We start from the raw sequence: 68,138 nt of genomic DNA on the forward strand, positions 1-68,138 counted from the left end.
CACCCGCTGGCATGCATGGCAGTACAACAATGAGGTCTACATCACCCTGCTCATCCTTTTCAACATCTCCTCCCTTGTCATCATGTATTCCACCACGCTGCTCAGTCTGGACTACTATATAGAGCGCGCGCTGCCTCGTACGTACATGTCCAGTGTGTATAACACCAAACATGTGTGTGGGTTCATCTGGGGTGGGGCGGTTCTCACTAGCTTCTCTTCGCTGCTCTTCTACGTGTGCAACCACATCTCCACAAAGATGGTCGAGTGCTCCAAAATGCAGAACAAGGAGGCAGCAGACGCCATCATGATGTTCATCGGCTACGTGGTTCCAGCTGTGGCTGTTCTTTATGCCTTTGTGCTCATTTTGCGCATTAGGAAGGAGTCTACACCTCTGGATCAGGACTCTGCTCGCTTGGACCCTTCTATCCACAGACTGCTGCTAGCCTCAGTCTGTGTGCAGTTCGTACTGTGGACCCCCTACTACATGACCCTGCTGGTACACACTGTAGCCGGTGCACCAGGGTACATTAGCAACATACATTACTTACCTACCTATTATTTCTTAAGATGTGTGTCTAAACTGCTGGCTTTCTCTAGCAGCTTTGCGATGCCTCTCATGTACAGGCAGATGAACAAAAACTTCTCCAACAAGCTTCAGCGGCTGCTCAGGAGGCTGCACTGTGGAGACCAGTCCTGCCCTCATGAACGCTCAACAGTGCAGCAAGTGGTGACGTGAGATCTTCCCCTGGGAGATTACTGACGCTCCTCCTACTCCCCCCCTTTTCCACCTCTTGGCCTAGCCGGCACTTATCTCCCCCCTACAGAGCCAGTATGTGACTGGGCTCCCTCGCTGCTCTGGACTGTGTTAACAGCGACATGGCTAACTGTGGAATTTCCTGTCACCTTCCAGAACTTGATCTGATCTATCCAGTTCTGCAGTGGGAGGACAAACCAAGCAAAAACCACTAAGTGCTGTTATTTTTTTGTCACCATGTGAAGTTCTCCACTGAGACACCTGGGCTTCTATTTTGAAGGCAGTAAACTGTCACAATCAGCTGATAACTATCAAGCACAAATATCCTGTAAGCAAGGGATTCCCCAGTACCAAACCACTGCAGCAGGTGCAGCTTCCCTGATATAGGAGTGTTGTGAATATTGTGCTGACAGTGTGCAAGCTTGACTGCATAATATTAATAATATTTTTATTTATAGAGCACTTTTCCAAACCCATGTTACAAAATGCTTTACAGAAAGCAGCAACTTCATAAAAGGCAGATCATAAAAACAATTTCCAAGCAAACAAGGACAGTCACTAAAATCCCATAAAACAGATAAAGTCAGCAAAAATGGTCTGTCGTTAACATCAAATCAATTTCATCAAATAAAACCAGCAAAGGACCGTCAGAAAAATCTAAGCAAATAAAACAGATGAAACCAGTAAAAGGCGGTCATAAAAAATTAAGCAAAATCAGGAAAGGCTCTCTGATAAATTCATCTTTTAAGAAGAGATTTAAAAGAAGTCACTGATTCTGCTGACCTGATTTCCTCAGGCAGTGTGTTCCATAAGTTTGAGGCGCTGACTCAGAACATCCTATCACTTTTAGTTTTTAGCCGTGCCTATGGAACAGATAAGAGACCTCTCTGCCTGAGGATCTCAGCCTATGTACTGGTTCTTATTTGACTAAGAGTTCAGATATATAACATGAAGAAAGACCATGAAGAGCTTTTAAAGTCAACAGCAATGTCAAATCAATTCTAAAACATGGGAGCCAGTGCAAGGAGGCTAAAACAAGCTTAATGTGGTCACTTCTCTTAGACAGTCTGGCAGCTGAGTTCTGTACAGTCTGCAGCCAATTAATGGATTTTTGGTTGAGGCATATGAAGAGGCCGTTGCAGTAGTCAATGCAGAAGAAGATAAAAGTGTGTAAAATGGTCTCTGGGTCTTTGAAAGATAAAAATCAACTCTATTTTGAAAATATATCTAAGATGGTAAAAGCAAGACCGCACAGGTTTTGTTGTGTGCTGCTCAAAGCCAGCACACAACAAAGCAGCTGGCAATATTTGTGTAGCCATGTTCTGGGAGCCAATTACAACAACCTTTGTTTTGTTAGAATTAAGTTGCAGAAAAAATCGTGACATCCGGTTTTTGGCATCATGTAGAGAACTCAGCCTGGCAGGATCAGCGGCTTTAACAGGCAGGTAGATTTGTGTGTCACCCGCATAACAGTGGAGGGTCACAATAAATAAAGTCCCAATAAGAATAACGACACGTAACATGCAGTCAGATCCAGTAAGCTATAAACCTTATTAATCAAGTGATGGATGGTGGCTGGTTTATCGACAACCCACCACAGCTAATGAACTTGCATTGGGTGTCAGAACCAAACCAGCAGTTTGTGCTGTTTACTGCCCTCAATCTAGAGGATTGATCACTTGAATGAGAAAACAGTTCTACCTTTTCAGAGCTGCATTTTCTTTTTACTTCATTGTGTTGAGAGTGATTTCTCATCATGAGAGCAAATAATCTTCACATTTTAAAGGTGGAATATAATATTAATGGTCTCTTACAGAAACTATAGCTTATTTCAAAGCTATATTCTTTCTCAATACCAGTACTACCCTGTAAGCTAGATGTAGGTACTGGTATGAAGAAATGGTCTCGTTTAACTTTTATAATTAAAGTTCTGAGGTTTTGATCCACTCATAAGCATAAAGAGATTATTATTGCATATGTTATAAGCTCTACAACAAATATCATATAGTACATTACATAGAATATACATCCACATCACATAAAAGTCACACAGAACTACATGAAATGCTTATAAAAAGCTTGTATTCAGGGCTCAGACATAACCGGTATACCTCTTGCGATCTCTGCTGAAATCACATCACCTGTTAACCATAAGCAGTTCAAGTCAACTCCTTAAAAAAATCCACTCATTATTTTGAGCAAAGAGCCTCAGCCCAGTATGTGATTTGTTAGGATCCATTCTGTCTCTGCAGGAATTATGCATGGAGAGCCTCACGTAGGGTCAGTGAAGTCCCCACAGGGTCACAGAGAGGGCCCTGAGGAAGTGGCATGTACATTCCCTAACTGTATGAGCACTCATGAGTGACTGGGATGTTTTGTCCAGAGGAAATATGAAGCTTGACTGGGTCACTCCAGAGGCACAGTCAGAAACCTTCACACAGTTTTAAAAAACTTGCCTGCCAAGCACCTGCAAACAGCGTGTTTGACGCAGACTTTGAACTGTAATGCTGCTCAGATACATTAGTGTAATCTGCACACTTGGCAAAGCTGCTTTGCTTTCTTGCCTGCCACTTAGTGAAAAGAGAACAGACTAATAGTGATGAACCCCAGTTATAAAATGAAAAAATATAAACGTATTGTTCTTGCATGAGGTCTGTTGCATCACTGCATTAGTCTAGTTTTTTTTTTTAATTTGCTTTCTGAATGAGAGGGCCAGTTTATATATCATCCTGTGAACAGATACACTAGCAGGGTGGGGCATTCACTTGAAGAGAAATGGAATGTGGGCACACTGTTATATTCCACTCTCAGACAACAATAAACTTATCTTTGTATACAGTTTTAATTGACATATTCAATTTCACGTTAATACTGACCTGCTATTTCCACAAGTCTGCTTGCCAGATGTATTAACACAGATTAAAGTCTTTTATATATGAAGTTATCACGATTATAAGATTATTTCAAACATAATGTACTTTTTAAAATATCTCTTAACTTGGTTAAGTTGAGATATGAAGCAGTGTCCAACATTTTAATTGCCACTTCATCGCTCCACCCTCGTTATGTGTATCTACATTCATTTTATTTACAAATGAGACTGTGTGTTTACATTATGATCTACAGTATGTGCTGCCCCATATAAAAAAAGCTTGTACATATTGTGACACAGTTAATCATTATTTGAACTCAGCTCAAAGTCCCAATGCTTACTGTTCATTTAGGATTGGAAGACAAACCGTAGTAGATGGTCAAATGATCAGTGGTTTGAATGAAAGCTTGTGACAGTCTGATGATCTGAAATTTAAGAAACACTTTTCAAAGTGGTGTCCATTTTCAGCCCCAAATTGGTGCACTATATACTGTCGGAGATTACAGTAATGTCCGTGTCAATTTTTTTAATAGGTCCTACAGCAACACTTGTGTTCTGATTATGACAGTTGAATGTTTTGCCAGTTAATCTGGATGGAATTTAAAGAAATTTTATTTGTTTATTTAATTTGTTCTCTAAAGAGACATCCAACTTGAAGGCACCCAACAAAATTTGTTATTTTGATGATAATTGTCAGAGGAATTAGTCTGAATCTGAATCTTCATCCGGCTACACAATTTTGGAGATCAACTGAGATCAGGTTTTGTAAGATGGCTTGGAGATAATATGGAAATGTGCCGTCTAAATTTGGCTGCAGTCAAATAAGTCCTCGGTTTTAACTTTAAAATCTAATCAGTTTTCATTTGGCATCCACTGACTTTTCACCAAATTTCATTGAAATCTGTTATTCATCTTTTAAATATCTTGCTAAGTAAGAGACGAGAGCTAAAACCAACTCTCGGGTAGGGGTAATAATTAGCAATCACCATAAATGGACTGACTGCACGATGCACACAACTGGCAAATAAAGCTTCATCAAAATCACACCCAACTCAGATTACTGCTCAAGTCTGAGTTTGGTTTATTATTTCAGAGGGGCCATAATCTCACACCACTGCGAAGAAATGTGAGTAATAGTCACCGAGTTCAGTCAAATTGCTGAAACAGACCAAGTGTAAAAACACCCTTAAAGTTCTCGTGTGTCGAATGTATGCAAATGCATTATAGCTATTTGAACGGCAAAACCTCAGAAGTCCGGATGAATCCACTTTCAGATGTGATGCTTATGTGACTGTGTATGCAAGTGTATGTGTATAATACAAAATTATGTGTATATATTGTATGTGAGAGATTTACAGGAAGATATCATGCTCTTTCAAAAATACAGTATTATTTTCTGAGAGATATATTTAGATTCTGTAAGTAATCTACTCTATTGTCAACTGAGTCAAAGACTGATTAAACAATAAACTAACATGGATATGACCACTTCTTCTCACCTCTGAAAATACTGACTTACTTACTTTTTGGTGTAATTATTTCCAAACATTTTGCTTGCTTCAAGTTAACCAAACAAGACGAGTCTGAAGGGGAGAGTTTTGGAATTGGTGCTTTGTCCCTGCAAAAGTTGCTTGAAATAGAAAAAAGACTTTCACTTAAAAAAAAACTGACTAAAGTTATAGCACCTGCTAAAGCTCAAGTCTACATGAAGACCAAGTACTGTTAATTCTAGCTCTTTAACCCTGTAATCCTATGATCAGGTCAGGGCGACGGGCAGGTTGTGGAGGTTCTTCCCTCCCTCTGAGCTGCAGTGACGGTGGGAGTGAGGAAGATGCCACACAAGCCACCTCCTGCTCGCCACACTTCGAACAGCAGATCGCTTGTGGCGAGACCCTTCAACCACGCCACTCAGACTGGGGAAAATAGCAACATTCTAGGCATTCTGGGAATTGTTTTGTCTTCTGTGGGTCTGACAGCCCAATACTGCTGCCATTCTCAGTGACAACAATGTTGTGTAGGCTACATATGATAACAATGCTGCACACTGAGAGCACACTGCCTGCAAGTAGGAGCTGGAAAAAAGTGCTGCAGCAGGAAACAAGCATAATGAAGTGAAGGATCATTTTCAAAATCGAATTATTAAAATCGAATTATACAATTATTAAATCTATTTATAATTAGGTCATCATTAAAGCTCAACTGACTGAGGTAAGATGCCACATTGCAGGGAGGAGTAACCATAATGCATCAGCTATTGTCACTGGTACACTGTTCATTTCTTACAGTCACTCCCAGCAACAGTAACAACATTGGATTGCACAATAGTGTATGTATTTACAACATCTGTAGAGCCAAAACAGCAAACATGAGAGGTCCAGCAGGAGAAGGGGGAGGTCAGGAATTATATATACTACATCTGGAAATGATATGATAATGGCGTGGATTGAACGTGGTTGTCATGGTTGCCATTTCCCCCTCTGAGGACTGGAGTTTCATTGGGCTTTCATTTGGTTCTGTTATCTCAAGCAAACCACACAAAAAACACATTTGATCAGTCAGTCAGTGTAGTTACCAGATGTATTCATATGTGCTACTTTTCTGAAAGAACAGGAAGCTAATGATGCAATGGCTTTGATTTTCTAAGATGGCGTAGAGCTGAAAAAGAATTACGTCATTAGTCTGTAATTCACTGGTCACAAAAGGTAAAATTTTTCACAAAATTATACACGTCGAATTATTAATGGTGTAGTCACTATTTTTTATAAGCGACAGCTCCAACGCTCAGTTACATGTTCCAGTTATGGCAACCGGACGTCCACGTTTTCAAGGGAAACTCACCGCATTTGGTGGCAAGTCCCTGGCTGGATCTGTCCCTGTGTTGTTCCCATTGTTTTCTAAGTGTTAAAGACAGACCGCTGGGTGAAATAATATTTTGCACGGCAAAAAAAAAGACTGGGCAGCAAAGATTATTCTCTCTGTTAGTATGTCTGAATTTTGTCTCTCTGCATCTATTAGCTGTCGCAGGGGGAGTGTGAGGCCCTGCTCACATGTATGTGCATGAATCACGGACACACAAACATATCCCATATTCTACTGCATTACTGCAAATGTAATTTCAGTGCAATTCATTTCTGTCCAGATATAATACGAGCAATGACGGAACAGTGCCTCTTGTGATTTCTCCCTCAGCAGATGAGAAAGTTAAGTGTCTGTTTATCCATAACTAACATAATTTTCTTTAGTCAGTCTTGTATCTATATAGTTAGAGGACAGTTAACTTACTTGCAGCTCCCAGCAGCTCCCCGTTTTAAACCTCGCCCACTTGAACCTCTTCTGATATCACTGACACTGATACCAGTTTTACCTGTAGGGAACTTAACTAATATAAAGCTAAGGGCTAGTAGACTGCCAAGGTAGTAACAGAGAAATAGCTAGCCTGACTTTGTCCATGCAACATTAACAAAATTCACCTATCATCACGTGAAAAGCTCACTAAGTAACACTTTATATCTGATATTATTAATCTTTGTGCAAAATGACTAGACTAGACTAGACACTATAATTAATGAGCAGATAAGAGTGGTATCAATCTTCTCATCTAACAATAGTTTCCCTCTTATTTCTTGCTCTTATTAAGGGTACGGGTACAAAAATGAAGCTAGTTTAAATTGACTGCAGGTTTTGCATTGTTTTCTTCAGGTTACACTGACTTAAAGTAGAGGGAAAAGCTCTTAACTGTACAAGCATCTGTCTGGGAATGGGGTAACGCTGACCACGCACAGTTTTTATGTGCTACATTAGTCTTAATGTTGTTTTTCTCCTTTAGAGGTTCAGCCAGACCAAAAGTATTAGGGTCAACTCCAGTCAAACATACAGCATCACACATCAGACCACCTATGTAGCCAGAACATTTGGCTTGTGGCTTTAAAAGCTTTATCTGGCTGTCAACCAGATTTCACACACACCACGGGACCACAGTTGTTTTTCTTAATGCGGCTCAAATTGAGCTGCAGTATGTAAAGACTAAAACAAGTTGAGACAGGTTACAGTTGATGTTTTAGAAAACTACATCCAACTGTGATGCAGAGTGTCAGAAAGAGGGCAGCAGTGAAATATAATCCTGAGTCTGCGAACAACAGAAACAGAGTAAAAGTGCCAGACCCCTAGAGACTGAATAATATTCATGTAACAAACCTGATAATGTAAAATAAGAGAGTACATGTTGGAGAGAGAACAGGGGATGTGATTCAATACAAACAAGATATAAGGAGATCAAATAGAAAAGACCACATGCTGTAAAGCCAAGCTGGTTTTGATCCCAAACTGGATTGAACCATGAGCAGATAAAACAGGTACAAAGCGTTTGAACTGAACGTTTTCCTGTGGTTGGTGAACAGAAATACACAGCTATAGTTCTTTTTGTGTCCAGTGTTGTCTCTGACATATGTGAGAGCTTTGATACGACAGAGGTGAAAAAAGTACACACATTTCTTAACTCAAGTAGAAGTACAGGTGCTTGTTTAAAAAAAAAGACTCTAGTAAAAGTAGAAATACTGATTCAGTTTTTCAAGTGAAACAGTTCAGGTTCTGAAAATGTGTATGTAATTTTTGTCTTTAATTATTTTCATCTTGTTACATCGGTCATGCATGGTATGCACTGATGAATACACCAAGGAATCATTGTTTCTATGTCCAACTGTATTTTCCATTTAGGTTAAAGCGGTTTTGATGTTGGGTAAGTGGCACAAAATGATGCAAAATAAATATAAATAATAATTCCCCTCAAATACATCAAAACATAAGAAATGAATCTGTTTTGAAAATAAAAGCAGGCAGTAGATGTAAAATATATATGATATATGTAAAGATTAAAAGTAAAAAGCTGTCAGAAGAATAAATGCTCAAGTAAAGTACAGATACTTTACTATTTAAGTACAGTAACAAAGTATTTGTGCTTAGTTACTTCCCACTGCTGCCATCTGAAACCTAGCAGAGACTTCAGGAAGGAGCCTTCATCTTTGACTCATCACATCACTTCAGCTCTAGGGAGACAAGTGGACCAGGGCAGATGCTTTAAAAACAATCCACCCTTCCTCCCCTGCCAATCCTGTTCTTTGCGTTTCCTCTTCAGAAATGGGAGCAGAGAATTAAAAGAAGAAAAAAAAACACTAACAATAAAATCCCAGCATCAGCTAAATATCAAACATGGCCCTGGAAGCGGTGCGGAGGAGCTGGACTGTGCAGGATGTTCCATTCAGAGGTTGTGGTTGTGGCTGTGGGAGATGTTGGATGGAGCCAGAAGCACATCAGACTGGTAAGTGGAGGCAGATGAGGGTGTTGTACCCTCCCTCCACTAGACCTCCCACTTTCACTCCCCCAACCACAAGCAGTTAAACCCCACAACTTCCCATTAACAGCACTGGTAATGTTGTCTTGTTCATTAGATGTCAGTGGAAGGGAAGTATTGTTTTTCTTTTCATAGATGTTCGAGAAATAAGTTACTAAAATAACATGTTTTCATAGATATGGTAGGATTTCATGGTTATTATGATAAAGAAGAGACCAAATGTTGGATTCTCCTTGTCATTTATTGTATGACTCAATTATTCAGCTTCACCCTTATTGGAAGCTTTAATACACAAAATTCAACATGAAGCTTTCACCTGTTAATTGGTGCAGAAAATCACTTTCATAAACTACTCTCAACCACATCAGCCACAGCTTGTGCAGTGATGTTGAAATGTTCTTCACCTTGCCAAACATTATTCACTATTTATGCCAGTGGGCCACCAAGTGGACATAAACAGGGAGTGCATCCTCTCTCTCTCACAACCCTCAGCAAACTTATTTAGCAAGGAATGGCTCACACAGGAAGTGGTTGAAGCACAACATGCAAATTCAGAGTCATAAACTGGGCTGCACCAGCAAACATAACTTTAATCTCAGTAATCAGAGTTTATGAAAAATAGGTTTAAATGAGTATATTCAGATTTAAATTTAAGCAGAGCTCTGTTGCACAAATAAACTAATCTCCAAATTTAGTGAGGTAACACAATGCCAAATGGAGTTTAATCAATATGGAGATATTTGCTTACCAAGATACTTATAAATAATAAATTTGAGTGTTGTCAGGACCTAGTAGGTATAACTTTCAGCTGCTTTGTATTCTTTAACAAAACATTACATTTCTAACCAGCTAAAAAGTTGGGGAAAAAAAGTTATATTTTGCTAGCTGGCAAAAAAAAATAATTAAATGTCTTAAAACGTTTGCTAGCTAGCTATGAGTCAATCTAAACTTTATATTGTTTGCTAGATAGAAAAAACACTTGAAAAATGAAATGTTATATTATTCTCTAGCTAGCTAAAAAGTTTAAAAAATAAGGACATAAAATGGGGACAAACTCGATTGCCAAATTATCAACTGGATTGAAATAAATGAGTCTGTCCCTTTACTTTCTTTTGAGAGACTTCATTATTTTTCTCAGTCCATCTAAAAAAGGCAGCTATTTTAAAAGTGCAAGTTTATTGTTAATACTAGATCACAGTTTAGGAGCTAGGAGTTGAAAGTTTTAGTCCAACAGAATCAAATTTAATCTAGGTTTAGAGTAAAAAACTAAATTTAAGTTTAAAGTTAATTTAATCCTTCTTAATTTTAAACTAGTTTAAAAGTTTGGTGCAACATAATTTAAGGTTAAACCATGATAATATCAGAGATGGAGATCAAATTCTTGCAGTTTTCAGGCATGGAACTGACAGAAAAAGACATAAAACAGAAGTACCAGTTAGTATAAATAATTTTGCAGTATTGTGCCTCACTATTTGTTCATGTGGTTTATATCACCCCTTCCTATCACACATAACTTCAGCCATTGTTAGCACATGTAAGATCCTGGAAGCTGGTCTTGGAAGTACATTTTCCAGATGTGGTTCACTGTTTACTTAACATTACATTACCTATTTAATCAGTTCCTTGGAAGTGCTTTAAAGTCTAGAAAAATCCTAGAATCAGTCAATGCCACAACTCCTCTTTTCAGTCTCTTCGTGTCTTTCAGTAGGATCATGACATGCACCAAGTCTGCTCTACAGAGCTCTCACATATACTGTTGTTTTTTTGAGTGTAAAATGTATATCTATTTTCACATATGTTAGAACAAATATAACCATTTTACCTGCTTGGCTTAAGTCCTGTGTTTGAGTAATACTTCATTAACTTGGTCTCATTTCATCACTATTCAGGGAAATATGTATTTTCTTCCTCCCCTCTCCCCTCCTCTCTTTGACAGTCTCCAGCACCTTTCCACTAGACTGACCTCTGCATCCCCACTTTCCCCTTATCTGTGTGAAGTCATGCGAACTGAATAACTGAGATTTCAGGTAGCTGAGAGAAAATCGCACAAATCTGGCTTGCTGTATGACCTCAGACTGTCTGCTCTCTTCTTTCTTTCTCTCGGTGGTGAATCGACTTGCTACTAAAGCTAAAGTCCTCTTCTCCTAACCCACAGAAACTGCTCTGCGCCGTCCCCTTTCTTGTCTGAAACCCAAAATTGTTTGTGCCAGCAGGGCTACCAGCTGCCGTATTGACCCTGTCGGCTCCTTCAGGCCATCACTGCTGCTCAGCTGCACCATTTTCTGACGACCAAAATCAGCTTTTCCAAGACACGAGGCCGTGTGCCATCTGCACTCAAATCAGCAAGAGGTACTTTGCTTCTCCACGATTAAACCAGCATCTGACCCATCTATCTGATGCTGCCTCCTTTTTTCACGCTTGAACATGCCAACTATTAAAGGACCTCAACTATTCTGGTTTCAGGGTATAGCCTGTGATCCTTTATGTCACGGAATTACTCGCCACAGAACAGCTTCTCAACTCCTCCCTCAGTCCTCCTCATCTTTTTTTTTTTGTCATTTCTTCAGCACAATGAGTCCCCAGATGTTCCTTCTCCTTGCTAGTCTGGACAGCTATACACAGGAGTGTATATACAGTATTTTTGCATTTCCCTCCCTACCTGACTACCTGTGAGATCCTGAAAGCTTTAAGAGCAGTACAGCAGCCACAAACAGGCCTGGACCGAGAAAGACATCAACTCATTATATCCGAGGTAACAAAAGCATCCAATAGGCCACTTGGTTGTTAAGGTGAGGCAGTGACACTGGCTTCTCAGCAACAAGCCCTTTGCCTGTTTCCAGTTTGTCAAATAAGAAAAAAAAAACATCATCATAAAAATCATAAAATGGCCATGGTATGTCATCAGAAATTAAGAAAACATGCTGATTTGAAATACAACAACGCTGGTGTCCCCCTTTGAAATTTCTTTTCCAGCCTGTAACTTGTGTTATTGTTTGCCTGTTTTACATTAATTAATTGGCTGGCAGGCATCATTGCATTTATCAGCATTTTTTTTATTTTTTCTAATGATGCTCAGTACAGCTAGCTAGCCCTGTGTGCTTTACATTAGACAAAAACTAAATAATATGTTCTTTATTAGACTATAATTCTATAGGCAAATAATATAATGTGATCAAAGAAGTAGGCATCAGTTTGATTACTCTGTCAATTATATGGAACCAGCTAAAGAAGGCATGTCTCAAGTAGCAAATATCTGATTTCACTTTAGTTTAAAGTACATTATGTTGTAATGTGCTCAACATTACCCTCTAATGAAGTCTAATATGCTTTTAACAGTGGAAACTAATGTACTTAGGTTACAGTACAGCTCTATTGTAATGTGTCCCTAAGTACCCTTATATAATGTCTAATAAGTGTCTAAGAAAGGCTCTCTGATAAAGAACATATTATTTCTAGTTTTTGTCTAATTTGATACGAAGTGTGGCTTGTTATGTCTTATCAGTGTACTGAAAAATAAAGTCTGACCCCATAAACAAAATCCACCATTGAGAGTGCTGTGACCTGCCTCATCTTCAGACACTCAGTTAATTCACTCCCCCGACTATCTCTCTGTTGTTGTTCATATCACATTCAAAGTCCTGGAGCTGGTGCACAGCGCTGCCAAAGGAGCTGCAACACCATCCCTCTAGGCAATAATCCAGCCTTGGCCTTGACTTCTCTCTGCCCCCTGGCTGTCTAAGGATGAAGTGACCTTCCTACCTTGTGAAGACCTCGGAGACACATTGTGTCTTTTTGAGACACAATGATAATCCTTGTTGTCATGGAGCACAGACCCTTTGCTCCTATGCTTTCCTTAATCCTCATTAGATGCCTCTATTCTTAGCGATTTCATACAATTTTATGCAAGGAATCTAAAGTGATTTCCCCTCCCCACTGCTGTTTTTACAGCTGCATACTGAGCATTTGGGAAAACTCAGCCTTAATCATAGTATAATATCAATAGATTATGTAGGGGTCAGTTAAATCAATAGTATTATCTAAGATGATTTAGCTTTACAACTGTACTGATAATACTGAGTCACTTTAATATGATGCAGCCTGCTCAATATCAAATATATATATATATATATATATATAGCTCTGTAGTAGCAGATGGTTATAGTATCATATGTCTGCAATTATTGCAGGCATCTGCAGTTAATGCATCCCACTAGACACGACACAAGCCAACACCACATCAAATAAGTCTCCATAGTCACAGTTTGGACACAGATTAGTTTAAATTGCATTAATGGTACTCCCTGCCCCGAAGCAAAGAGTCTGTTCTGTTTCTACCTTACTGAGAGTGAAGGGTCTCTGTTTGGAAGCCTTATTTGAATGTAATTGTAGCATTGACAGTGAACATTAAAGGTAAGAGTCAATATCTTGGTGTGTTTGTGAATCAAAAATCAATACAGATCAGTTGGCAAACTATTTTAAAAACATATTGATGGAAAACTAAGAAAGGTCATGTGCGGTGTGCTTACACGGCCCTTAAGAGTAAGAGCTCAACAACCCAGGTGAACAAATACTGCCAAAAAATATAAGTGGTTTCCATAACAACATGACCTGGTGGAGGGAAAATCTACAGTCTTCTTATTTGCTGTCCAAACTTTCCTTTGTGTTAAAATCAGCTCTCAGCCAGTTCAGTTGCTGGATGGATCTTTTTAGATGCTCAGTGGACACCTGAAATCACAAACGGGATAAAAAAAAAAGAGAGAAAAAAAAAGAAAAGAGGCAGAGAAAAAGGGAGTCTGATGAAGCATGGTGACAAACCACGGGTGACAGATCATCTCTTGCCTTTCTGTCTCACCCGCCCTCCTCTCCTCTCCTCTCCAGACAGGGTTGGGCCAAACAGCAGGTGGTGCAGAAGAGAAGCCCGGACATGGGATTTACAAATCTCTATCTCTCTGACTTCTGCACCGGACAAGCATGGAGGAACATCAAATCCCAAATTTTAAAAAGTAAGTGCCGCTTTCAATTTCCACGTATTTGCTACTATTTTTGGTTATGGAACAGTTCTTTATGTGTTTTATGTCACTTTCAATTAGTGGTGTAAAAATGATGTCAGTTGACAGTAAGATTATGGATGATGCACTAACTATACTGTATGTGTTAATGTGTAAAATTTCAGTGTAGATGGGGCCATTCCCTCAAGTCTTGTGAATCCAGTTGCATAATGTGTTGTATATTATGTCATCAACTTCTTTATCTTTCTCACTCCATGTCTGGAGTAGCTGATAGTAGTTTCTTAGAGAGCACTTTTACATAATCTCAGTCTCATCAATTTTGGTAGAAAATACACAGATCAAAATGTGCTCAGAACAGAAGAACGGTTTCCTATCCTGGTATTACAAAAGGATTACTCAGGAGACAGATATCAAAGAGAGTTTTTATGAATGTTTGGTGACAAGATAATTTCTCTAAATATGTTTTTTCAGGTTTGTCAGGAATATTTGAGTGATATAATGTAATGTGAGCTAAGAGGAGGCATGAAATTAGTTTAGGTCATTCCTCTTATCTTGAACTGTCCCTGGAAATTAAAAAGGAAAGGCTGTATGGTGCTCATGCTGTGATAGTGATTATTTATTTATTGGAGAATGTTTTAAAAAGTACAGCAGAAAAATTCTCTGTAAGCTTTCTAGTCTGAATGCATGCCGTGTATGTACTGTGAAGACTACTGTTAATATGAATGCATTAATATTGGATGGTGGAAATAAAACCCTAAGGGCTGTGAATGTTTGCTAAAGGTCATGTTTGCAGAACAGAAACAGACTTTCCATGCAGGGAAAGTCTGAGATTTTGGGCCTGCAAATCGTCACCTCCATATGGAGGACTGTTAGTAATGTCAAAGGTGGCAGTGGATATAAAACAGAAATTTTGTGCTATATACATTCAAAATTGAGTGTAAATGGAGCCATCAAAACACAGAGTTTTACTAAATGTTAATGACAAATATGTTTTCATCTCGGTAATTAATAGTCATTATGTCTGAGTGAGCTTGAACTGGCTGAGGATTTCTAAGGAGGATTTCAATGCATCTGTTTAAGTCAGAGGCTTGAATGTTAATGTGCTCACTTAGTTGTCTGCCATCCTTTTTAGAGCCCTTCAAACTTCTCCCACCAAACTGGACTTGTGTTATTTTCATACTTGATCTTCAGTTTTAAAATTTTTTATAATGAGAAAACAAAAAAACAAAAAACAAAATATGTTGAATTTATTTGATATTATTATGTCAAGTGGTTGCACAAAATAAATTGATCTGAATCCAGATATATTTTTGTAATGATGCTGACTTATAATTTTTCAGTAATTTCATCTGAAATATGTTCATCATTTGAGCTCATCTATTTTTGAGTAGAAATTACTTTTTTAATACTAAAATGAATTATGTACATCCCGATGGTGGTTTTAATTTAGCTATTATTAGTATCTTAACTTTAAATAAATTCATTATTCAGGTAACTGAAGCAAACCAAAGAAAACCAAAATATTTTTTCATGATCTAGAACTAGACAACCCCTAATCCTAACCCATGTCTTCACATGTTGCACGTGCTTTCTAATTACCTTTAATTAAGTGAAATTAACTTGTTTTAAGCAAGGGAAGTACATTTTGAAATTAATTTTAAAAAGATATGTAGGATTTAATAACACATTAAATCTATGAAATGAAGCAGATGTCACTTTTACAAGGGTCACTATCATTTTTCAGTGTACCTCTTACTTATTCTCATCTAAGGTCACACAAGATTGCTGCTTTTCCGAGTCTGTGCACCTAATTCTCTTTCATGATCTGATTTTTTTTTTTTTTTTTTTTTTTTTACCTTCTCTCCTCTTCACAGCTCAGGTGTCACAGCATTAGCGTCTCTGGTCGAGGCTTAGTGAATAAAGATGCACATGGACTTGGAGAGACAAAGCAGCACTCAAATCAGATCACTACAAAGAGGAGAAAGAAGCCTGCCCTCTAATCTCAGGACCACGGTCTGGACAGTCTGGGTGATGTGAGTGATCAGATTACAAAGGCCAAAAAAAGACGATTGTAAGACATGGAGGTGCTTCTCGTTTATGTCTGGGATCTATTGGTAGATCAGCCTTGATGTCGGCATGCAGTCAAACAAACGTAACCGTTGTGTTCCCATGCACCTGACTTGTGTCAGCATACCAAAACAGCATAGATGATTCACCCTTTAAAGAGACATAAGTGGGAACTTATAGCGTCTAATGATGTAGTAGCTACAGGTGACGTACATGTGGCCTCTGATTCAAGACAGTCCTACCACAGTCAGTATGGAAGTGCAGACAACCTCTCTGGTCTGGATATATGTTAACAGCACAGAACAACTGAACACTTCATATGAGAACGCAACGTATTTGACTGAAGACTCAGACAAATACCAATCTTACATTATTGGTCTCTTCTTATCCTGCCTGTACACCATATTCCTCTTCCCCATTGGATTTATTGGTAACATCTTAATCCTGGTGGTGAACCTGAACCACAGAGAGAAGATGACCATCCCGGACCTTTACTTTGTTAACCTGGCTGTAGCCGACCTCATCCTGGTGGCAGATTCACTCATCGAGGTCTTCAATCTGAATGAGAAGTATTACGATTACGCTGTCCTCTGCACCTTCATGTCCCTCTTCCTGCAGGTCAACATGTACAGCAGCATCTTCTTCCTCACATGGATGAGCTTTGACAGATACATTGCCTTGGCTAACTCCATGAGCAGCAGCCCGCTGAGGACTATGCAGCACGCCAAGCTCAGCTGTGGCCTCATCTGGATGGCCTCCATCCTGGCCACCCTGCTCCCCTTCACCATTGTGCAGACCCAGCACAGGGGTGAGGTGCATTTCTGCTTTGCCAATGTCTTTGAGATTCAGTGGCTGGAGGTAACCATTGGCTTTTTGGTGCCCTTCTCCATCATTGGTCTATGCTACTCTCTCATTGTGCGAATCCTCATGAGGGCCCAGAAACACCGTGGATTGTGGCCACGGCGGCAGAAGGCCCTGCGCATGATCGTGGTGGTGGTTCTGGTGTTCTTCATTTGCTGGCTGCCAGAGAACGTCTTCATCAGCATCCAGCTGCTGCAGGGCACAGCTGACCCGTCGCAGAGGACTGCTACCACCCTGTGGCATGATTACCCACTCACAGGCCACATTGTTAACCTGGCAGCATTCTCCAACAGCTGCCTCAACCCCATTATCTACAGCTTTCTAGGAGAAACCTTCAGGGACAAGCTGCGTCTCTTCATTAAGCAGAAGGCCAGCTGGTCAGTAGTGAACCGCTTCTGCCACCACGGCCTCGATTTACGCCTTCCTGTCAGGAGCGAGGTGTCCGAGGTGTGACTGTTAAAAAGAGGGATGTGTGTTATGAAACTGTGCGCACAAAATATGCTAAAAATAATCTTCATATCAAAGTGATATATCACCCAGCGTGAAATATTACCTCAGTTTTTTTCATCTGTTATTTAGCTTTGCCCTCATAGTTGCATCAGTGTCTCACTTAACCTGCTCACTTTCTGAACAAAAACACAAAAGCACCAAGACTGTACACTCAGAGATGAAAATGTCTTCATGTGTTCATCTCTTTAAGGAGATAACATCACACACAGTACTTAAAGCTATTTTCATGTTTATTTGCATGTTGGATATTTTTTCTTTAAGTGTATTTGGTGTGTTATTTCTTCAAAACGTTAGCTGGATGGGGAGGCAGACAACAGAAAATTAAATGCTAGTGAAGAGCAAAATGTCAGCATCTACTCTGGAAGTGCAGCCAGTGGGCAAAGATAACTAATGGAGAGAGGAGTGTCAGCAGAGGCCAGCTTTTGTGTAAGACAGACAATGATGAAACTTTTCACATTGTGTGATACATAATACAAATCTTCCAGAGCGTTTTCTGAGTATATGGGATAAATAGCAGCGGTCTGCGTCACAGCTAAAGCAGCATGCATAGAGGGAATACTGAGTCACATCAAATCTAATCAGGTTGCAAGAGAAGGGTCATTTCAGTTGAAACCCATGTGTATTTTCACCTGTGTTGGCTAGTGTAAAAACAAAAACATGCATTTATCAAGACACTACCACATATCCACCAACCACATCAGCACCACAATGACAAAATGACTGCTCAGTAACTTGCTTTTCACTGTGCCTGTCTAAGTTTTACTGTACCCCTTGCTTTGTGCATTTCAGCTTATATTTTTCACATTTTTTTCAGCGCAAACAAATGTTCACAAAATGTGTTTTATTTTTAGAAATAAAAAAAATGTCATACTTTTCCAGAAATATAGAGTGGAATATGTTGATAAACTCTGATGACAAAAAAACATGTTTCTTTGATTATCAAAAAGACCAAACAACATTCAAAATAAACCTAGCTGTGTTTATATGCATTTAGAGGTACTGTAGCTACGTCCGTTACATTTTGGTTGCAGTCATGCTATAAGGTGATTTAAAGACATATAAGAAACCATTTTGTGGGATCAGTCTTCAAAATCAGATGTCTGAACTTATATATTTTGTAGTTAATGTAGGAATCTGCAACTGCTCATTTCAAACATGTGAGTTATTGCCCTATTTGTCAGTCCCTGTTAGCATGGTAGAACAAAGAGGCAGGTGTTGTTTTGCCAGCAGGGAATAAGACTGGGTAAACACATTATTTAATGTTAGCAACCTGAAGCTGCTTCAATCTTTTCTTCTTACGCATCTTAACATATATTATTGTGATAAACGGCAACTGCCATCTGTACACGGAAGTGGGGCCTGTGACAGACAATTCTCCATTTAAAACACACTTCATCTGCACACTTGTGGCACACACAAGCACTAAAATCTACTAAACATATGACATCATACAGATTTTGATGCCAGACTCATTGTGAGGCCATCACCGGACGTGTGGATATTATCGCTTACAGTTTGATAAAATGCTTTTAAATAGAACAAAGATGCTCATTAACACATTGATCTCAGGTTAATGAAATGTAGATTACCAGGATACACAGGTGCAGGCTAGAAATTTGAAATTGTAGCCCATTAGAGGTGCAAGAGCAGAGTTTTTAATGAAACCTGTCGTAAAGTTTTACAGCCTTTAATTGTGTTGATCTGTCAGAGCAAGCATTATAAATTCTTTCTCTGTGCTACAATATTCCAGTGTTTTCTTAAATTCAGTAGTGCTTCTGCATTATATTAAGTATAACAGGGTTTAAGGAATATTGTCTTTCTTTTTTACATTTTGCAAAAACAAACACTTCATGTACAGGTGGTTCTGTGCATTAGGAATGAAGAGGTTTTTGTATTATGTAGCAATGGGAGGCGTGTGTGGGAAATTCTATCACGCCTAGACTGAGGATTTTACATCAACATATAAAAGCTGTGTATTGCCAGCCTGTGGTGGGCCTGAGCTGTGTGTGTGCATAATGCAGGCAGAGATAATGGCGTGACTGGGAAAAACAGGAGCCCAAACCACAAACTGTTATTCCAGCTGTAACAGTCCCAGCACCCTGGGAAAGCAGAGCGGAGGATTGTTTGACTGATTGTTTATTAGAGGCCTGCAAAAATGCAGAACTTGTTGTGCTGCATGATGCTAATGATGTTTTTGCACAATGTTTCATTTCTTTTATGTCCTATATCCTTACAGTGCAAAAGATCATTCAGAATTACCTACTTTATACATACATACATTTTTTTTGTTTGTTTGTTTGATTGTTTTTTTTTTTTAACACAAATGCATTTTGTCCGTGAATTTAGATGTGTGTGAAGGCTAGAATCTTATGTAAGCAGCACATGGCTCTATTACAACCACAGAGGGCACAAAGACAGGAAGACAGGCAAGTAATAATGCAATGAGAGCTGTCAAAACCACTGATATAAACAAGCAACACCTAGACACCGGAGCCAAGACCCTCTAAGTTCAACACTGAAGGAGAGGGGACCTTCTTTAAATCACACATCCACACACATGCACATCAGAGATGCTGTGAGAAGAGGTTGACAGTTGACTGTGTGTACAGCTGAGGCTACTGAGGAAGGTTAAAGGTTTGTGGTGACTGACGTCACAGAAAGGAAAAAGGGTGTGACTTTTCCCCTTGCTTACATTCAATACTTCCTCTGAATGAAGCTGGATTAAATAATGAGTTTGTGAGCAAAAATCAACCAAGTAAACAAACATAATACAATATTTTAGGTTATTCACAAATAATTTTGGGCACATAAAGATGTGTTTATGCAGCCAAATGATGATGATGTAATCTAGAGACAAATCGTGGAGCTTTATTTAGATATGCTATGTGCTCGGCTCCTGTTGAAAAGAAAACCCAATTTTGATGATGGTTAAAAGATGTTGCTGGAGAACCTGTAAAAGCAACATATATATAGTCACATCTTAAGTTAGCTAATGTTACAATACATCGTTAGATAGATAGTTACATTTCATAGTTAATTTTATCAGAATACTAGTTAGTTAGTTTCATGTGATAGCTAATATTAGCAAAACTCTAGCTAACTAGATAGCTAATCTACATCAATTACTTGTTAGCTAGTGTTTTTCTATCATTTGCTGACTTAAAATGTCTCTATATATAATTTTTACAGCCCCACCTGTAACATTTTTAACCATCTTGATGTTGTATTGGACTGCATTGTGTTGAAAAATGTGTAATTATCCTTCGTGCAGGATGGATGAAGGATGGACATTAGAGAAATCTTTCAATACAGCACATTCAAGTCCAAGCTGAATCAACGCCTTTCTGATAGCACAAAAAACTTCACACAAAATTACAATTCATTCCAGAGCTATTAGATTACAGTATATTAGATTGTATAGGTGGTTTATGAAATTTATGATTTTCACTCTACTTGAGCTTCTTGCAAGAAAAATATAATTCCAGGTGAGAACACTTCAAATGTTTCTTATATAAGAAAGGTGCTGGACATTGTCCAACTGTAAACTGAGTCGGGGTGGGGAATATCAAAGTAATTACAACAGGATAGTCCAGGGTTTATGCATAATTACAAGGCAGTGCACTCGGTGGACCTCAGCAGCTGAATAATGGATTAGACGTATAATTGCATTTGTAAATTAAAATCCCTTACAGGAAAAAGGAGCTGAAAAGAACAGATTGGCTTCCCAGATACAGAGGGGAAGAAAAAGGATTGGAGTTTGACATGCTGACGTAATGGTGGGGCAGACGCCATCAAACTGATCGTTGCCAATAAACTTAAGCAATTGAAAAACAAAAATGTAATTGTTGGTAGCAAACAAATTTAAAACACAGTCACATCGAAGGCAGATGATGGAGTGTTTGCTTTCAGTTTTTAATTTTAATTGATGATTAACACATGCATTATAAAAAATAATAAAATTAATATAAAACTGTTGTAAAATCAGTTATATTTGCATATAATAAATAATTTGTGTTTGGCCTAAGGGATGTAGAACACTGAAATAAAGGGAAGAAGAGTAGCCTATAGCAGTATTTGAGTAACAAGTGTGACTGAGGGCACCACGACTGCCTACAACAGGCTTTTCAACCCCTCATCTCACACACACACACACACACACACACACACACACAGACCTTCATCTTCATCAGAGCTGTGATTTTCACAAGTGAGGTGTTCAAATCCAAATGCAAATCAAAGTCAGAGACTCTCATACTGATGATTTAGTACCAAAATTGAAGAAACCGTTGTTCATATTTTTCTAAATTCAGTATTGTTTGTTGTTTTGTTTCAGCCTGTTTCATTTGTGTACTGAAAACATGAAAATTCTAGCTGTGTTTTTATTTCAGGTGGTAAGGCCCTCCATGATTGCAAGCCCTTTAACAGAAAATGATGACTGTTGAGAGTTGTTTTCAGCACTTATCTGGAGCAGAGTAAAATATTTATTTAGAAATTATATATTTTTTAAGAATTTGACAGTGTGTTTCATTCATGCCTGGTCTGTTGTTTTCAAGAGCAGATTTGATCATCTTAAATATGACAAAAAAAAGTTTTTTTTCTCTATACTGTCATTAACAGACAATAGTTTAAGAATAATGATGAATTAGCTTTAATACAAACCATTTAATACTAAAATTTGACTCACCATCTTGTTTTAAAAATGATCATAGTAGTTTGGCTGGTTAGATTGTTGATGTGAGAGTTTACTGAAACATGCCTAGACTAACACATTCATTTCTACGCTGTTCCAGATTGGTACAATATTGCCTGTAAGTAAGGTTCAGAGAAACAGTTATGAAAAGAGCTATTTTTTTTATGTTTTTCAACTTCTAATGGAATACATTTAACATTCAACAATACATTCAACTGGTGAGAGGACTGCATATTTTCCATGAATACTGTAAGAAATATTATTCAAATTTTAAACAGTAACTTCATTTTTTTCCATTCTTTATTATTATGGTGCAGTGTTGATTTAAGGTAATGCACCCTTTAAATTATGTTTACTCAGTCTATTTTATGACATGAAAAATTACTTTTTGCCACCAGGCATCATAATGCATACCAGGGGGTTAATCGTATTTTAAATGTATATTTACTAACAATAAAAACAGTCCCTTGACTCAAAAGGTGAATTAAAGTGAAAAGGGGAATAAAACAACAGATATAACCAGGCAGAAGACTGTCTCTTCTTCACACGTACCCTCCTCCTCCTCCTCCTCAGTGTTTGCAGCGCTGGCGTGCAGGCGGACGTGCATGCACGCGAGCAACAGATCCGAGCGCATGCGCAATTCATTGTTTTGACTGAAAATGCCGTCGGTTTCGAAAACGGCGGCCAATGCGTCCCCTCAAACCGAGAAACCTACCCACTACACGTAAGTAAAGCTGCTGCAAAGAAACAACAAAATCACTCGTTTCCGATAATGTTAATTGCACGTGCACCCATGCGCGTTTGCATTTCTTGCATTCCTCAACTCTTGTATGTGTGTTAAAAACATGGTGCTTTTCCTGGCTTTGTGACTGCCTAACGTTACATAGCAAACAGCGACTGCACGCTAACGACATCAACGCTAATATAGGAAACGCGGACATTCCAAATCAGTTAATTTACGAGCTAATCGTTAACGGAATCGTTAACAGTTGTTTCACTGAGTTCGGGATATGGTTTGAATAATAAGTTGAATGTTAAACCGTCAACTCGTCAGCTAAATGATTAGCCAGGAACTCGCTAACCAGTCTGCTTGTAAATAGCTCGGCCTTATTTTAGTTCCCTCTTGCTACGCACATTTATAGACGTACGCTCAGGGACTTTCAACAAGTGTTACGTCAAAATACTGACGTAGTTTGCTCTCTGAATAGCGAGCTAACGTTAGTGACCCATAATATATAGTAGGCTACACCACTAGCAGCATAACACGACACCTCAGAGTCTCTAAACTTTTTCCTTGTCTTCGACCTTTTTCTTAACTACCAGTCATTTAAAAACCGGGTTCATGATACTATTTTCTTTTGTTTTTCCTTGTTGTTTCAGATACTTGAAGGAGTTCAGGACAGAGCAGTGCCCGCTGTTCCTCCAGCACAAGTGTACGCAGCACAGACCCTTTACGTGCTTTAACTGGCATTTTCTCAACCAGCGTCGAAGACGACCCATAAGAAGAAGAGACGGAACATTTAACTATAGCCCCGACGTATATTGCACGAAATACGACGAGACCACAGGCATCTGCCCAGATGGAGACGAGTAAGTCCCCGTTTTATTCGTTTCCTTTCCTCAGCTTCGTGAAAATGAGCGTCATGGTGCAGCTGCTGCCGTTTTGTTGACATGTTTGGGAAGAGGAGCATTGCAGCTTCTTTACTCAAATCACAAATTGGATCTAACCAATACCACAAAAAATATAAAATGCAGTTCATGAGAGCATTTCATAGATGTTAGAGAAGTGTTTCCGTCTTCTTTTGGCGGATTTTTCAAGCATTATTGCTACAGTTCATTTCTGCTAAGGGAAACATGCGATTTGATGCATGAACATTTTCATCATTCCCTTCATATTTTCAAAAATGTCAGTTCCCTGCTGTGTCCCTACAATAAGGTACTAACGTTTGTTAAATGTGAGCATATAATCTCCATAATACTGTGCATAGTATCGTTAATGACTTGACATTATGTTTGGCTGCTTTGGGCTGGGCTGTGGTGTGTTTTTATTTCGAGGCATTGTGTGGATAAACCTGCCTAGCACTTTATTGCTTCATACAGTGAATATTACAGAGACTCAAACAAATATTACAGAGACTCAAACAAACATATACAAGGAGGAGGAGCTATGTAGTTTTCTGCACTGGTGTGAAAGCATGTTTTTCATGTTAGTGCATTTTGAGGAGTATTATTAGAGCTTAAAACTTTTTAAAATTTCACCAGCTTACTGTGGCTGCAGTAGCACAAGTGTGTAAAATAAGCAAGCCTGTGCAATGGCATATGTGTTAGGGAAGATAACGATAAATCAAAGATCGCTTAATCAGTCATTAAGAATTTGGTCAATCAAATTTAATATCAAGTAAAGATCTGAAATATAACAGATTATTTTCATGAGCATGCTCCACAGGTTATCCAGTATTTAAGTGTGTATGTTTAAAGTGTAGATCTTTGCATCTTAATATTTTTCATAGGCTATGTAATTCTGTCAGAGAATATGCAATGATTTTCTGTGGAAATTGAGCTTTGATTGAGGAGGGATAAATTGCATTTTGTATTGTTTGGTCTAAGCAAACTTTTTATGTTTTTTTAAAATAACAATAATTGATTAATTGATTGCTACTGTTACCAATGATCAGATAAGGATAGTATTTACAATTTGCAACCCTATGTGCACTTCAGCTCAGCTGGACCCAAACTGAACTGAGGTTATAAAAAACATTTTTTTTTATGCAGGAGCCATTTCTTTTCATCAAGAAAGGACTGGCCTTTATAGTCAAAAATGTCCAGCACTGAAAAGAGTGCTCTAAAGATGTGCATATTCTTTGTACAAGTGAGAAGTGCAGTATGGAGAGTATGATTAGATTGGTTTGCAACTTATTTACACAGAAAAAAATGGATTTGATTTGTAGTTGTTTGGTGAGCTCTATTTATCATTTATTTCCCCTATCTGATATGAGTGATCTTACAGATGAAAAATTTCAAGAGCCACTTCTTTTATAGCCTTTTGTTTTGTTTCATGTGTTGTCTACCAAATTCAACATGTCTGATTGAACTCGCCCTTAATGTGGCATGGCTGCACCTCTTTGTTTTTGAGATAAAGAGCTACTTGACTGGTCGAATCTGAGTGCCCTCAAGCATTATATTCACTGGTGCTACTATTAATTTCAGCTAAGGGCATGAAAATTTTCATCATTCCCTTCATATTTTCAAAAATGTCAGTTCCCTGCAGTGTCTCTACAATGAGATATGATTGTTTGTTATATGTGACCATATAATCTCCATAATTCTCTGCATGGCATCATTTTTCCTCTGTCGTCACAGACAAACCTTTTGTGGCTGGTTTGTGACGTTGGAATAACATTTTCATAAATATTGACTGAGGTGTTGCACAGAAACTAGATGTGAATTCTCTAAAGGGGTAGCAGTGTGCTTCCATCTTGATCTGCAGCAGGTAGTATATAAACAGCAGCCTCTTCTTGTGCCTGCAAATTATAAGGGCACAGCATTTAATTGAGCCCCACATAAAATACACATAAAAAGGAGTATGATTATTGAACTAATGGATGAGCAACTGCAATCCTTGCAATTCCTCCTCTGCCAATGGCAGCTATTTTTGTATGACCTTATGTGTTGCTATAGCAACTGTTGCTACTCAAGAAAGGAAAAATTGGTTTATTCAAGAGGCTTATTGGCCATACATTTCTTGAGGCATTGCTGGTGTGTCAGCCCCACGTTCACGGTAGAATTGTATTCCTGATTAAAAATGTGTGCAACTATTAGAATTCCCTCCTTTTATAATCCTTTCTGCATTATAATTAACTGTTAGGACCGTGTTTTAAATGCCGTGCAGTGCTTGTCTGTTTCATGTTTTTATTTCATTTAATATGAAACAGCACAGACGTCTTTATGTTGTTCTCTGCTATTATATTTTAAACTTGAAGGAAGATCATTCTGTTTAAGATTTACTTGTGGTATGTGTCATGTTTATCTTGGACAGATTTGAGGTCTGGGCTGCACTCTTTGTGCATTATTTTAATGTCATGCCAAATCATTTTCATTCAGATGGTGTCAGATCAGCTGATGAAATATTTCAATGTTGTGTCCTTGCTTCCTTAGCTGTCCTTATTTACACCGGACCACTGGTGACACAGAGCGCAAGTACCATCTACGCTATTACAAGACTGGCACTTGTATCCATGAGACAGACGCTCGAGGGCATTGTGTGAAGAATGGCCTCCACTGTGCTTTTGCTCACGGGCCACATGATCTCCGACCTCCAGTCTATGATATCAGGTGACATACAAAGCAAATAGTGGCCTCTCTCTTCCCTGCCAAACTTTTCACTCACAATGGAGCGAACAAATCAGCCAATTTGGACATAATGTAAACAGAATACCTATAATGAAGGACTTTAATGGTTTGGTTTGTAATCCGTTTGTAGAGCTCGGCTCAGTGAATCATGAAAAACACGAACACCCAATACTAAATAAACACGTTTTATTGAGGTCTGTGCTGCTGAAAGAGTGTGAGTGAGATAAGCTGATACCAAGACCTTAAACAAGGGGCTTCCTGTGTTAAATGTTTCCTGCAGTTAAAATTCAGGACTTAAGTTTAAAACCTCTGTACAATTATTACATTATCTGCATGTGAGAGAGGCCAGTGATTTAGTCATTTAGCTTTATATTTAACTGTTTTAGACAACAAGCAAATTTCTTTTAAGAAGTTTAACTAAGATTATTTTTGAAGTCTATAAGTTGTAACAATAACAGAAATTTTATGTATGCAGAGAGATCCAAGCACAAGAGGCTCTTCAAAATGGTCAGTTGGGATCTGGGGAAGGTATTCCTGATCTGCAGCCCGGTGTATTAGCCAGCCAAGCTATGATTGAGAAAACTCTGACAGAAGACCCCCGGTGGCAAGGTGAGTAACCCGCACTCAGGGTTCTCAGGCAGTGCCAAATTACACACTTTTTTAATTTCCCGCAAAATAAAAGGAAAAACAACATTAATGCTTTGTGCCTTTTTGCAGATACCAACTTTGTTTTAGCCAACTATAAAACAGATCAGTGTACTAAGCCCCCAAGACTATGCAGACAGGGCTACGCCTGCCCCCACTACCACAACAGTAGAGATCGAAGACGAAATCCTAGAAAGTTCAAATATAGGTAAGATACGACACTGTTTAAGTGACAGTAACAGATGGTGTTAAGATGTGTAACTGCAGTGCATTAAAGGTTCTGACTCTGTGAATGCAGGTCAACTCCTTGCCCTAATGTGAAACACGGGGATGAATGGGGTGAGCCCTCAAAGTGTGACAGTGGAGACAGTTGCCAGTATTGTCACTCTCGCACTGAACAGCAGTTTCACCCAGAGGTGAGTGAATTTTGTTTTTTAAACTAACAGGTGTCAGGCAAGTGCGTCAGAAATCTACCTGCTCAAAGTCAGTGTTTTTTATCAGCAGTTACTAAATAACAGCAAAGATTAAAATAGTCCAAAAATAGTGAAAATGTGTCTTGTTTGGTCAGTCTAAAACCCAAAGATATTCAGTTTAATATAAACAAAAGTGGCAAGTGTCCAAATTTGAGAGGCTGAAAACAGCATTTTCTGCTATTTTGCATGAAAAATTACCTAAACGATTAATCAGTTATCTAAATATTTTAATTCTTGAGTTCCCAGATTTACTAGTGTGCCATGGCATTATTATGACATATGACATATACAGGAGGTTAGAGAAGAGAGTTATTAAATCCCCAAATTGGTCCTTTCAAAAGCATATACAATACCTATACAAATTTAATGACAGTGTTGGCTATTTAAGCCTTAAAACTGACTAACTACCAAAACAACCACAATTAATATAATATGTAGTGTGAAAAATTATTTGTTAGTGTGTAAGCTACAAGGTCAAGATATTATATCTTAAGGTTTTATTGTTTGTTAATGACATTTTAGCTTCACTGAGGTAACACTGTGTCATATTAGTTTATATAAGAGCAGACAGGTTTTAATCTTGTGTTTTGTTTGTCTTTCTCTCAGATCTACAAATCTACCAAATGCAATGACATGCGACAAACTGGCTACTGTCCCAGAGGGCCGTTTTGTGCATTCGCACATGTAGAAAGTAAGTGAAAGTTTGCCTAAATGCTCGGGAATAGAATTCGAAATCAGTGAAATTTGTTTGAAATTTTTTGAGTTAAGGATTTTTCATAAGCACTTGTATGGTTTGGTTTGGTTTTCCTAAATTTAAAAGATGTACCTTCTGACATGTTATTATGTAGATTTCATATTTATTTTGATCTTTTCAGGAATTCCCTCTACAGAAGAGACCATGAGCTCATTGCTAACGGTGATACAGTCAAGTTCACAGTCCCAGTTGAGCTCTCAGCAGTATTCGGAGTGTCCAGTCAGTGAGTGGAACAGTGGAGGCAACTCCACCACCAACGCAACCAGTAGCAATGGACAAGTAGGAAGTGTATGTTTTCTCTGTTGCTATGTCAGTAGTTCAGTAAGAAGTTAGTCAGAACTGACCTTAAACAGGATGTTGGATTTTAAGAGTAGGAAAATTTCTTAAAACTTCATGGATACCTGCTTTTGTAATGACCTAAATCACAATTCAGCTGATGCAAACCAGCCATTTACTTGTCACAGTGTTGTTTACAGTGCTCTCATTTTTCTGTTGGCATGTTTTTTTATACATTGGTTTGTCATTGTTACTATTTTCTTTCAATGTATTACATTTCATTACTACATTGTTTTAAAAGAACGGAGGCTATTTAGTATTTCAGTAAAAACAGCAAGTGTTCATTTGTTGTTACATTCTTAATCAATTTTCATACTCCATTCAGAATAATAATGGTTTTATTTATTTTATCTATTTTGATCATCAATTTATTAAGATCATGTGCACTTCTCGTTCTCAGGTTTCATGTTCTAATAGCTCAACTGTAACTCCAAGCTCAGGAAGCGACAGTTTGTTGTCCCCAGTGGGATCCATCAGCAGGCCCAAATCCTTAACTAATAGTAGTTTATGTTCAGAGTCCACCACATCCAGTGTCTCATCTCTGACGCCTAACTATCCTAAAGCTCCGGGCTTTGAACGTGAGGATCAGGTACACAGACTGCTCTCTTTAGCTTCAGGAACAATATAACACACAGACAACTGAGGGCTTTACACTAAATGAATCACTGTCATTCATTCATTTTGACTCGCTGTTTTATTTATTTCTCATTCATTATTTGGCATGTCATTTTCATTTCCATTCTTCAAGTAATTTTCCTTCGTACTGGAATGATTTCAAGTCTTAGTTTCCAGATCATTTCATGTGTTGAGTGTTCTTTGGTTCAGTAAACTCAGTAGTATTTTATTATTAGATGAGAGAATGCTTTAACGCACTTTAGTTTATACCCGAGTGATTTGACAACAAATTTCATATCTTTTGAGCCAGTCTGAGAGATATTCATTATCAACTTTGAATTTTGTATAAATCCTGAGAAGCATGATCTTACACTCAGCGTGCCTAAAAAATATTTTCACACTGCAAACACAGCCAGGATTATTTGTAACTGCACACTAAAAAAATCCTCTTAAGTTAATTTCATTGCTTTCTGATGTTGTAATTACAGAGGAATGCCGCCCACTCAATAAATTGTCTTCTCTTTCATCCTGTACTGCAACCAAAGGCAATATGTTTGAATCATTCATAGAGGTTCAAATGACGGGCAGTGAGTTACATGATCAGTTCACACACCTCTGTATGTAATTGACTAGACAGCAACCACATTAATCATAACAATGACAACAACTACTGGAAATCGGTAGTATTGAACAGAGCGTCAACTTGCCACTGAGTTAGCGCCATTTGGGAAAGTAAATAACAGTTTGTGTTTAAATAGGCTCTTTTATCTTTTTCAGCCTGTGGCTAATTGCAATGCAAAATGCTCTTTTAAATGATATTAACTGTTTGCATGTAAAATGAAGAGTTTTGTCGCTGAAATGTGAATGTTTGTCTTTTCTGATCATTTTAGATCAAGAACAAGGGTCAAGTGGATCAGAAATTGATGGACCAAGAAAAACAGGTTTGTATTTTAATTTGTTGTGGTTCAAGCACAAAATAGTTAAATTATATGAATAAAAATATCCTCCTGGTTGTTTTTAAACTGGCTAACGTACTACTCGCTGTAACTTTGCTTGGGAAAATGTAAACAGGCTTATTTCATTTGATTTCACATAGAATCTGACCCAGTGGTAGCCATTAAGAATAGCTACATACAAACAGCCAGTCTTCTCACTGGTGGTCTTGCATGCGTATGTAGGTCATATAGAGGCATCAGCATTAAACTGAGATTATTTTATAACCATTAAGTCCTCATAAGTAGCTTTAAATTGAATATACAACATTGGAAATTAAACAAATTCCTTCGCTTGTGTGTTTTTTTCCCCTGTAGACACAAAGTTCAGTGTTCTCTGCGGTGAACCCTTTGGCATCAAGCTTTACCTCCAGTATAACATCCAGCTTGGCCTCTAGTATTGGCTCAGAAAGTTCTTCACCCACCACCTTATCAACAATGAATGCAAAAGCCACTCCTTTCTATCCAGGGAGCAACACAGTGGAGTCTGTCATAGGTATGTGTATGTAAAGCAACATAAACCAGCTGACTACTACTACTGCCACTGTTGTCACATGTCATCCAGATGTTTTGTTTTCCCTCAGGATCTGCTCTGGACCTCAACTTTAGTGACATTAATGTGGCATCTCTTGATAAAGAGTTAGAGGAGCAAGACAACAGCATAGGACTGGCAAGTAAGGACACCTTATTTGTTGTTTGACCAGTTGGTCACAAATGGCCTTCTCATAATTTGCTTGAAAATTATTTTAAAAGCAACAACAGTATTTACTTTGTCGCCACAGGTCAAAGGGTGCTAGGTGGATCTGCTCCAGTTAACATTCCTGGCTCTCTGGCACGATCGTCCTCTTTTAATTCCTCATCATCACTCTCCACCTCCCCGCTAAGCTCCCTCTCCCAGTCTCTGTCACAGTCCCTGCTGTCTGGAGCAGTATCGCAGCAAAATCAACCTTCAAACATGTTAGCCAAGCAAGAGCATGGCCTCCTGGGAACACCCACCTCCTCCTCCCAGAACTCTTTGGGTAAGCTGATAGCATTATGCATAGAACTCCAAGTGAGCTGGAAAGCATTTGACTTTAGATTTTAATAAAATAAAAATACCTTAAAGTGAAAATTTCTAGTTACAGACAGAACTAACTTTTTACTTTTATGCTTGGTCTTGTGATTTTAACACACCGCTCACCTAGGCTTGAATGGAGGGGCTAGCAACATTTGGGACTTTGTAAGTGGCAGCTTTTCACCGAGTCCATCTCCAGTTTTCAGCAGCCTAACCTCCACAACCAGCAGCGCTGATCTAGCTCGCCTTTTTAGAGAGCTGGATGAGGCCAAGAAGAAGATCAAACAATGGGAGGAGGCCTGGCATCAGGTCAAACAAGTCAGTATTATAAATGAGCTCTCATTATAATACATGTATTATTACACCAGAGCCTTTTTGTAGATTTGACCTTTTGTTTTTAATTACAAGACTTCGCTTTGTTGCAGGCCTGCGAAGCTTGTCAGAAAGACGCTCATGAAGCAAAGGAACAAGCGAAAACGGCCGAGGCAGAGCGGCAGCTGGCAGAACAGAAATGGGAGGAAACAGAGCGCAAGCTGAAAGAGCTCCAAGGGGACTTTGATGTGCTTTGTCGCACCCCTGGAACACCTCTTCTACGTAGCTATGGAGAGCTGGACCAGCTCCCCTTGTCAAAGCTTCACTCCATCCAGAGTCAGCTGCGTAATGACCTAGACCTTATAGATGGGGTAAGAAAGACTAGATCACACACAGCATTTCATTTGTAGCATGTAAATAGTTTTAAAACGCTTTATTAGGCTAGCATTCAGATCCACGTTTTGTCATCAAGCATGCTTATTTGAAAGTCTGCATGAACTGTATTTTTAAGTTGCAGCTGATATTCATTCTTTTCTTCCCCAACAGGTAATATATCAGCTTCAGTCAAAGAAATGTATAGTTTGCCAAAAGCATGATCGTTGCATTGTTCTGCAGCCTTGCCAACATTATGTACTATGTGAGAACTGTGCACCTAGTAAAACAGAATGTCCCTACTGTAGAACAAAAATATTGAAGTGGTGATGTACAATTACTCAAGGTACTATTTAAAGAATTAGCCCTTTGAAAAACTACTAATAGATATTACATTTTCTAAATAGCAATGTCTGTTTCATACAGTGATTGAATTAATTTAGAATAAAATGATGTTTGACTGACAAAACAAATAGTATTATGAATCAGACTGTACAGGGGATTCAATCATTACAGTTTTTGCTCATTTTATGTGCACATTACCTTGGTCAAACCGATAGCACTCAAAGTAGAATATTAAATTACCTTGTGATGTCCTTTGTTAACCCTTCAGTCGTGATTCAGAAACTAATGTACATAAGTCGTTTTCTTTGCACCTAATAATGAATACATTCTGGCAAACACACAATGCAGCTGTGCTTTCTCCAAACAGAATGCTAATATGCACTGCCAACCTGACGTGTTGCTCTTACAGTAAATACAGAATGACAAATGAAAAAAAGAACTTAAAAGTGGTCTGCACACAGACATTGATCAGTGTGACTTTGTATTTCGGCCCCCATTTTTTGTTGTTCGTTGTTTGGAAATACTTCACTGAGCTTTGAAAATTAGTGTAGATAAATCGCTGATTTCCTGAGGTTGCTTCTTCTTTACTTAATGCACTTAAAGTCCGCCCAGAGCACATTTGAGCACATTTCAATTCCAACATTTCAGAAACTGCTGTGGTAATGTATGTAAAGCCAGTGAAAGGTTTTAGTAAATCTGTTACATCATATGTCTTTTGAGAAAGAAAATGTATTCACTGTAATACAATATTATATTTTAACTGAAAATAGAAGTTCTAGTTTTAAAAATACGCATAAAAGAACTAAGTCCTTGTCATACTTGTCTTTGTCGGTCATTGTGTGGGTGCAAAAAGTTTGATAGTATCCTTTTTAATAAGGGAATTGTACCCACTGACCTCCATGAGGGGAATTTGAACATGAAAGGTTCTCCATTGTGGATCAAAACAATCTCTGATACAGAAACATGGACAAAGTCATTGTTGATGTTTTACAACAATAGTCTGTGCCATAGGCATTCCAGGTTGTATCCAAATATGACATATGAAAAAAAAAATCACTGTGTAAATGTTGGAAATAGTCCAGTGATGATGAACATAAAATGGGCAAAACTCAAAGCTGATTTTTCTTTAATTAAAGAGGAACAAATCCAGATTTACAAGAACCTTAATGTGACTGATTTTTAATTCAGAAAGAAAGTGTGTCCTTGTACCATGTACAGAGCATGGAGCTTCCAAAACTGACAAGGAATGGTTTGCTGATCAACTCCATTGTACCAGAATAAGATGTTTGGAAGCTCCATGTTTGGAAGAATGAGGACACACTTGCATTCTTACATTCAGCACCATGGGAAGTGAATGATGGGAAAATAGAAATCTATGGCCAAAGCGTTGTCCGACAATAGACACTGAATATACAGGCTTGTTAAAAAAAAAAAAAAAAAAAAAAAAGCTTCTCAACTACACATATAATCTGTAAAGCAGACTAAACAAAAAAACAACCGGACATATTTTGCAGAACGTTTGCAGTGTTCCTCTTTAAATAAAGTCACATTTCTTTTAAAACACCAAATAGCCATCTTTTTCAGTGCAACCAGTCAAGCATCATTATTTTGACCAACTTTCTGAAGAAGTTTGATTTCTTACTAAAGCACTTTGTTGACTTGGGACTTTATTAAAGGGTATATAGAAATTTGCTTTAAGCTGCTTTGTAGGTATTCTTTTGTGTCTTTTTAGATTTATAATTTTTTTTATATATAAGCTAATGTCTGAAGCTTTTGTGTGTACTGTGAAACATCATTTGAATATTTCATGTTTCCTATTGTTAAATCATGGCATGGTTCTACATATTATTAAGATTTCATAGAAAAGTACTTAATAGTTTCTACTTTCATAGTTAGATTTATAAAATTTCAATCAAATAAGTGCAAATTTAAAATGCATTTTAGGCATAACCAGCAGCTGTAATATCAGTAAGGCACATGCTACATGTTAAGGCTGTTATTCAATCAGTTAGTTTTGTTTTGTAGAGATTTATATAGCCTAGCCATTAGAGAAGCATGTATTGTATTTGCTAAAAGCCTGAAATGGTGATTTTTGTAGGAATCTAGCCTCTTGACCTTGTATAGAACATATCGGCCTCTAACTCTAAAGTGCCTTGCCTTAGTTGAAAAGGTTATGTGTAGAATTTTCAGAGCAAACACAAGTAGTTGAAGCTTGTGCACAGGTTTCTGCATAATGTGTCTTGATTAACTTTGCAGAAGCATCGACATGTGTATGACCATATGTGTATATATAAATATATGCCAGTGTGTTTGGCCCAATCCCATTAAGTATTTCTGAGGAAGAGAAAGAAAACAAACATTGTCAGTTCCTGTGTCCTGACTTTAACCTTAGAATTTAACCGCCACTCTCCCCTCCAACTACCCCACTCATTCCTTGGTCGTGGTGCTCTTTTGGTGCAGCTTCAGTCTTTGAAATTAGGTTTTTCAATTTAATGTTTGGGAGTATGCAAACAGAGGACACATGAATTTGTATAGCAACATATAAAACTGCTTTTTAAACAGTTCAGCAACTTTGTTTTATTGTAATAATTCTGCAGTGATTGAAGAATTCCGTAGTTACCTTGTAAGTTGGATTTTGCATAGGATTTGTGCATAGGTTCCTCTAATTGAAATGACCTTCTACTGTGTTAAAAACGTTTTTATTCTTGCTTTAAATTCAATAGAAAATCATGTATCTCCAGGTACACCTTTTGCTACATATAAATATGGGAAGATGCATTGTTTACATTCACATAAATGACAATTAAGCAACTCAGAGGAAAAATATCAAGAAAGGTTATAGTATTTTAGTGTTTTCATGATTATATTACAGCATAAAAGGCAGCCTAAACACTTCTGGTATTGCATGTTATGCGATATATTAACCAGCTACAAAAAAAGAAAAAGAAAAAAAAAGTTCGCACTGTGTCACACTGCCAGAATATTTGTATTGACTTATTTTTAGTGTAGTAAAGGCTTAATAACTTCTGCAAGCTTCGCTGCTACTGGAAAAGGTATTAATGTAGTTTCTTGTTATACATTTAGATGTTTGAATGTTGTTGTGTATCCACAGCTCAGATTTCAGAAACTATGAAATATCTGTCTGCATCTAACTTAACTAAATCTTAAGTTGATTGAAATTTTCATTTGTAAATGCATTTGAGTCAAAGTTTCAGTGCTTTTGTATATCACTTAGAATGATGTCACAGACCTGTACTGCTGTACATTGTCCCTTTTTGAATTGATTGAAGGTAAATGTATTTTTGTTTGGATTTTTTTCCCCTCATACACTGGATAGCAGTGTAGGATGCAGCTAATTTCACAGGATTCTCTAGTCTATTTTCTTTTGCCTGTGAAGCCAACTAAATTAATGATGTCTAGTGTGATAATCTAAAAATGAACCAAAGTGGTGTTCTAGTAGCTGTCCAAATATGTATTCTAAAGGGAAAATCTACCCTTAAATAGAGAATTCAGACAGATCAGTCGGTAGTTGTGAACGTAAATGTGAGGTCTCAGCACCAAGGCCATCCAGATGAAACTGAGACAAAGTCCAGCATTGTGAATGACAGGAATTCTGGTTTCGGGTGGATTTTTGCTTTGATATTTCATTCAGTAGGACATACAGTATATCCTCTTAGCGAGTAAACAACAGGACTATGCTAATGGCTTTTGCTTACAACATTAATGGACTTGAGCCCATTTTTTGCAGTTTTACCAAAGACCTGTACTGTTGTTATTTCTTTTGTACTTCATTTCATCATTCATTTTATTTCAGTAAGAAACCTAAATTTCAGTTTAAAAAAAAAAGTAATCACCTAGTACCTTAAATAGATAATGTTCATTAACAGTAATTAATGGCATCTTTTTCTATCTAAAGTTAGCTATAGTGAGTCGATACACAAATGATCAAAAATGCATGGGTCAGATCCTTACAAAATGTGTATTTGTATATTTGATTTTGTGTTAAGTATACATTGACGTTTATGGCAGGTTTGTGCAATACTGGCTAGCACATGCTGACCTTAAGCGAGGATTCAGTGTCAGTTTAATTGTTGTCTACAGTGAAGGAATGTCAAAGGTGAATGACATTTGTGCTTCTGAAGTGGCCATATAAACTTCACTACAACTACTGTTCTGAAGTTTTATTTTATTATAATTTTGTTAAACTACATATTCTCAATCACTTTGGAAATTGATGGTTATGCATTATATGCTGTTATGATAGGCCTGCAGTGACTGTAAGGTGCTTTCTTTCTATCTGACTTTGTTTTCTATTTCTTAAAGCCGTGGTCCAAATTAGTTTTTGTTTTTTTGTTGTTTTTTTTTTGTAAAATTACAGGGGACAGATGATGATTGTGACAAACATTAATGGCAGATACAGACTTAATTAAAACTTGAGTTGTTGCTATGGTAATTTGTTGTTGGCCGTCGGTCTCTCCAGTGGTCTACTTGCCCCAAGTCAAATTTTCTAAAAAGAAATGAAAGAAATGTTCACTTGTTAAGCACAGCTTGCATCGCTTTAGATTTCTTTAGATTTGTTAAATTTATCTCTAACAGACCAATTACACTTTGAAGTACATCTGTGCCTTTTACTAATTACATAATGTTGATTGGTATTGAGAATACGTCTCTCAGATGACAACATATAACGTGTTTAATTAGAATCAAAATTCCAGTGCCTTACAATATTTTTGTGGACCACAATGTGATTAATAATCCTGTGCATTCAGGCCACTTGAGCTGAAAGGGAAAAAAGGCTAATCTAATGAGATTTTCTTCACCTGTTCTACAGCAGGAGGCAAAGCTTATAATTGACTGATAATCGTCTGTCTTAGTCTGTATTTGCCATACAATTGGGAAAGAAAAACCCACAGCAATACTTAACCATTGAATACACAATTTTGATCTGAATTTGTCATTTGGCACCAAAAACTCAATTGTTTGTAAGGAAAAGCACCAAATAGGAAGAATCCTGTAAATGAACTGTAATAGATGTATCATTATGCTCTGCATTGGAATAGTTTAATCTATTTTGCATTATTGTTAGTTGTTGTGTTGTCTTTTTGTTTTTAATATTATGAAAATGGAGCCTGAAGATTTATGCAATCTTGTACATGTATATGAGTATAATGTATGGAGCTGTTCAAATTAAGTAAAATACTAGTACAACAAGTGTTGTCAAAAGTAAATAATCTGAATGTGGAACCAGTTGTTCCATATACTTTAGAACATTTCAGTAAAAATGTTATTTTAACATTGAAGCCCTGAAATATTGAATGTATTGTTCTAATTAGATATTCAATTAATAGGTCACTGGATATTATGGAGCGCAGTTAATTCATTATGATGTAGCATCTAGTTGTGAACTGCTATTCAATAAAATTTATTAGAACTAAAACAAATGCAAGTTTTCAAGTTTCTATTTTTCAGCATAATGTGGATATATAAGGAAAGAAATGTGTTTTTCTCAGGGTAATACAGTGATTTCATAGAGAATGTGTTAAATCTGAGGAAACTGCATTTCATGGATTTATTTACTTAATGTCAGTGGGTTTAGACATTATTTATAGATTAAAAAATTATGTCCCTTATTTTGTGACAAACTGTATGGATATGTAGGAAATTCTCTACTGATAATCGTAGAAATTATTCTGTCGGTATATTGATATTTTTGTGTTGTGAACACAAAAATAGGTGCAAGACTTAGAATACTAGACTTTTCTTTTCTACATTGAGGATTGTGTACCGCATATTTTCTGTAGTGTATTTACTAGTTTGTTAACACTTGTTAAATTGTTACACTACAGTTATGCAATGGTTTACAGATTTCACAAAATTATTTTTATCATCTTGAGAATTAAAATAATTTTTCATCTGAAATGTGTGAATACTCTTTGTCTCAAACACAACTACAGAATACAGAACTTTAAAATGCTACTTGTGCCTCAAAAGTCACCAGAGGAGAGGAAACATGACTTGTAAAGGAAAAAAAAACAGTGAATTGAAAACAGATATTTATACCATATAAAACAAGTCTGATAAAAAACAGGACTTAGAGATCACATTTTTCATTAGACATATTGTATTATAAAAATGCCAACTGATGTATGACGGCTCTCAGGAGACAAGGCATCAAACAGGTAGCATATCAGCTGCTTCACCTGCAGGAGAACATCGAACAACATTTTATGACAATACAATAAACACTGCAGATAAATACACGTTAAACTATTAAGAATCAATAAAGGCCTCGAGGAAAAATCTTAATCACAATTAAGGATTTATCTCTGTCCTTCTTGGGGTGGATAATCATTTCTCCCACTTTTTCTAGGTCTGACCTCTCCTTGTAGATACTAGAGTAACAATGAAAACTGCAGGGAATGGGGAAAGGTTGTTTTTATGTTAAAATCCTGCATATTCACACAATAGATTTGAGTTTTCATCACCTTTCAAGGTTCAAGTTGAAACAGGTCACAGTCTTTTCCCGTAGCAGAGCTGTGATGATGCAGGGTGCCATGGAAAGATGAGCCATCTTTTAAGGACACAAGAGAATGGGGGAAATTCATGCTGATTGCTTTGTTTGCGAGGTCTTCTTTCAAAGCCAAACCTCCCACCCTCTCATTTCCTCTTGATGCCACTTTCAGCATCTCAGCTATGTTCCCTCTTCTTATTATCCAGTATGTTCACCCTCTCTGCCACCAGATGGCAGTCGGACCTCGGTAGCCGCTCCAGCACGTCCAGCTGGGATGGCTCTGTGCTGAGGGGTGGAGCATTAAAGGGTATCAGCAGACAGGTTGTCTGCCAGGCAGCACTGTGTATCATCTGTGTACCTGTACCAGTAAACAAGCAAAACAGAACTATTTGTTTTCTGCATGGTTTACAAAGGTCATCTGGAACTGAAGCATATTTCAACATCCAGTCCAGAGGAGTTCCTGCCAAAGTCACAATAAATGATAAGATAATTTAAGGGGACTCATTATACTTGAACCAGGCAATGCTTTGAGCTTAAAGTCAGTTAAACATAATGACAATATTCAGGAAAATGTGCATTCCTGTGATTGTGTGTTCACCTTTAATGCTACTTGAATATAGGGTCAAGCCTATTACTGCAGAATTTATAGCACTACTCTTAACAAAAGTTATCAATATATACAATTGATAGTTTTTGAGAATAAAAGCAGACAACTAGTCCAAACTTCCATTTTGTTGTGATGCCATTGAAGTTAGCAGACTTTCCTGGGTCAGTGTGCTGCTCTGCTCATGCTCCACAGAGGCGAAAGGGTCTGAGCACATGTTGAGTATCTGAAACAAAAAACAAGCACAAACATAGATTGTCTGTTGTTTATCAGTCAGAGGAACAACCCGTGTACCAAGTCTGGTGTGTTCCTGTCTCATTGCGCTGGTCTCAGTACAGCAGAGCCCCTCTGGAAGAGCTTCCTGACCTGCTCTCTAATATAATCCTGAACCTATAATATTTCAATTCAAAGTTTTTTTTGCATAATATTCCTGTAGCATTGTAGCAACTCTGTTCTTGAGTGTGTTACCAGCCTGCAGTACAGGGCACTGACCTTAGATGCCATTGTATGAATGAGCCATGCCATAAGTGGTCATCCAGCAGGATGAGCCCTCTCAGCTCAGCACATCCAGCAGCCTCCTCACAGCATCCTCCCCCTCGAGGCAGAGGGTCAGTGAGGAGCCAGAGCACAAGTACTCTACATGGGCCTTCAAGTCTGAGGGACATCATTGTCTGAATTAGCGTGGCTTATATTTTACATGAAAATAAAGCATATTTTTCAGACAGATAGTCATTCTCAGTTACACTTTGTGCAGGCAGTAGTGAGGCAGCATTGTTTCTGTCCAGGGTCACTACACACAGGCCCAATATCAAACAAGCTCAACATTGTTGTGGTAAATATATAAAATGAGGTTGTGTTATACACAAACCCTTTTGTACTGCAGTTTTTTGGGAAGGAACCTCAGAGGTGGGGATATTCTCCTGTCTGTAGAGAAAAGGCTCAAATATTTCAAACTGGTGCATCTCTCAAGAGATTTGATTTTAGACTCGGTATCTGATTACATGTCTTATATAGCACTTAACAACCCAATCATTTCATGCTTAAAGAAGAAGAGGGGAGCCTGTCTGCAAGCCACTTCAGTTGTGGGTGACTTGAGGGCACAGAGGTCACCAGGGTTATCATGTGGTAGGGGCTTCCTCAAGTTCCTGAGCCTAAAGTCGAGACAATGCAGGCAGGGTCTTTCATGCTGAGAGGCTTGAATCCTGCAACCTGGAAAAAAAAAAAAACATTTCAGCCATGCGTATTTGACAGTGTATTTTGTTTGTTAACTACCACCTGCAGTTCCAAAGCCAAGGACAGGCTGTGCTCTCAGAAATACAGCTGAACTTCACCCACCCTCTGTCCCTCCTGTCAGCACTCTGTGTAGGAGGCTCAGGCCTTGGCTCAAGTCCTTCCCACATGGGGTCAAAATCACCACCTGCTACGTTTTAGAGTTCGATGAACACTTCTAACAGGACAGGATCAGACAGGAGGGATCTGGCACTGCCCACATACACCTAACTGAAAAGAATGTGCACATAAGAAACATGAAAGAGGAGCATCTACTATAATCTTTAACGACACTGGACAAGCAGTGCTTACCAAACATATAGCACAGGTTACTGCTGTAAGACTGGTTCTAGTTCTACCTGCTGGTTAGTGAGTCCAAGAGCTGCAGCTGCATTGCTGTGAAGCTGCAGCCTCTACCCTCGCAAACAGCCAAAACTTGGCCATAGCAACATGGAGGCACAATAGGCAACACCACGAGGAGTAAGTCAGCTTTGAAGGGGGAGAGAAGGATTAGCAGCTCCACTCAAGCAAATATCTTTGATCCTTGCAAACAGTGCTAACAAAATTTCCCCCGGGACAGTTAAGATGAAAGTTTAAAATGAAATGTGGACACAAGCCATTTTCCCCCCCCTCGTGACAGTTTTGGCTCTTTGTTGAGTCACAGTACCTTTTGTTATGGGACACAGAAAGGAAGGTGAGCTGCTTATCTTGAACAGGCTACCTCTGACTCTGCAGATAGAAGTCTGCAAACAAAAGTGAGGGTGACTGTTTTTTTTCCACAGTAATAGACTGCACTTTAATATGAATGTACTGAGTAAACCCTCTGACCTCTGACTGTAAAAGTCATTTTGCAGGTAAAATTAATTTAAAGCCTACAAGGAACTTTCATACTTTGTTTATTCAGAGGCCCCTATGCACAAAGCAGTAGTGTTTCCACCATTATAACCGCAAAATTTAACTTAAATAAAATTATCTAAATAAAAACCTCTCACATTTCCTTTTAACTGGCTAACATGATATGTAAACACAGGCTCATTGAATTTGATTTCGGGTTGAATCCATCCCAGAGGCAGGCATTAAGAACAACTATATAGAAACAGCCAATCTTCTCTGATCTTGTTAGGCATCAGTATTCAACTGAGACTGTTTCATAACCAGTGAAAAACTCATTGCAGCAGCTCAAAACAAGTCAATTTCATTTGCTGCGCAGTATATTTTCTTTCTTATAGGTATAGTAGTGAAATTTAGCTTCAGTTTGTCTATAGTTAATATAAAATACCCCAGATCAAGGCATTCCTTCTGTCTTCCTGAAAACCGCAAACACAGCTCCCTGTGGACCTGAGTGGTCAGTCGAGGGCAGTACAAGAGTGGAAGCTCTTGACGTCTGTGGTGGAAAGTGTTCAGAGAAGTTGGATCTGCCACTCCGGGCAGCAGAGGATCTAACGAACTACTTATATCTTTCAAAACTGAGTGGGCGTGAGGGCCCTGAACAGTTAGGGCAAAAACAGACTGGCAGGTCCCCTCAGTTCTCTGAATGACTGTCACAGCACCTAGAACCAGAGGGACAGATTTTAAAGACTATTTTTATTCAGTGAAGACACTGACAAAGGCCCGAGGCCACAGTTGGATCCAGGATGCACACCAGACCAATGAGCCAGAAGGAAAGTATTTTATGACCAGATGGCTTTAGTTTTGTCCTACCAGTCACTCAGGAACCCCCGCGGTGGATAAAGGAGCGGCAGACCACACGCATCGAGTCCTGAATTGAGAATACGCTGGAGGGTGTTGTGTGTTATGAGGGGATGTATGAAGAAAGCTTTGCGTCCCAGAGCAACTGATACCTACCACAAAAATGAATCAGTTACTCCGCTGTTAATGCTGTGCCTCTGATTTAGTGCAGCGCTCGGAGCAAAATAAAAAGCTGCTTAAAAAGAACAACCACGACCGCGAAGTACACTTTTGAAGGACAACATGCTCACCTCTGTGTGCAGCTCTGGTGTGCTCTCTCTCCCCTTACAAACACACTCCCAAGTTTCCACAGTCTGCCAGTAAAACCCTGGACTGAGACCAAATGCCCAATCTATGACCTGAAATACAAGGCCAAGGTAACCCAATACAGTCAACAGAATGCAAAATCAACTGAGTACTTGAAAATATATTAGATCTCACTTGCTAAAGCAAACCTCTGTTTTGTTGGAAGGGGCAGAGATTAAACAATTTAGACAGGATGGGTGAGGAATATTCTTGTTGGCTCAGCAAGTTTTTTCTTTCAGCAAAGAGAGTAGTGAGTGAGGTCTCAGAGACGAGCTTGCAGACATGGTTGTAGAAAGGTTCATGGCTGTCTGTGGCCTTTTATACAACACAAACACCCTTATTCACCCTAACTGTATGACAGTGATGAGCCACAGCTAAAACACGTTAAGCCAGTCCATCCTTTGTCCACAGCTGCCGAGGCCTTGCAAACCAGAATGGGACCTTTGCACCAGCCTCATCTTCATTGTGACGTGAGTCTGGCCCAGCCTCGTACACATTAACAAGTGAGCCTTACATGGTGAAGCACAAACTCAGCTCGACAAATAACAAGTGTTGGCGCACGTTAGGACAGAAAAGCCACCGCACACTGACCAAAGACAGAAACCAAGTCACTGAAGTGTTGTAGATGTGAGATTTGGTAGCAGCTGGATACAGATGTTTTCTCCCACTATGAGCTCTGTCTCCAACCACACCGTGACTGGAGAGGTAGACGATCACAGCATACACCGCTCTCCTTTAATATCTGTTGGTAGTGTGCTGATTGACTGCTGATGAAATGCTTCCTCACACAAGTCACGATAAAAATTATAATAACAATAAGTTTACAACATTTAAGTGCTATAATTTTTGAGTTTAGGTGGTGCGACTCTTGGCTACACGTAGAATCTGTGTATTTAGTGGGATATTTATTCCCATTTCAGTTCATCTCTTTGATTTTCTGAACGAACAAACTATTGGCAGAGAAATAACAATATGAACTGAAATAAAATCTGCTCACCTGAAGCGTGACAAATGTTTTTAAATCCGGATATGTGGACTGTAGCTGTCCCTCATCTGTGATCCAGCATGCACTTCAAGATTGGCTTTCTTTGCAGGTGGTGTTTCCTGGTGACTGTTGTGTTTGGCTGGTGACTTGGACTCAAATGAAAGATTTGGGGATGTTCTTGGTGGTTTTATTAAAGGATCAGGGCAACACAGGTCAATATAAACAGTGGGACATTCGATGCAACTCTGCTGCCATCCTTACTGATGATACTTACTGACAGTTCCACACATTATTCTGTCTGTATTAAAAATGTGATTAGGATTATTATATTAAAAATGTGGTCACAAAACTTTAGCAGTGATATGACTAACCTGATGGGGTTTGGACTTTTCACAGACACGGGATCTTCATTTCTTTCTTCCTGTCAAACTAAATAAGATGTGTACTTACATAAGCTGGAACCAGCCAATTTCAGCCAGTAATATAATGACAACCACCTGTCAATCAGTCTTCAACTTTTAGCTGTGCAGCAGTGACATGACTAACCTGATGGGGTTTGGGACTTTTAACAGACACAGACTGGATATTACTGACAGCAACTAGTTTCTCCATTATATTTCACTGGGACCTGTTCTTGTCACCATCTCTAAAAAACGTGTTGATATTATAACACGAGAAATTAAATTAAACATGTAATTTATTAAACACATAACCTCCCATAATTATGCCCAAACCCTTAATCATTCACTACAATTACAAGAGTGTGTGTTATAATTGCTTACCTTCATGTGTTTTCACAGGTTTAACTGAGACATTTTGTTGCAGAGACAGCCCGTCCTCTTTCAGATTTTGGAGGACATCATCCAAATCCCACTGGTAAAGCCTCTGACACCAATGTTTGTGATAAAAAAAATTATTTATTATTATTATTATTATTATTATTATTATTATTATTATTATTATTATTATTTATAAATACAGAAAAACCTATTTCTTTGTATTTTCTTTTTAAAAAATCAGGAAAGTATGTTCATTTTCTTCTTCCTGTCAAAAAATATGATGTGTATGTATGTAAGCCAGAACCAACCAATTTCAACCAATAATATAATGATAACCACCTGTCAATCAATCTTCAACTTTAAACCATGCAGAGCTGAATAGTACATTGTGTTTCTTCAGAGATGTTTTCCACCTCAAACCTCATTCTGTTAAAAAATTACATGGTTGTGGGCCATGATAGAATTTATTAACTTTGAGGAAAGTGGTATCTGTGACAGCAGATTATACTCAAGGCATTTCACTGTGGACTGCTTAAACAACTAACATTAACTACATGGAGCAAACAATGGGCTGGGCTTAATTCAGTAACGTTACTGTACAAAAGCACAACTTTATAATTTATAGAAAAGTACAACTTAGTCAGTCTATTCACTGATTTGGTTGAGGCTGAATCACATTATGTGGAGGAAATGTTTTCTGCTTTTCTGTCTGATGTCCTGTGGCTGCTCATCTTTAGCCTCCGGTGAACACAACAGGACCGGGACCAAACACAGCCTCAGAGACGGGCAGAGAGTACAGCACCAAGGTCATCATTCACTGACGGAAAGATAGCTTTATTTGTTGCTGAAGTAGTTAAAGTCCTAGCTTTAGCCTTTTTTTAGCCTGTATTTGATAGAACAGCTTGAGATAGACCAGATATGGGAGGGACACACTGCAAAGGAAAGGGCCACAGGCTGGATTTGACCCACGTCCACTGCTGAAAACACACAATGTGTACATGGCACATGCTACCAAGTGAGCCAAAAGTGCACCCCAAACTACCTGTTTTTACGAGAAACATGTAAATTTGTGTGAGTATACAGCACTTTAAATGTCTCCCTAATGTTGAAAGGTAATTTTGTGGGTACATAGAATATTTTTTAAAAGTAAAGTCACACAGATTTTAAAGCATTTATTGTGCTGTGCAGTGTATACAATGTAGTATTAAAAGTAACAAACATGGATCTCTACTACACGAAATAATACTCACATCTATAACATACCTGAAGAGATTTTCTTCTGCTTATTGTTTTTGACAAAGGTTTGTTTAACCAGCCATGTTACATAAATGATCAACTAAAAGTTGATAAAGTTACAGACCTATGTCATGGCAGCTTTTAACAGTTTCTGACCCACTATACACCTTTTTCAAGACAGCCATCTTGATATGAAATAGCAGGTAAACACAGGTCTTATTACTGAAATTAATAAAGGTCCCGCAGTACCAATACTCTGTTTGACCTAAATTCAATGGAGCCTTCATTAGTATCACTGGTAACACCTGTGTTGAGCTTTTTTCAAAATGGCTACTGTGAAAAAAAAAAGCAAAAAAAAACAATTTAATTCCTATTTTTCCCATGTTGTCCTGAAATGCTCATAACTACAGCAAGATTTATTGTTATGCTATATACATTTGATAGTGTATTTACTACCTACCACATTTTCTTCTGTGTTCAAAGGTAATCAGTGGACATCCAAGTGGTTTATGGAGGAACAAACTTCAAAATATATTAAAACCTTTTAAAAATACATTAAAATGCATCATATTTAAAACGATTTGTTAATATCTGCTGGAAACATTTCCATATCAAGCAAGATCAAGCTCCTGATCATAAAGTGGTAAAACTCACATCTGTACAGTCCATCTTATTCTGTCTACAAGTCTATTATTCTCTTGTCGTTATAAACTTACTTAATTTAACTATCCCAAAGCATTTGTTGTGGATTCCATTCAATTGTCCATTTTTGGCAGAGGTGACAATTTACCAAATGTAGTTGCATTTTCCCACAACTAGACATTCACTATTCCAGACTTTTCCAGACATTTTATGTAAAGCATACAGATGACAACGGTTTATCTGTAAATAGTGAATGTGAATCAAGAAGTTGTTAGTATTACAGTTAAAATCTTGAAATTAGAGACTGGATGAGTTTACATTGTTGAAGATATCTCAGGTAACACATCAACTGATTCCCCAAACACATCTGCCTGTGTTTGTTTAGCAGCCTTGGAAGAGTTCACTATCAACGTCCCGCAGGTCCTGGCCAGTTAGACGGGGTGGGCTGGTGCATGTAATGTTGTTGTATATGGTGATAGTTGTGTCAGGCTCTTCACCCTCTGCGTGGGTCTCCACTTGCCGAGGTATCACCAGCGGATTCCTCAAGCTGTAGTCTCTGAGTGGGAGGGCACTGCAGTCGCATTTCCACCGGTTCCCAGACAGCAAAAGTTTTTCCATACTCTCTGAGAAATCAGGGACCATGCTTGTCAAGGCATTAGCTCTCAGGTCCAGATAGCGCAGCCTTGGGAGTAGCTGGCTTGTGCCATTCTGCAAAAACTGCCGACATTCATTGTTGGACAATAGTAAATACTCCATATTCCTGAGGCCAGAAAATGTATGGGTTGTGAGAACCTCCAATTTGTTGAAACTCAAGTCCAGCCCTGATAGGCCCACCAGGTCCACGAAGCTCTGGTGTTCCACTGTGGAGATGTTGTTGTGCTGCAAGAAAAGCCTCCGTAGACCTGAGAGTCCATTGAAAGCTTGAGCTGTGATCCTTGTTAGGCAACCTCTATCCAAATGAAGACTGTGAAGCTTTGACAGACCTTTGAACATTTGGTCTGGCAGAGTGTGGAAGCAGCTTCCAGACAGGTTGATGACAGCAACATGAGAGAGCCCTGTGAAACTACCCATTTGTGCTTCCTGCAGTTGGTTGTGCTCTAGCTCTAAGACCTCCAGATGACCAAGCCCTTCAAAGATCCTTTCCCCCAGGGTTCGGATCCGGTTGTAGCTGAGTCGTAGCTCTTCTAAGTACTGCAGATCACGGAAAGTCCTGGGCCTAATTCCAGTGATAGAGTTGTTGGAAAGACGTAGCACATGAAGACTATGCAGGCTCAAGAAAGTTTCATCATGAAGGGTAGTCAGTCTGTTGTTTGTGAGATCCAGCCATCTTAGTGACTTCATGCCTACAAAGGCTCTGGGTACCACGGTCACAATCTGATTCTGGGCTAGGTAAAGCTTTTGCAGTTTAGTGAGTTTAACAAACACATTAGCTTTGATGACTTTGAGGTAATTTCCAGTCAGATCCAACTCTTTAAGCTCTACAAGATTTTGGAAAAGCTGTGGCTGCAAGTAAGCGAGTCTGTTCCCTGCAAGAACGAGCTCCCGTAGACCTTGCAGGTCCTGGAAAACTGTCTCAGGTAAAACTGTGATTGAGTTTCTCCCTAGGTTGAGAAGCCACAAGTGTGAAAGTCCCGCAAAGAGTCTTTCCTCGATACGAGCAAGCTGGTTGTTATGCAGACTAAGTGAAGCAAGGTTAGGTGTATTCTGAAAGATTGTACCTGGCAACACCCGGATGCGATTTCGCTCTAGGTGAATGTGTGCTAGCGACCTAAGTCCTTTGAAAGCCTGAGGGTCAAGTGTCACCAGCTGGCCACTTTGCAGATTCAGAAAGTCCAGGTTAGCAAGATCCTTAAAAGATGCTGCTAGGAGTGAGGTGAACAAGTTACCATCCAGCCAGATAGAATGAGTGGATGGGGGTATGTCGGAAGGGATTTGCGTTAAGTTCCGAGCACTGCAGTACATGTTGAGCTCCAAGGTGTAGTCATCGTGTAGACAGGTGCATGCCTTAGAACATGGAATAGGCTCTTCGGTCCCTTTCTCCTCAGGTATGTCGGGGTCTGGTAACGCTAGTGATGTTCCCAGTACCCACAACACCAACAGCCCAGTGGTTTGCATACCAGCTGTGGATAAAATATTAACACCAAATATAAATACTCAGTAAATTCACTGCATAATACAAAGTGCTGAAAAAATTAGATGCGCCCCTATAGCTTTGTAACTGCCGTTCTTTTCAGACAATTTAAATTTTAAATATTTTGATGCTTTAAGGCCTAAATCAAATTGCTTACCTTAAATCTGAGAGGCCTTGATTTAAGGTGGACAGGCTGTGAAATACTGAATGACTGAACCTTGTGCAAATGTTTGTATGCTGAATGGAGTCTGCCAAGCCCTTTTTTTTTAAGTCAGGTTCACTGAATATGTACATTAACCCATTCATGTCCATTTGACTCGTCCCGGAGTGTTGCAAGTATTCTTTCCTATACTAACCTGACTTCCTATTTTGTTCTACACCAACATCAACTTTGATCATGTCAACACAATAATATGATTGGTCTTAATGATCACACTGTTATTCAGCATGTAAAATGAGAATATACTTTCCAGTGCCTCAGCAAGGTGTTAACTATAATTCATAAAAAATCCCAGACTTGTGCATTAATGTACCTCAGTTTTTCTTACACTTCTCACACTTGCTGTCCTGTCAGTCTAATAAAGTATTCAGTGCAAGTGGCCTTTGGTGTTTACTAAAGCTGGGGTGCTGTCACTGAGTGCATTTGCTGTAGATTTTATCTGATATACAGTGGTAAAAAGATAAGATGAACCCAATGGACTAGACCCATGACTGACTTTTTTGCTTATACTTTAATTCTTTTAACAAAGCAGCATTTCATATGAGGTAATATGAGGCAAAATTCTATTTATTATATTGTATTACATCTAACTTGAAATTTAAGTGTATACTTAATATTAAATATTGACTTAACATCCACCTCCCCATACCTCCTTGTTATATTCAAATCAAATCAACTGTATGCATCTTTCTGCGCAATGTCAACAGTTCTATTTTTTTTTTTTTTTTTCATTTAAAAAAACTGTGTTGCCAGTGACATTTCTGTTTCATTCACTAATTTGACAGTGCAGGATGAGGTCAGTTCCAGAGGTCCATTTCCTAACCCCATCTATGATTGTAATGACTAACTTTCTGTTTACTCTTTTTCTTGGTATCTGGGTTCTTTTAGACAACCATGAACTGGTCATGCTCTAAAGGTTAAGTCCATCCAGATAACACTGTGTACTTGCACATGAATTTCTTTGATTGATTTGCTGACTATCATGTTCAATATATCCTCTAAGTCTGTAATGTCTGTCATCCAAATCTTGTCCTCTTCTGCAGCAAATAAGTAGGTAAAATGTTACCAGGTACACAGGGTATGTGACGCAGAGCACAACCCTCTTCAGTTGCCTAAGGTTACGTTCAACACATTTACAGGCAAATGCATCACCTTTGTAATTATCTTGATTTTATTATAGAGTGATAATAGTTATTTTTTATTAAAATTATAGTCCCACAGAGATTAACTGAGATGTATGCATTGCTATATAAGTTCAAATCTATTTTTTAAATGTGTAAATCATGTTTAACTGAACAGATTTATATTTAGTAATAAATATGGCACACATTTGTACAGTACACAGAATGATAGTCTTGTATCTTCTGTTTTCTAGTGGCATTAGGCCTAATTTGAATATTGTGTCTGTTAAAATACATTTATCACATACCCACATGCCAAAAAGAAATACATGTCATTTATTTTTAAATTGGGATGAGAATGTGTCATGTTAAAAGATCTATGTCTCCTTACTGAAACCTATAATATGCATATGTTCTCCCAACCAGTCAAAATCCATTTCACTGATCCTGAAGACTTGTGTACTGAGGAAATTACGGAGTCAAATGAATTGTAATTTTTATATCTCTTGCCAGTAGAGAGCACTGCTGGTCTGCTGTCACATCTAGGCCTAACAGTTGTGTCTCTAAAGGGCTCTCTTCACCTTCTAAAGGGTACTGTTTGTGCCATGCTAAATAGAGTATGTCCAGAAATAATAAGCTGATATTTTAAACATAGATCATATAATGAGTTCAGAAATGTCAGTGAACACAACGCTGAGGGCTGTTGCTCTCATCTTTCTTGGTGTTGTAGGGGAAGGTGTAAAGGCTTCAGTATATCAACAAATTTTTTCCCTCATAGGATGAATATCAAAATATTTTACAAACAGGGAAATAAAACCACTGCAATCCAAAAACTGCCATGGCAAATGGTGACCATAGTGAGTTGTTTCATGATTGTTTCTCCCCTGACAAACACCTCTAATTGGCTCATTCTCCAGCACTCAATGAGACACAAAGGTTTCCAGGTTTGTCAGTTGCCGTGTGCTTCCTGAGTGGAGGAGGAGAGTCCTCATAGTGAGTGGCAGAGCCTGCTGCTGTGGCTGTAAATGCTCGCTTCTGGAAGGATAATTTCCTCAAATAATTCTGGATAAATTTTGTGCTTCTTCAGCAGTGGAGAACAGGCCTGAAAGCCATGATGCTAATCTAAATTGGGTGAATTTATGCTGATCGGTGTTGAAACCCATCATAACGTGCCCTTCACTCTACTGCTTTGCAATTAGGTTAGATTAGGCCAGTTAAAGGTTAGGTTAGGTTTAGTTAGGTTAGGCAAGTTAGAAACTTTATTGTCCATGATGTGGAAACTTATGTTTGGCTTATTGTCAGATATAAATGTCATAGAACATGGATCATCACCTACACATCAACATAACTGCATGCTAGACATCACTTCATCCACTTTTATACACACATACCTAACATATAGCGGTGTGTTTTATAAGCCTAAGTGATACTAAGGCAGAGGAGACGAACCCTGGCTGTTTTCATCCCTGGGAACTCATAATGGGTCTCCAGATTAATTCAGTAGCTGTTTTGCTGGGTCTGTTTAAGTCACCATAGTGCATCTCTTCTATATTTGTATGTTTAATTATTGTTTGTCAACCCCACACTCAGAAATCAAGGACGTGTGGTAGGATGTAGTTTATTAAATGCACTTGTTTTCACTGTAAATATTTTACATAGTTAAAAGACCCTGACTGTCTGCTCCACAGATTGGGTCAATTACTCACACTCATCTTCAGCTTCAACCTGAACTATAACTTTATTATCCCAAAGGAGAAATTTGTCTGACAGTATAACACAGAACACAGATTTGAACATAAAATATAATACAAAAGACCAGTGATGTTAAAATCATCATGTTAAAAGAGGGATTGGAACTCTTTTTTTGTTTGTTTTGATTTTTTTCTGTCCATGTACTTGTACACACTTTACGCTCAGAACTGATTCTCCTTAGAAACCATACAACATTTCCAGTTACCTTGTCAGAGTTAAACATTGTTAGTGCTAAAAATATCTATTGGGGTATTAAGACAGACAAACACCAAAGTGCAATCCTAAATGAACCTCAGATAAATGGATAAAAGACAGCAGCCGAATGCAGTAAACCATAAATCAACGGATTACTCCTCCTGTGCTGCTGCAGTGGGCTTCTGGATATGCAAAATGTTGGACCACACTGTTGGTTTAATCTCATGACATGGTGCATAACGGTGCATACAGCCAGTTGAGACAGTCAAAGGTATTTCTTTCCCCTGCTCTGTTGCTTTAATAGAGCCCACACATCCCACTAAGAAAGGTTAAAGGATGGAGCTCTTTTCTTATTCTCTGCTATTAACTAAGTGGAGAAGCTTAATTGAGCTAAATTGTTTTCTTTGTCCTCACACAGACCTAAAGTGAGAACAATCCAGCTTCCCCAACCAAGTGAAGTAATGTAAGTCGAACAGGTTAAATTTAAATATTGTCACATGCACCAGCTTTACTTTACGTTGAATGTCAACAGGCTCAGTCAATGCTGCCATCCACTGGCAGACTCTTGAGCTGTTATCCCTTCACAGTAATTTACAGCCAAACAATGAGAAACCTGTCTTGTTTGAGATAGATAGCTTTAAAACAGGGTTGCTCAGTAGCCTTTCACCCATCGAGGTGATGGTGGTTCACTGCTGCTCTGAACCCTGGTGCTGCCTCACCCCTTTGACAGCCAAAGACCCTCGACACCCCTGCAGTGGCTATTAATAACAGTTGGAGCTCACACTCGGAGCTCGCTGCTCTCTAGGAGGAGAGAGAATCCATCGGCTTTGTCTCGACATCTGGAAGGAACTCAGCTACTGTCTCTTAATTGATTGTGATCATTGTGACCAGAGCAAATCATTGCAGCTGATGACCCAATTAGGCCACTTGATTTTGCCAGTTGGGTGTCAGAGCAGTGACTTCTGCCAAATCCTGTTCGGTCCATAAAATTTAAACACAAAAATATATGATTAACAATTTTAAAAATACTTCAGAATTCCACATTGTAATTAAACATAATATAACCTGTAAACATCACGAGGTTCAAAGGGATCATTGTATGCAATGATAATGCTTTGTATTTAATTTTTTCTATATTTACATCAGGGATTATCTTAAATTAAATTGTTTCCTAACATTACAAGAAGGGAAAGAGGCTTCTTGCATTAAAACTCATTGGAGCTTGCATCCTAGAGTATTGAGTTAGGACTAAGCATTTTGTGTAATCTTAATAAAATTTTCAATCGCAGGAGTGGATAGTGACTAGATTTGTTCCTTTGAGTTTTCCTTTAAAGGCACAGTTCACCCCTAAATCAAAAATGCATATTTCACCCCTTGCCTGTAGTTCTATTTATACATCTAGATATTTTTGTTGTGAGTTGCAGAGTTCTGGAGATATTGGCTGTAGAGATGTCTGCCTTTTCTCCAATATAATGGGACTAAATGGCACTTGATTTGCGGTGCTCAAAGTACCAAAAAAACAGGAGTGAGTTTCTAGTAGAAAGGTAGTTCTGGTAGATTCTACTGCAGAAAGAACGTAGTTCCTGCATGAAAATGTTCACAACAAGGTCTGTAGATTATCTTGAATAATATAAGCAAAGTAAGTAAAGAAAGTAAACTTTTTCACATTTATTTTTTGGTGCTTTGAGTGCCACAACCAAGTGCCATTTAGCCCCACTATGTTGGAGAGAATGCAGAAATCTCTACAGCCAATATCTCTAAAACCCTGCACTGAGATGGATAAATAGCACAGGGGGAAATGTAGTTTGGATTTAAGGGTGAACTGTCCCTTTAAATCAGGCATGTCCAAAATATTCCACAAATTGGCCAAGTGGCTGCAAGATTTTCCTCCAACCAACCAGCAGCACGTCTGACTTGACTAATCAGCTGTTTGAAGACTGAAATCCGTTGATTAAATGAGTTGAGCCTGGTGTACTCCGGCTTGGTAGGAACAAAAACCCACAACCACATGCACGGCCCTCCATGGAATAGTTTGGACAAGCCGGCTTTAAACTAATTATTTCAAAGTTAGTGCAGCTAAGAAGAAAAAAAAAAGAAAATCTATAACTTCATTCCGTGTTCAATGACACATTTTAATTTCTTCTCTCTGTCCTCCTGTCCTGTGAAGGTTTGCCCAGCGGATTCACTAACTTCTGACTTTGCAGAGTAACCTTGAATGCATCCGCACAATGCCAGCTTGGAAGCTTGGAAGAGGACAGGTGAAAGACACTTCATGCACTCAAACACACACCAGAGTCTGTCTGAATTGGTGCCCAGGCTTTGAATCGTGGAGGAGACCTGAATTCCATTCAGTGGAACACAGAAAAGCAGCTGATGAATCCCAGGAGAAACTCAGAAAATCCATACCCTCTTTTAGGTCTCTCATTCAGTTATTTATGTCACATGGCCTTAGCATGACAAGTATTTCAGCTGAAGGATGGCATTAACATTGAACTTATGTTCTTGTGAGAAAATGCAGACTCCCATAGATAGGTTGACCCAACAAGAGCTGACAAGTCCAAGGCTACATTCTTATGTTGTGATGCTTTTTAATATCACTGTTTACAGAGCTCACCCTTCCTTTCAGAGCTTTGTACATTAATCTGAATGCCATTCTGAAGGGTGAGTATTTCATTTTTCTGTGCAGCTGTGCCCAGGTGAAAGAGTGATCCAATTTTGGAGGCTGTGTCATTCACATCTTCATATATCTGGGCCAAACAAGAAACACATTTATACATAGCAACGGGCTCAGCTGAGGTAAAGTGAGTAAAGCTTCTGTCAGTTTGATGACATATTGATATTATGAATTTGCATTGTGCAATATGAGGTGTCGAGCTTCACTTTCTCTTTGCCATGATGCTGACATTTTGAATGCACGGTCTGAAAGTAGAGCATCGTTAGACTTTACTAAATCCAAGAGCCACTGCTTGTCCTCTAGCAGTGCAAATTCTCACTCTTTGATAACAGGAAAAATCTCCCTAAATCACACCAAAACTTTACTACCTTTAGTCAACTACTGCATCGTCATAATTGAACATAATCCTCTTTGTGACACCTGTCAAAAGTTCATATTTATCTTTATCCCCTGTGTGGAATGTAAAGAAGTGTTTGTACTCATGTCCTCATACGCCGTTCTGATGGAAAGAGATAACTAATGAAAAAATGATGAAGAGTTTAGAAACTAAGCCAGATCTAATCACACTGGAGAAAGAAACACATTGATATCCCACAGTTGATCCTCAAGCTTTATCCTCCCATTTTTTGTGTCACATATTTTCTGGATAACTGAGCATCTTTGAGAAATGCCATGATTTTGGTCTATTCCTTGTACTCCTCAAACAGTGAGGAGACAGCCTTGATAAAACCTCCATGTCTTCATTTTATTTTTATTTGACTATTCTGTAACTGGCTGAGATTTGGGTTATTGTAGCTCTGTTTTCCTACTTTAGGCCGAGCTAGGAAATCCATCTAAAGGGATTTAAGCATGGTTTTGAAAAGCTGCACCAAGTTGCCTTTCTTTGGCGATGCTAGCTAAGAAAAAAATAATTCCTTTTCCCATTCCTTGTGGAGATTCCCAATGTTCTTTCATCCAAAAAGCAGGAAATGCTCAACTAGACTGGACTCTGTTGGCCAACGGAGCCTCCTTCTCTGCAATGTGCACTTGTCATATAGGTGACAGCTTCTTTTGTATCCTTACTGGTTACCTCAGCAATAACTGACTTTGAATTTCCACTTGCAAAAGTTTTTTTTTTTTTTTTTTACGGAGAGCTATACAGACAGTAAATGGCTACTGTATGACCAAGTGCAATATCCAAATCACAGAAAGTGCTTTTTTTGATAAAAGTACAATTTGTGACTAAACAGAATCATGATGAAGCATTGTAGTGCTGCAGAGATGTCCCGGCCAGTGTTGGGACTTTACTTTGTAACGCGTTACTGTAACGCCGTTATTTTTTGCAGTAACTAGTAATCTAACGCATTATTTTTTAAATTCAGTAACTCAATTAACGTTACTACATGATGCGTTACTCCGTTATTTTGCGTTATTTTTTGTGTAGTCTCGGCTAGAGACTGAACTGCAGCCAGAGCCATGTAGTCCTGAATCTTCCTGTGTGTGTGTGTGTGTGTGTGTGTGCGTGCGTGTGTGTGCGTGCGTGTGTGCGTGTGTGTGCGTGTGTGTGTGTGTGCGTGTGTGTGTGTGTTTCAGCGTGGATACGGGAGAAGACACGCTGTGTGGGCGTGTCTGTTTACAAGACTGGTATCATCATGGCGTCGGCGGCGGAGCCCAAGTCAAGTTTCTTTACATGGAGATATTCTCACTACTTTACCTTTGTCGAGCACAAAGACAAGAACGTTTTAGTTAAATGTAAGTTGTGTCTTGGATCAAAGATCTTATCTGCTGCCCAAAATAGCGATTCAAACCTGTTGAAACACCTACAGAAACAACATGCTGCGACGAAGCTAGTAGCTCAGAGTACAGACAGACTGATGCCACTTCATCTGCACCACCTCAGCAACAGCGGCTGGATTTGAACCGAGGGACTGACTGCTCCTGCTAACCAGGAACAAGTTGATAAAGCCATTGCAAGGTATGTTGTTAAAGACATGCAGCCAATTTCTATTGTGGAGTCGCTCGCTTTCAGGAAGTTAGTTAGCATGATACCGGGCGACACACGGCAAATGGGACGAAACACTTTTTCTAAGTACCTGGAGAGCGAATACGCAAAAATGGAAACCGAGCTAAAGAAAACTTAACTCAAAACTTAATGGGAGACCTTTTTTTCATAGTAACTAAAAAGTTACTTTTCACAGCACTGCGTTACCCTTTGGTGTAAGTAATCAGTAAAGTAACTGAGTTACTTTTGAAATAAAGTAACTAGTAACAGTAAGTAGTTACTGATTTTCAGTAACTAGCACAACACTGGCGATAACTGGCTTTGAATTTTACAGAGAGATATACAGAGAGTAAAATGGCTACTAATAGGACTGTAGAATTTATCAAAATATTATTGAAATCGCTGTATGACCAAGTGCAATATCCAAATCACAGAAAGTGCAATTTTTGATAAAGGTACAATTTGTGACTAAACAGCATCATAATGAAGTATTGTAGTGCTGCAGAGATGTCCTGGCCTACAAATCTTGGTCTCCAGAAGTATGAAAAATGTTTGGTTTGTTTGGTACAGAACTCAACAAATGTAATATCATCATGATTTAAGATTTGTAATGCAAAAACAATCATTCCCGCTAATTATGAATCATAAAATCATTGCAATATGATTCTTTATCATACCATACAGCCCTAGATACTAATTCTGTGCATCGTGTCTTACAGGTATGTCCTTAATGCCACGTTTCCCAGAATTATCATGAATTTGAGGAATCCAGGACAAACAGTGGATTGTTTTACTCTGCTAGTTTCCTGCCTAACTTTATCCAGGTCAGTTCTGCCCCCTATCCACTTCATACACACTGAGCGGTGAACTGTTTTTGTGATACTGAAGAACACTGACTATTGAGGGCAACAGCCAGCACAAAACACACTGGAGGTTTCAGTAATATGTTCAGATATGTGATCAGCATTTTCAAGAAACTCCTGTTTCTCTCTGCAGCTCAGTGAAAGTTGTTGTTCATCTTTTACGTCTTTAAAGAGATTATTTAATATTTGGGAAACAAAGACAATCCAACATATAAAGCACAGGGAGTCTGCAGGTAAATGTCACGCAAATGATTCAGTTCTTGTTGCAGTCCATGTCACATATTGAACTATTCCTCAAAATCCTTTATTCTAAAATGACCCATTTGTTTTGAGTTCATCATAGGTAGGTAGGTAGGTAAAAATGTGTGTCATTGCAAGGTGATGAAAATGGTTTTGTATTATCAATCTGTAGCCCAGAGCTCCTGCTCCACATTTAGGGTAGTAGAGTGAATAAATGTGGATAGAAGTGTAGGTCAATAATAAAAAAAAAATAAGGCCGTGCCTGTGGGATGAGGGGAATATTTTGATAGTTCCTTTTCTTAGACACTGATTGTAGTTCACAGATATCACTTTGACAAGGTTTTACTGTAAAGTCCCTGTTTGGTGAGGAACTTTTCTTTATGGCCATAAAGAGACTTCACAAATGCCACCACAGGCTTGTGTATACAGTAAAATCAGCGCTTCCATCAGCGTCTTTCATAACTGATATGACAAAATATTTTCTATACGTCCTCAAACAAAAACAGTTGTAAGATTCCTGGTTAGTAAAAGCTTTAAAAACCTATCAGGGCTGAACAAGGGTATTCCAACCAATAACATATTCTTAGTTTACTTTTTTCCCCCAGATCGCTCCGCAATCAGAATTCATTGTAGTTGATGGATATATGAATTATTAACTAGTCTGACAGTAATTTCGCTTCAGAAGAGCTCATTTGGCTGACAACATGGGTCTTGTTTCTGCTGTTTGAATACTGCCAACTTTGATGTTTTATTTCTCTGGAGAGATATAAAGCTGCCTCCCTCCATCTGATTTTATTTGGGCTGTAATCTTCACAGTTTTGTTGCCCTCCTGACTGAGAATGGTGTATTTTAACTGGCTTCAGTCTGTGAGTTAATGTTAATGAACTGTGTAGGGACATTGTGCAGTCGCAGCCAGTAACAAGCTTTTGTCATGTTTTAACACTTAGAGATTAAACTTTTTTGAAGGTGCTGAGGGCCAGAATTTCTATATTTCACAATATGAAAGGCGTACTATGCAGCGTTTTCCTAAAAACAAAAACATTTGTAGACTATTGTATAGAGAATGTATAAATATAATCCCTGGGCCATGAACCTTTTATGTTAAGAGACCACCTTAATGAGCGCGTTTAAAGCACTACTACTGAAAACTGGAATCTGTAGTAAATATTTAGTGAGCAGTATATGATTTTTTCACTATTAAGGTTCATTGTGTTTCTTGCAAGACAGACATTGTTAAATTCTTGCTGCTTTTCTGGGCGGATTACAGCAACAGTAGTCACCCTTTGCAACTGGGTTTCCATGCTGGCAGAGCTGAACCACTTGTTAGCCCTTGTAGCGTGGTTGACCTGAAAAAATGGCTTTGCTGAGCACACAGGCTGGCTGACAGTTGTCTCACCTTCTCTCTTCACTCTTCTTACACTCCTTGTACTCGTTATATCGCTTCATCACGGCAGTTGACTCTTGATAAAATAAACAGACAAACGTGTCTCCGGCATTCATTGTCTGTTTTCCACTTTAATGGTGATAGTAACACTTCGCGTTCACAACAGGAACTACATTTTAATATAGTCAGCGAGCTAAATATAGACTTCATCTTAAAGTAAAAATGTAAATGTAAAGTAACTCGCTGGCCATATTATTTAAGGTGTCAGGCCGCACATCGCCTTACACCATCAGCTGTAGTTGTGACACCACTAGTCTAAATCAGCATGAGGCCAGATTAATTTGTGGATTTAATCATTGCATTAAAGTCATTTTTATACAGTAAATGCCTTTTTGGAATCTTCCTCTTTAAAAAAAAAGTGCCTAGGTTTTTGTCTGATCTGACTTTATGACTAAACCTGGTCTTTAGAGTGCTTGTGAGAGGCTGGCAAAGCAGAGGTGAGAGGTCACTTATGGAACGAGTGTGACAGAAAGAAAATGAGATAAAGGGGTGCAGCCAGTCTGAAAGGACAAAGAAACTGAAAAATTAGAAGTCGTGTCTGTGACTTGAATGACTCTCATAATTCAGTGAATAGAAAGAAGAGGCTAGCAAAAGAATGAAGGGGGAATTAAATTAATTTAATTCATATATGATGGTCCATCCAGGAATCTCTCTCTTTCAGTTTGCTTGTCTGTACTGATAATAAACCCAAAAGTTTGTGCTGAACAGAAAGTGGTAGTGAGTCAGAAGTGAAAATAAATGATTGTAAGTTTACAATAAAATAGGTCAATGTAATCTTTATCATTGAGCTTGACAGAATAATTTGGGATACACTTTAATTGTGTCATAACCCAAATGGTCCCAAACACACATTTGAATATGAGCTTTATTAAACCAATTTTAATTTTACATCTCATCAGTCCTTTATCACTCCCCCTTGATCAAACTAAGGTCTGGTCCTCAGTGTCTGTGACCGGTATCTGACTTATCTCAGTATTTTTTCAGTTTCAAGCTTCAGCTGTTGAGTTTCCCTTTGTGTTTCTCTTTGTGCAGCATTTTATGGAATCATTCCATATTAAATTTACTCTCATCTCCTTTTTCATAGTGTGTTCAATTTACCTCTCGTAGCCTCTGAGGATCTTACCGATGGAGACCTGTGTTACAATGTTGGCAATAAGGTCTACTTAAAGTTTTATTGAAAAGCTAATCACATCTGCTGGTGTCTGATTGTGAGGCCCAAAGTCACATTGGAGAAGAGACCATAGACTCATGACCCACCTGGCAAAATTGCTTCTTCACTTCGCTGTTTAATTAAGATTTGACACACTTCATCAATGTCACCAGTGAGGGCTTAAATAAATCACCTAGTTCCTCAAAGTTCCCATGAAATGGCCAGCAGAGTGTTTATTGCTTACGTGTTTCCTGTAAAACAGGCAACTAGGGTAGGACTTGTCATTGACACTGATTGGTGTTTACAGTAGCACTGAGCATTACGCCCCTGCCATGCAGCTAAAGTGGTCCATGGATGTAGGAGGCCACTTTGATGATGGCAATAGGTGTTTTCTTGGAGAGTTCAGCTTCTGGTGCTCTCGGGTCACAGCTAACCAAGCTAACAGCAGTTAGCTAAGTTACTTTAGCAACACTTAAATCTATCTTTCCGTCAGAAGACACTGTAAATGACCTCAGCACCAGCACTGTATGCTGGTAGGCTGCCGAGCCCAGTTCTGTTGCCTACTAATGACAGCTACTTTAACAACAAGTAGGCTGCCAAAGCTATCTGTCCATCAGGAAACTGTAATTGAATCACTGACAGTTGAAGCTGAGCAGCTGCAGGGCATCAGAAAATATTTTACCCTAATCAGTGAATGAAGTTATAAAGTTGTGCTTTAGTACAGTGAGACCCCAGAAACACTGCAGCCTGCACGCATGAACTGATGTATTCTCCTTCCATTCTCAGACAGCGTCATAAGTGAGAAAGTGTTTCATTGGACACACATTTAGTGTAAGTCCCCAAGTGCAGAATGAGTGCGATTATGTGATTTAAAAAAAAAACAAAAAACTAAACACTGAATTTTCCTTCATATGAGCTTAAACTAAAACATGCACATAAACAAACAAACACAAACAAACCTCTGCTGAGGATTGGATCTTCCTTGGTTGCTCTGTTTTTCCTCAAACTATCCTTGAACTTGAGCAGAGAATTCCCTGCTGACCTTTTCTTCTTCTTTTCTCCTCCTCACATATGGAGCTGGAAACAGTGAAGTGTAGGTTGAACAAAAACAATAAAGTACAATGACCAAAGACCGGTGGGGGGATGGAATGATGCAAATCATATCAATATGGTGAAGATATTTCAGCCCAAATTGTTACAAACTCAACAAAAGTGAGAGTTTCGCAGTGATGATACCATTTCTTTTAACCCAGGAAAACAGTCCCTATCCCAAAATAACATGACCTTTCTTCCTGCCTCGAGCAGGAGAAAAGACTTCCCAGTGTCTTTGTCGGCTGTGGAGGCATCTCTCTGAGGAGCTCCACATTCCTAATCTCTGTGTGCCTCCTTTCAGAAACTCTCAGATTTTGCTCCAAGCTGCTTCACTTGCTTTTGTAGTGGCACAATGATCTGGGCTATGTTACTCTGCACTGGCTTGGAGAATGGATTAATATGGAGCATTGACAGCCTATTCTGGCCCTGCTGGTATCTATTTATGAGAAGGGAATTACTCCCTTATTAACTATCGAGCTTGACTGCAGTACAGTGGAAATTATGACCACTGATGTCGTCTCTCCTTTCAAAATGAACACAGTTCCCTGTCGATGTTTTATTCTTTCCTCTTTCATTAGAAAGGATACGCCACCACAACGCGGTGTTTGTAGACCATTTGTTCATTTCACTGCTAGTTACAAATGATAGAGTACATGAAAAGCAACAATCTCAGACATTAGTCCTCCACTCCTCTTTCTTTGTCTTAATCTCTCACAGTATCTCAGGCAGCAACAGAGAAAGAAAAGAAATTATATCCAAAGCCAAATAATTGAACATTTGCTCACAAATAAATACTGAATTAAAATGTCAGGTCTTAAATTTTAGATGCATGCCAAGCCATCTAACTGAAGAACATAATAAGATAATGGCAGCAATCACAATTGTTGCTTCCAGGAAAACCTGGAAACTACACAACAGGGATTTCCAGTAAGATGCTTATATGTCCCTCATTATCTCTCATGATAACTCAAATTTAGGAGGTTAATACTTGTTTTTCAATAAGCAGCTGCTTGGTTAAGAGGAACGCCTCTGTAGCAGGAACTGCAGCCTGTCACAGTCCAGTTTTTTATGTTGGGGACTAAGAAATCTAGACAGCTTGTCATTCGGAGCTTCTCGCTGGGCTCCTATTTTTACTGCAGTCACAGAAAAGACTTGGCATAGCCTTCCTTTGTTTAGTGTATGCATGATAGTTGGACTCAGGACTTAAATCAACATTTGATAACTTGTGTAAAACTTACATTGGGAATAATATTACATGTTTGCTACATCTCTAAAATAGCTGTGGTAGCAGAGACTTGTTATACACAATTCATATTTGACAGTTTAATTGCATTCATATAACTTAATAAAAGGAGGATGCCAGAATTGAGCGCTCAGTGTGTCTGAAAGGGTGCCACTGCACACATGAGATGATCACCTCTAACATAAATGCGTTAATGAGGACTTCTCTCTCTACTAATCATCACCATCATTGTTAATTCAACTATGCTTTGGGATATCAGTGTCTCATGTTGAAGTTAAATTTTATTTACATGAATTGTGTCACTTAAATCATCCCGAACTCTTGTTTGAATTCAGCCTAAATTATAGGGCTGGGTATTGTTAAGAACCTCACGATTCGATTCGATTTCGATTCTTTAGGTTTCGATTCGATTCGATTTCGATTCGATTCAATATTGATTTAAATTCTTTAATATCGATTCAGTAAGAAGTAGAAATACACAAATAATTAAGAGAAACTGTTGGCAATTTTTAAATATTTATTTTCATGCCCATAACACATGTGGTACGTTACTTCACGTCTTTGGGCAATAAAACATCTGAAAATAAAACATTAGCAGCACCATAATAGCTCACTTGTGCATATAAACCTCTGTCTTCACCTCTGTGTACAGCTTCGAGATGGCGACCTCTGTCATGTGTTTTCGTGTTGGTACAGCGTATCGTGGTTCAAGTGTGTGTACCATCTTCCTAAAACCTTCATTTTCCACGACACTGTACGGTCGAAGGTCCTTGCAAATGAAGACGGCCACGGACTCTGTTATCTTCTGTGCGTGGACAGAGCTTGGCAGTAGTTTGCAGACATAATGTTGTTGTTTGGTCGCGTGCAGCATCCGTCCTTAAAACGCGAATCACACGAAGATGTTGCGCACAGCACCCCCAATGGCCAGGAGGTGAATCGATTCAGAGGGTTTGCTTAATCGATATTGAATTAGGGGGCGGATAATTTCGATGCATCGATTTTTCGATATTTTTACCCACCCCTACTAAATTAGGTGTATCTTTTGAAGTACATGTTGCTGTTCATCTTTGCTATAGCTGCAAATCTATAGGATAGTATAATTAGGATAGAGGATATAGGATTAGAATTAAAGAAAGGCCATCCAGGGACTTCAAAAAAAAAAAAAAAAGGTTGCAACGAGATAGAAAAAAGATTTAACGCCTTTATAACATGCCAACATGTTTTGACCACTACACGTCTTCAGCGCGGCTTTAAATTATATAAATAAAGCAGAGTGTTCATCTTTCATCTGCACAATGAAGATAAATCATATTGGGCAAGGGAGTAAGAGCCACTGGGGAATCACACAAAGCCGACTTTTCTTTTCACATTGATCTCTGCTCGTCTGTTGCTCTGCTTGTCTGTCTGCAGGTCTGTCACTGTCCATCTGTCCTCTCTGTCTGATTTCAGAGTGCACAACTGTATTGTGGAGCAGAGGAGGATCCTGGGGCTATTGACAAATATATTATTTCTTTCTTCTAATTTCTTCATATTTCTTAAGTAAAGTTACACTGTTCTTGTCAGTGTAAATGATTGCTATTAAAAAAGCATAAATCTGTCCCAACACGATGTAGAAGCTTTTATGTGAGGACAATGATAGATGCATTTAGGGACAAATGAACATGGGCTGCCATGAAGCTGTCCACTCCCACAGGAATCTCTGAATGAAAACACTTCTGTTTCCCCCATGGATCAGCTGTTTGTTAGTCCATGAATACAACCCTGCCCTATTTCATGTTCAAAACATTTTGCAACTTTTTTATGTCATTGCTGTAGGATCAAGATTTTTCACACACCAGGACATTGCTGTGGTCCTCTGTCTGACTGAATTAGGTTATTGTGCTGATTTAATTTCCAGAGGGAACCACCCTGGTGGTGGGAAACATCATTTGCTAATTAACAAGAATGTCTCCTGGCGTTTTCAAGAAAATGACAGTGTTCCCAGAGGCTTAATACAACTGAAGTTCTGATAGAAAGCATGAGTGTAAACAGGAGTAATCTGCAGAAACATGTCCAGAATGGATTGAATTGTTCAACATGTGCAAAAAGTAGCAAAGAGATCCAAATGTCAATTTGAAATTCAGTTGCCATGTTGTTCTGAACAGCTGCGCTGTCTGCCTCTATGCCTCTATGGTTGTGGTGATTTTGTTTTGCAGGTGGTAAATTCCTGTGCAGAGTTTATGATTATTAGCTCTACAAAAGAAGAATTGAATTGGTTGTGAAAGCGCCTGTGTGTGCGTGTGTGGGGTAATTTTAAAATGTAGAAAAGGTGTTACTTTTCATATGTAAAACAACATTTCCTGTGGTTGAAGTGATTCGGGAGTGTTTACTTTTTTCCAACAAACATTGTCTGTTAAATCCCAAGCAAGGCTATACTACCAAACACATAAACTAGAGCAAAGCTTTTGTTTCTGATAGCAAAAACTTCCTCCTCCTAAAATTTTCTGCTTTGCTTTCTGCGATTAATGTGCTTTTTTACTGCTATTGTACTTTTATTTAATCATGCACTTCACTTGTCCACAAGAGAGAAACCTCAGCCTCTCCGTGGAGTCTGACTATCTCCACGAGGCATTAGCACTTGGCTGAATCGATTCAACTCCTTTATTTATCCAGGCCATGACAGAAAGGCATGAATTTAACATTTCAGACGAGAGTGGCAGTGACTTGATGAAATTCCTCTAAGTGGTAAATCTGTAGCAAAATGCCCACCGCAGTGCTTAAACTGAATGAGTGTAAAATGTGAGTTTGTAGCCTGCTAATATTATTGTGTAAACATGATCTGCTGTATGTTAAGTTGTAGTGTTTTTCTCCTCTTTACTAATACAGAACTTTGGACTAAGAATTTTCAGCCCAAAAGCACATTTATTCCTGCAGAAATATGGATCTACAATGTTTTTAAATGCACAAATAATTTGTCTTGACCTGCAATGTGAGCATTTTTTTCTAAATCAGTCGATGTTGGTAACACTACACATCAAGGCCAAGATTATTTCTCTAAATGTGCTGTTAAACACAAACATGTAACTGTTGCTGCATGTTGCTGCCAAGCAGAACAACTTAATTATCAGCCTAGTTTCATGTTAATAAATGACCGCTGAGAGATGGTTTCATGGGAATTAAAAGCGGCAAGTCAACCAGCTCAAGTTATATAATCACAACTATCAAGGACAAATAAAGAAAGGGCTTTTAAAAAGTCTGGAGAAGACACAGAGGTATTAAAAATAATTTTAATGTAGACAGTATAATGACACATCACTTTATACAGCTGGAGCACACTAAAACAGAAAGTCCCATAAACTGTATCAAACCAAAGAGGTCCTTTGGCTGCACTTATGTGCTCTTCTATTTTGTTCTGATACCATCTGGTGTGGTTTTAGGGGGCAGCTAATAGAACCAGCTAGAATCCAAATTTAAAAAGGAAACAAAACAACAACGAAAAAGTGTTATTAAGCACCAAAAATGCTACAGACAACTTACCTCAGTAGAAATTTGTTTTTGTGATTATATGCATCTTCTTTCATTCTTTTGCTGCTGGCACTAAACCCAACCATCAGCCAAATGTTTGTTTTCTTTGCAGTTAAAAAGAAAGAGGTAAAGTCAGTTGAACAAACCAATTACAAAATGCTAAAAACTGGTGTAGCTTTCCTGACATTATTTAACATTCCAACTGGTAAACAAATCCTCTAACATTGTGCTACAGTTGCTCGTTGCCATTGATGGCTAATTCCTTTGTACAAGATAGGCTACACTTGGATGGTATATCTAATACATCAAAATAAGTCGACATCGCCAGCTACCTTGCAGAAACCTTGTATCACAGTAAGGGGCAGCCATAGAGGTTTTCCACACTTAGAAAAATGTTTCATGAACCTTGGACTGCACTGAAACAATGGAACTCTTTACTGGTTTAACTGTAGTTTCATATAATTCAAAACAACAGGAGTCATTGTAGAGATTCAAGGTTTTTGCAGGACACTGGCAACATGGGGATTATAGTATATTTCTGCACAAACAATGTATGGAGAACATTTAAATGCTCAATAGTTTTCAAGGATAACTGGAGGATGTGAACTGTCAGATACAGAGGTGGTGAATATATTTAACAGGGCATCTTAAACCAAAGTAACTTTGTATTGTACATAAAGACGAATAACAACATTCATCGGAGCAATTAGGTAATCAGATGCATATTCTGATAATGAGCTAACAGTGATACAAAGAACTGATAACCCTCATAATGACCTGTATTATTAGACCTGTGATCGTAGGGGCTTTGCTTTAAATTTTACCAAGATTTAACATTGCTGCTGTGCTCTCAAAACACTGGATGTTGCAAAGCCAACAGGTGTTATACACATTTATATTTTTAACCGGCAGTATTAGATTGTGTGTGTGTAAATATGTATACTGTAGCTTATTAACAGTGATTTCAGTAACTCTGAGGACAAAATCATACAATTTGCATTCACAAAACGAAAACATTCATTGCTTGTCACTATACAATATTGTTTGTGCAAATAAAAAATCTAATCTGAATTAATAAATTGAGTTTGAATAGTGTGAATAACTGCTTTCATATAACAGTGAAACACTGAAACAGTTGATTAATTATGTGAAAGGACAGTTCGGTGCAGTGGATACAGATTTTGGAAAATTGTGCGTACAGTCTGGTTGGAAGTCTGTAAGAATATTAACAGTTACGCTTTTGACTTGAGAATACACAAATACACCTTATACCAGCAGTTCCTACATCACACTTGTGCATCAGCTACAAGTGCAGCCTCGTCATCTGTTGCTTGAAATAGTCAGCAGCATGAGTAAGACTTGCAGGCAGGCGTGAGGGTCTTTTTATATTGCTTGGCTTGGAAATCAGCGCAACAAATCAATTGAAACCAGAAAACCTTGTTTATGAAAAACATTATGCCAAGTGTGGAATTAATTCCAGCACCCTAATGTTCTTTTTCAGTACATTTTTGATCCGTTTGGCTGAGATAAGAAGTGGTGATCAATATTTAAAGATGTTTTTAATAGTAGTTTAAGAACTAAAATTCCACAACAGTAGTTAAATATTGCTATTTGTATGTTTTCTAATTGACCCATTTATTTGAGTAGTAAAAAAAAAAATTACTTAGCTTCACAACGTGTTTTCATTCATCCTGACAGAAAGCTCGTCAACTGTTAACCAACACTGGAAACACTTTAGCTGCTGCTGTACCACTGAGTTTTAGACTGTCCAGAGCAGATACATTTAACAAATGTGAGTTTTGTAATTAATTTGTAATAAAAGCTGATGAATCAAACTCTTAGCCACCACCTTCACTCTAAACAGGACCTCTGTTGGGGGCATAACGGATTACTCAGAAAAACACTCGTCACCACTCTAAAACCGGGGCTTCATCTACAGTATATTCTAGGATAGTCACACACATGCTGGTACTGATGAGAGGCACTATTACACCAATACAACACTGGTTCAATACTCTGCAGCTACTTCTCCTAGTAATCATAGAAATATATGTATCTGTAGGATGTCTGTTGGCAGTGACATGGTTTGGATGCATTTGGAAGGTTTCCT

The 68,138-nt window shown here is 38.4% G+C and overlaps 5 protein-coding genes and 1 pseudogene across 5 annotated transcripts in view; 3 read left to right on the top strand and 3 right to left on the bottom strand.

Moving 5' to 3' along the window:
• Nucleotides 1-1,736, top strand: part of gpr146 (G protein-coupled receptor 146) — a 9,317-nt gene extending 7,581 nt beyond the window's left edge. Inside the window, exon 2 of the mRNA XM_084744188.1 lies at nt 1-1,736. This exon is cut by the window's left edge and continues 306 nt beyond it. Within this exon, the coding sequence (XP_084600314.1) occupies nt 1-736 (736 nt within the window). The 3' untranslated portion in view covers nt 737-1,736.
• A 13,976-nt stretch (nt 1,737-15,712) lies between these two features.
• On the top strand, nt 15,713-17,588 carry gper1 (G protein-coupled estrogen receptor 1). Its single transcript, XM_084744078.1, has one exon. It carries the CDS (start codon nt 16,263-16,265, stop codon nt 17,361-17,363), a length of 1,101 nt encoding a protein of 366 aa, XP_084600204.1. The 5' UTR covers nt 15,713-16,262; the 3' UTR covers nt 17,364-17,588.
• Nucleotides 17,589-22,677: 5,089 nt separating this feature from the next.
• unkl (unk like zinc finger) lies at nt 22,678-33,172 on the top strand. Its single transcript, XM_084743836.1, has 16 exons — nt 22,678-22,834; nt 23,491-23,700; nt 26,266-26,442; nt 26,936-27,069; nt 27,178-27,313; nt 27,404-27,521; nt 28,185-28,269; nt 28,454-28,620; nt 29,069-29,257; nt 30,174-30,224; nt 30,594-30,771; nt 30,860-30,949; nt 31,058-31,294; nt 31,460-31,647; nt 31,755-32,012; nt 32,188-33,172. The coding sequence occupies exons 1-16, from the start codon at nt 22,770-22,772 to the stop codon at nt 32,341-32,343; spliced, it is 2,439 nt and encodes an 812-aa protein (XP_084599962.1). The 5' UTR covers nt 22,678-22,769; the 3' UTR covers nt 32,344-33,172.
• Nucleotides 33,173-38,426: 5,254 nt separating this feature from the next.
• On the bottom strand, nt 38,427-41,589 carry LOC146309304 (dynein axonemal assembly factor 8). Its single transcript, XM_084744157.1, is given in 9 exon segments — nt 38,427-38,750; nt 38,844-38,929; nt 39,012-39,051; nt 39,053-39,227; nt 39,630-39,702; nt 39,781-39,863; nt 39,966-40,144; nt 40,197-40,290; nt 41,571-41,589. Coding segments are annotated over 9 exon segments (864 nt in total). The 3' UTR covers nt 38,427-38,635.
• Nucleotides 41,590-41,709: 120 nt separating this feature from the next.
• Nucleotides 41,710-44,549, bottom strand: LOC146309305 (dynein axonemal assembly factor 8-like; annotated as a pseudogene).
• A 1,599-nt stretch (nt 44,550-46,148) lies between these two features.
• Nucleotides 46,149-48,782, bottom strand: igfals (insulin-like growth factor binding protein, acid labile subunit). Its single transcript, XM_084744706.1, has 2 exons — nt 48,707-48,782; nt 46,149-48,538 (listed from the first exon to the last, which is right to left on the bottom strand). The coding sequence occupies exon 2, from the start codon at nt 48,531-48,533 to the stop codon at nt 46,800-46,802; it is 1,734 nt and encodes a 577-aa protein (XP_084600832.1). The 5' UTR covers nt 48,534-48,538; nt 48,707-48,782; the 3' UTR covers nt 46,149-46,799.
• Nucleotides 48,783-68,138: the final 19,356 nt, after the last annotated feature.

The sequence above is a fragment of the Lutjanus erythropterus genome, chromosome 19, assembly GCF_056507025.1.
Source record: "Lutjanus erythropterus isolate fLutEry1 chromosome 19, fLutEry1.hap2, whole genome shotgun sequence".
Lineage (NCBI taxonomy): Eukaryota > Metazoa > Chordata > Actinopteri > Lutjaniformes > Lutjanidae > Lutjanus > Lutjanus erythropterus.

Coding starts and splice junctions, on each gene's coding strand:
- unkl (XM_084743836.1), top strand. CDS start 22,770: ATGCCGTCGGTTTCGAAAACGGCGGCCAATGCGTCCCCTCAAACCGAG. Junction 27,314..27,403: donor CCTAGAAAGTTCAAATATAG/GTAAGATACGAC, acceptor CTGTGAATGCAG/GTCAACTCCTTGCCCTAATG. Junction 29,258..30,173: donor GCTTTGAACGTGAGGATCAG/GTACACAGACTG, acceptor TGATCATTTTAG/ATCAAGAACAAGGGTCAAGT.
- igfals (XM_084744706.1), bottom strand. CDS start 48,533: ATGCAAACCACTGGGCTGTTGGTGTTGTGGGTACTGGGAACATCACTA.
- gper1 (XM_084744078.1), top strand. CDS start 16,263: ATGTGGCCTCTGATTCAAGACAGTCCTACCACAGTCAGTATGGAAGTG.